The 72,089-nt window shown below is 36.6% G+C and overlaps 3 protein-coding genes and 1 long non-coding RNA gene across 11 annotated transcripts; 3 read left to right on the top strand and 1 right to left on the bottom strand.

Annotated features, from left to right (window-relative positions):
- Window positions 1–6,362: 6,362 nt before the first annotated feature.
- LOC123882967 lies at window positions 6,363–20,494 on the top strand. 4 transcript variants are annotated; one of them, XR_006800076.1, is made up of 5 exons: window positions 6,497–6,641; window positions 7,387–7,507; window positions 7,648–7,718; window positions 8,552–8,636; window positions 20,459–20,494. It is a non-coding gene; the product is annotated as an uncharacterized LOC123882967 (long non-coding RNA). The 4 variants fall into 4 exon arrangements; XR_006800075.1 differs by lacking the exon at window positions 20,459–20,494 and adding an exon at window positions 19,161–19,557; XR_006800074.1 differs by lacking the exon at window positions 20,459–20,494 and having other exon boundaries at window positions 6,363–6,641; window positions 7,648–7,706; window positions 8,552–8,972.
- Window positions 15,473–16,530, top strand: LOC123882966. Its single transcript, XM_045931639.1, has one exon. It carries the CDS (start codon window positions 15,793–15,795, stop codon window positions 16,450–16,452), a length of 660 nt encoding a protein of 219 aa, XP_045787595.1. The 5' UTR covers window positions 15,473–15,792; the 3' UTR covers window positions 16,453–16,530.
- Window positions 20,495–26,277: 5,783 nt separating the features above from the next.
- LOC123883379 (probable xyloglucan endotransglucosylase/hydrolase protein 23) lies at window positions 26,278–28,894 on the top strand. The gene is made up of 3 exons (XM_045932155.1): window positions 26,278–26,787; window positions 27,759–27,952; window positions 28,159–28,894. Exons 1-3 carry the CDS (start codon window positions 26,518–26,520, stop codon window positions 28,556–28,558), a joined length of 864 nt encoding a protein of 287 aa, XP_045788111.1. The 5' UTR covers window positions 26,278–26,517; the 3' UTR covers window positions 28,559–28,894.
- A 7,015-nt stretch (window positions 28,895–35,909) lies between these two features.
- LOC123884765 (nucleolar protein dao-5) lies at window positions 35,910–40,906 on the bottom strand. 5 transcript variants are annotated; one of them, XM_045933969.1, is made up of 13 exons: window positions 40,832–40,906; window positions 40,646–40,784; window positions 40,491–40,538; window positions 40,357–40,408; window positions 40,036–40,109; window positions 39,805–39,932; window positions 38,949–39,078; window positions 38,676–38,815; window positions 38,006–38,320; window positions 37,277–37,774; window positions 36,902–37,030; window positions 36,512–36,579; window positions 35,910–35,970 (listed from the first exon to the last, which is right to left on the bottom strand). In XM_045933969.1, exons 2-13 carry the CDS (start codon window positions 40,668–40,670, stop codon window positions 35,943–35,945), a joined length of 1,635 nt encoding a protein of 544 aa, XP_045789925.1. In that variant the 5' UTR covers window positions 40,671–40,784; window positions 40,832–40,906; the 3' UTR covers window positions 35,910–35,942. The 5 variants fall into 5 exon arrangements, with proteins under 5 accessions (XP_045789925.1, XP_045789926.1, XP_045789927.1 ...); XM_045933970.1 differs by having other exon boundaries at window positions 35,910–35,967; window positions 40,832–40,905; XM_045933971.1 differs by lacking the exons at window positions 40,646–40,784; window positions 40,832–40,906 and having other exon boundaries at window positions 40,036–40,066; window positions 40,491–40,544.
- Between the last annotated feature and the right edge of the window lie 31,183 nt (window positions 40,907–72,089).

Raw genomic sequence — 72,089 nt, forward strand, 5'->3', positions numbered from 1 at the left:
ATGATGATATTATCAAGTTCAATACCGAACCTCCTAACATCCTTGACTTGATCGAAGCGTGCAAACCCGAATCTTCTCCCTCCTTTATCACGTTTCGCAGGAATCACCACTTCAACAATATTCCCATAGTGTTGGAATATGTTCAACATTGCCTTTGCATCGAAGCTATCGGGGAACTCAGAAAAAAATACGTTGTGTATTGATCAATATCTCCCCGAACCCTTCTCGATACTGTTGCAATATCTGGACGTGAGTTTAGAGATCTTCTTCTTCCCTTCCTTCTCCCCCTCACCTCCTGCCACCCTTGATCCTCCTCCCTCCTCCCTCCTCTCTCTCTGGATCGCCCTCTCTCACTCTCTCTCTCTCTCATAGTTCCCATTATCTTTTCTTTTTATTTATAATATGAGCATTTGTTTTTAATCGAAATAAGACTATAACAATATATAATCTTTTATATTATAAGCTTGTATACACAAGCAAACTCTAAACCCTAATTTGTTTTCCCTGTTTTTCCTCCATTTTATCTTGCAATTTTTATTAAAAAATAATACAATTTTGTTTTGACTAGGATTCGAACCCACAACACTTCAGTGCAAGACAATATTTGCAACCACTATGGCAAGTATACCAATTGTGATTAAAATTATGTGCAATAATTGATATAAGCACCATCAATTTTAAAAGTATATCATATCAAAATTATCTTTGACTATATTATTCATCACGAAATATTTTTATGTCTTTTCTGATCAATGATTTTTTTTCCTACCGTATCATAAATTTAGAGAATAATTATCATGTGAGATTTGGAAAGTTATTATCACGTGTAATTTGGAAAGTTATTATCAAACTCAATTATGCTAAATCAATTTTTTTGCAATACAACCAAACACAACCATAGTCATGTCACTAATCACATTCATTATTTTGATTTTAACATTGCAGATTTAATATTAACCGAAGATCAATTGATATAATATGCACTAGCAGACCAATTGTGATTTAAATTATGTCCGCAAAGTGTTAAGCTCCATCAACTTTCAAAGGAAAGATTTCATACGACAATTAAGCACCATCAATTTTCATTGCACAATTTAAACAATTAAAAACTGATAATCTCTTATATTATAAGCTTGCGAACATAAGTTAACCCTAAACCAAATTGTTTCCCCTCTCATTTTCTCTTTCTTTTTATTGCAGCTTTATATTAAAAAACCTTTCAATAAAACCTTACTTACAATAAAACCTTTCAACCGCAAAAACATGTGCTTCAATTATGAAAGAATTTAGGAATCCTAATATGTTAACCCTGTTTTCAATAAATTTGAACGGCGGAATTAATCACAATTTTTATTTATTTATGGATGTCTACTTAAGTTTATGTTCTTGATTATGTCTTTAATTTTTTTTTAACCTTTAATTATCATCAATTTTTTAACCTTTAGTTATCAGCAATTTTTTTTTAATAAGTAAACAAAACGATGGGGTTCCAAAATTATTTAAAAAATATATAAAATATAAAATAAGCACATAAAAAAATATAGAATAATTAGTCCATGAAATTCCCTATACTACTCTTATTGAAAATGCTCTTAGAATTTTTGTATTTTATTTTTTATTGTTACATATTACACCTAATTAGACCCATGCACCGCATGGGTCAAAGTTCTAGTTAAGTAAAAAAAAGTCACACGACAGTTTTACTGATTCACCCTAATTCCCTAAATCTTAAAAAGATGTAGCTAATTGTTGGGAAAAATAGGCATAGAGAAAATAAAAGATGCAATCAACAACACAAGAATATAATGTGCAAACTCCAAAACCGGAGAAAAATAACCACGGCCGTTGTCAAAACCGACAACCAGAGAATAAACACTATGTGAAAATTATTACAACACATAGACTTCACACTCAACCACCCCATGACCCTAGTACACCCGCACTCTCCAAAGTAAATACCTAACTACATCTCACAACACTCTAACAAAACAGTACAAGATAAAAACAAAAAGTCAGAATTGCTACTAACTAGTGCAATTATAAACAAAGAACTTAGGTCCATTATATAGCCTTGATTCCCCCATTGTTTCACCATTCTAAGCGATGTGAGACATCTTCAATATAATTTCTTTGACCTTTTTTTTCTTCATTAGCAATGTGGGACTTACATTGCAATCAACCCCAACAATTTCCACCTTGATTGTAATGGTCTTTAATCTTCATTGTCTACACCGACAATCATTATCTTCTGCTTTCATTGTCTATACCGACCAATTAAATTATCATACTCCACCATAAAGAGTACACTCCATTTGGAACTAAACCATCCCAGGAATTTTCTTCACTTGGAACCAAGTCATCCCAAGAATTTCATCTCGAAACCTTGTTGAAAATTTATGGTGCAACTTCCATGTTGGCTTTCTCCGGAAGTTCATCAGTCATCGAGATAACTGCGTACCTTGCATCAATGCCAACCAATGCCCGCACACTATCATCACACACCTTGCATCCATGTCAACTGATGCCCACGTGCCACTTGAACAACTTCAAATTGCTCTGAAACCACCTTCGGCCATTGTTAGGCTCCAACAATTTCAGTTTAATTACATCACCTAGTAAACATTGTTTCACTAGTCCAACTAAACTTGTGTCACTAACAAGTACCCACCCGAAGATCCACAACTTAACCAAACACACGAGAATCACCACTAGTATCCGATGCATAACCAATAATAGAACTATCTAACAAGTATCTACCTACTATCTATGCATCAAAGTTCAAGAAAATACCTTGCATCGTGTTAAAAGAAACTCACTCATACCTTGAACCTTACAAGTTTTCCCGTCTCCAAGATGAACAACTCCACCTTCAACTAGCTCTAGGGATTAAAAAATATTTCTTCTTCAAACACATGTGATAGGAGCTGCCAACGTCCATGACTCAACACTCCACCGATTCCCAACTTCCACTAGCACCTCCGCATCCTCATAATAAGTTGTTGTTTCAGACGTAACCCGAGTATTCTTAGCACCGCCTCTCAAAACTGATGTGGAGTATTATTATCACCGCCCCTCCAGGCTGACCTTGTGTAACCCTGATTACATCAACACATCCTTCTCTAGCCTAAACTTCACAGCGGACTCCCTACTCCCCGAATCAAACCAAAAGCTCTGATACCAGTTGTTGGGAAAAACAGGCATAGAGAAAATAAAAGATGCAATAAACAACACAAGAATATAACGTGGAAACTCCAAAACCGGAGAAAAAAAACCACGATCGTTGTCAAAACCGACAACCAGAGAATAAACACTATGTGAAAATTGTTACAACACATAGACTTCACACTCAACCACCCCATGACCCCAGTACACCCGCTCTCTCCAAAAGCAAATACATAACTACATCTCACAACACTCTAACAAAAGAGTACAAGAGAAAAACAAAAAGTCAGAATTGCTATTGACTAGTGCAATTATAAACAAAGAACTTAGGTCCATTATATTGCCTTGATTCCTCCATTGCTTCACCATTCTAAGCGATGTTGGACTTCTTCAATATAATTTCTTTGACCTTTTTTTTTCTTCATTAGCAATGTGGAACTTACATTGCAATCAACCCCAACACCAACAAACAAAGATTATCCTGTTAACCAACCATATCATCAGTTGTCATTGTTCCCAATTAGAATTTTTACAGAGTACGAAACAAAGAAGGTCATGTTAAAGTCATTTACACATGAATACGTACCCCAACAAAAGTAACCTATAAGTTAGCACGTTTTCGTTACCCCGTTTCTTTACAATAGGTATTTTCAGTATTTTCTTTCATGTAAGCTTCCAAGTTAAGCAGTAGCTAGCTTCAACGCTTCTTCTCTTACACAAGGTTGAATATTTGGTGAAATAATTTCCTCAGTTGTTCAAGCAGATCATCGATGTGATAATCCGCAATAATAATCAAAGCATTAATTGTCTCCCTTCTTACACAGATCGAGGAATAAAGGGGTTCTGTATCTCCAAAATTAACAAGTCTTGATGGATCGGATGATATATCCTAGCTAGCATCTCAACTAAAATACCCTTGTGAAGTGACTCAGCTCAGCTAGACGAGTTAATTAGCTCATCCATGTAAGACGCATGCAACTGCATTAATTGGTACGCCTTAATTAATTGATCATCCATCCATGTACGACCCAAATGCATATTTACGCGGCCGGAAAATATTTAAGCAGCTCCCTCATATATATTTATAGAAGCATCAGTAAATGATGGTGACAATATATAAGAAATTTTAAACAAATTATATTTTTTGATAAAACATGTGAACATATATTAGCAAAAGTAGGAATAAAACATCTGTATTATCAAACAAAAGAAGTGGGAAGAAAAACATGTGTATATAAAAATATACAATAAATTAAATACATTGGAATGCCTTTAATCTAATTTATCTTAATTGTATTGGGCAAATTTCTGTAATATGGTCATAGGACGCTGTTAACATATGGGCCGTGCCCCATCTTAAGAGCGAAGGATCCAAATCATCAGGCCTAGGAAAAACTCAATATTCTTAAAGAGGAGTGCTAGCAACACACTCCAATAACAAACACACTCTAACACACTCTCTTCTATTGGTTAAAATTTATATGGGTCCCATAAAAGTTATATGGGTCCACATTTTTTTATGGGACCCATGTGAATTTCAACCAATAAAAGAGAGTGTGTTGGAGTGTGTTTGTTAAAGAGTGTGTTGCTAGCATTATTCATTCTTAAATGATCGAGTCAAATCGTTCCACTAACGGCTAGTCATAACGGATAGGCTAGGACTTGGTCGTGAGAGCAACTTCCAGAGGGGAAATATAAGCCTCATGGTCATGGGATATCTCCCGCCCGACTCTGGCGGGCTCAACCGCTCCATTCCTGAGTGGAGCCAATCTCACCAAAGGCGGTTATACAAAGGAGGAAGAAATATCTAGGCATGGGTTAGAGTAGTTTACTTCTTTAGGCCTCACTTTGAGTAGTTTAATTTAACTGATTAAATGTAATTCCTAGACATGGTTTAGAGGCCTATATTTAATCGTAATCATAGATTAGGGTTTTCAACTTTTTATGTTTATCTTTTTCTGCAGGGTTTGGTCTTGTCCCCTTCCTTTTTGTATTTCTATTTTATCAATATACTAGTGTCGTCTTGGCTCACTTATTTTTTTAAAAAAAATCTAAAATAGTGATTCTAACATGCAATATGATAAATAATGTTTTACGAAAATGTAAAAACAAAAATTATATTTCAATAATTATTTTTTTTTTTTTTTTTATATTTTAACAATATTTTGAAACAAAATAAACCACTCCAAAAATTGTAGAGCAAATTTGGGTTCCCCTTGAAAGGGATACTTATAACTTAGGGATGGCAATGGGCGCCCACGGGTGCGGGTTTGAGTGATACCAAACCCACACCCGAAATCAACACCCAAACCCAAACCCAAACCCAAATCTGTTCGGGTGGCAAAACCACACCCACGCCCACACCCATTGGGTTCGGGTTTTTTACACCCAAACCCAAACCCACAACACATTTTGTACTACTTTGCAAATTTAAGCAAAACAAGGTAAATTTAAGCAAAAACATTGGAATTTAAACATATTGTCAATCACTTAGCAAAAACATAGGTTTAAAATTACAAGGGAATTTAAAATTACAAAATAGTCTTTCAAGAAATTAAATTACAACTAAACCAAAATTAAGTTCTTCCAACTTTCAAGCAAAATTCAAACACAATTTTGGTTTGTGGTTTGTGAAAAACCTAATTTTACTTTTACACTTATATATATGTGGGGGTATTTAGATAATTTTAACATGTTTCGGGTGGGTGTATGGGTTTCGGGTGTGGGTTTGAGTGATACCAAACCCACACCCATATTTTCGGGTGTCACCCAAACCCAAACCCAAACCCAGTCAATTCGGGTTTCGCCCGTTGACTTGGGTTTGGGTTCGGGTGGGTCTCACGGGTTTGGGTTTTTCTGCCATCCCTATTATAACTCCCGTGCAATACAGCTTTGCTTCAGCAAGTACAAGTTAAACTAGTAACAAAGCCTAGTAACAAAGCCTTGTGAGTAGCTTCTAGCGTGTGTTTCGTAATACAAATAAGTTAGCTTATAGCTTATTATATGAGCTTATAAGTTTATTTCAAAAATTAAAGGTGTTTGGTAATAAGCTTTTTTGACTAGCTTATAGCTTTTTTTTAGATGCTATTTCAAGTAGCGTTTGAGATTATAGCTTATAGTTTTTTACACTTTATTTCATTTTTACCCTTTAATTATGTCATTTTATAATTATTAACCACTTAAAAAAACTAATTTTACCAATTTGAGTGGTGCATTGGTATTGGCTTGGGACCTGGGAGTGTACTCCTCTTGAGGTCTGAGGTTCGATTCTCTCTGGCGCCAATTTGAGTGGGCTAATTTAGCTTCTTCAAAAAAAAAAAAAAAAAAAAACCGCTCAAATGAAGAAAACGAAAAAGCGAAACTTCTCTTTCCCTCCGCCGCGAGCTTCGCTCCTTCGATCATGAACTTCTCTCCCTCCGCCGCTTAACTGAAACCATCTCCTTGCTCTCCCTTCGTCGCGTCTCTTCCTCCACCGTCAGGTAATACATCGATTTCCTTTTCTCTATTTTGTTCAATTTCTAATTTGAATTAGGGTTTCTCTGTATATGGTTTGTTTGGTTGTGATACCAATTGGATCTATTTTGTTCAATTTCCAGTTTGAATTAGGGTTTTCTGCATATAATATTGTTTAAATGTGATACCACTTTGAATTAGCTTCAATCTCTTGTTCAATTTCTGATTCTTTCACTTTTATCCATTAATTTTTGGAGTTTACTGGTTTTATGGATTGTTTGATGTTTGAATTAGCTGATAATATATATTTTGTTTCTGGTGTGAGTTTCAGTGTTTGTTCTATTACTATTTGTGTAGGTGTAATTGTAGAAACTTCTCACTATCACTATCTGTTTAGGTATAATAATTGTAGAAACTTTGTTTTGACTGGTTGTTTATTTATCATTGGTGGTCGCCGCCTCTTATCTTCTTCGTCACGCTTGAGTGGCTTTTGGTTTAAGATTGTGAGTTGTTTAGTTTAGTGTCTTGCTGCAAGGTTCTGTTGTTTTTTGAATGCATTTTGTGGAGCAGACTTTGGTCTTATTAATCTGTGTGTACTCTTTGATACCTCTATGAAATGAAACTTCAATATATATAAATTAGATTATGTTTAGTTTTGTGTGGAGCGGAGTTTTATAATTCAGTGTCCTGCAACCTTTTGTTTACTAGTATATATAAATTAGATGTTATATCTTAAAGTAGTGAAAGTTCAATATATGTGGTTGATTATAGATTCATTTGTCCCTGATGAGCAAGGGAAGCTCTTTTCTACTTCAGTTGATGGATTGTTCTGCATATTTGATACTAGTGGAGATATCAATGATAATGATCATCTAGTACTGGTTGATTCTAGGTACATTTTATCTCAATTACTAGTTTTCTTTTCCTTAATGGTTTAATGTTTGTAGTTTCCAGCAACTAAACTAATTGCCTTGTTTCAACTCTTCTAAAGTAGCAGTATAATAATTGCCCTGTTTCCATACATGATTATAGGTGAAAAAAAGACTAGAGGTTATACACAACTAAAGGTACAACTGAAAGTTCAACTAAAGGTACTGTATAAGGTATAATTTGAAGATCATTCATGAATTGAGGATCTTTCATTGTTCAATGCTAGGCATAAGTTGTAGTACTTGACTGTTTATATATTCACGCTTACATATTCATAAGAAAATTAGGATTCTTCATTTAGATTGTATTAAAGATTGATGACTGTGATATTTCATTTGGAGTTTGTGAATTATGGTTAATTAGCTTCTCATATACATCATTGATTGATGTTGGCTTAATTACAATTTATATTTGGCTGAATTTGTTTCCACCATTTTCACATGTTTCATAATGCTCTATAAGTTCAATGATGAATTTTTGTTATAGTTATGCGTCATTTACCCTGTTTCCATGATATGATATAATTCTTGCTATTGACTTTAAAAATGAACTATAGTTATGCTCCAACATAATATTATTACGTATTGAGGGCAGTTTTTTATTTTGTTTTCATGCGGTCTTAGTTATTGTGATTCAGTCCAATACAATATAAGGAGTGCACAATGCCATACTATTTTTTAAGTTTAGTTGTTCTGTTTTAATCATGTTTTAGTTCTGTTTTTGTCTCATGGAGTCATGACTATACAAAAGTTTTAGTTCTGTTTGATTATGCATAAAAGTTTTAGTCGACATTGTTGCATTGTCAGGTTGTTTGGTTTTTCCTAGAAATATCCTGTTTGCGTCTTTGGAAAGTGAGCAATTGATGTTGCAAGTGAACTAAACTTATGTTTCGTTGTACACTAGTGTTTGTGTACCTTTCAATGTGTGCTCTCACATGTCCAAGCATGCATATTGGGTTATTTGTTGGTATGCTTGACTAACTTACTTTTCTCTGATGTTGCAACAGGTATTAACGAAGCCAGTTTTATTGGCTTATGTGTTTGTGTGGATAGCTATCTGTGAGCCTTGGATGCAAGTTATATGCTTCCCATGTGAGTACACTATTTGGTTTTTATGATGCTTCAATATATGGATACAAGTGAGATATTTCACTTGTGATGTTACACTATATGCATAGTATTAGATCTATTTTTAATAATGCTAAGTGCATCTCTAAATGTATTTGGCTATTAATTCTCTGTTTTTAATAAGCCTAGATTTAGTTCTCTGTTTTGGTTCTCTGATATATAGGAACCTCAATAGGGGTAAATTGGAATACTATTATGTATCCTGCAGATGACATTTCAGTCTTGTTTTGTACCATTGATTGGTAGTAATAAGACTTATCTCTATAATCATCAAGGTACAACCAGAATAATTGGTAGTAATAACACTTATCTCTATAATCATCAAGGTGCAACCAGAATAATTTTCTATCACATAAATAAAACACTCATCTTATAACAATTTTGTACATGTAATCATCAATTGGCTTTGGTCTTCTTGGTAGCAGCAGCAAAACCAAAGGTATACGTCATTCTTACAAAGTATCCACTATCCACAGTGTGCAACTAAGACACTACATAATAATATCAAACTTAAAGTTGTCAAATACACTAAAATACATATAATTGATTTAATAAAAATACATAACAGAAACTAACTCAAGCTAAACTTCTTAACCCATTACATCATTTTCATTAGCATCCGGAGGAATTCTTGCTTGGGCACAAACCCAAGAAAAAATTAGTTAGACACACATACATGAGCAAAAAAAATTAAAGAAAAAATATTTAAGCGATGTGACAATTTTAATTTTATTTTAACTATTTACCTTTTATGAGTGTGTGCCTAAATATTTTTTTGTTGGGAGTTTTGAATTATTATTAGGCCTAAACCTTCCAAAAATCCGCTCCCAATGCTCCGTCTTTTGTTTTAATGGTGAAGAAATGATCGAAATCACAGAGAGATAAGTTTGATGGGATTAGATGTCATTAACTCATTCATTTGTATTTACCTAATCAGTTATATAGATTTTAGTCATCTACCAATATTATCACGTATCACTCGTCGTACGTTTCCGTGTCCAAATAACGCCGAGATATCTATTATACCTATTAACCTCCGATGTCTCGGATGATCAATCAATACAATAGCATTAAGATCCGATACAAAAAGTGAATATTAAACCTAAATCTATGTCTAGAATTTAAGCTTTAATAAATATCATCTTAGTTCTTTTAGATTCAAAGAGTATATGTCTATAACAATTCAAATCTTAAAATAAAACATGAGATTCAAAGATAATATCAATATTGATAGATAAACTAAAACATATATAACAAGATCAAGATAAATACATGCTAATAGAGTAATTTACACCTAATCCCAACAAAAGAGAGATTAACTATTCATTTTCATGATAGCTTTATAAAAGATAAGAAGAAAAGAGAGATGAACAAACATCAATGATGATTTCCCAACAAAAGTTGTAGATCCACCCTCAAATCCCCTTGTTCTGGCTCCTAGAGTCCCCCTCTGCGTTTTTGAGTGGTTGAAAGTGAATTGGATCTGAAAAAATGAAGTCTGATGGCCTTTTATAAGTGACAGAAAACTGGATTCTCGCTTAGCGACGGAAATGTTCGCTTAGCGACGGAGGTTTCTTCACCCTGAAGTACTTTTTTGCCGCCGCAGTTTCGCTGGCTCTCGCTACAGCTCGCTCAGCAACGACCTCTCGCTATCCCTCGCTATCTCTCGCTACATCTCATCCTGCCACTGACTTGACTCGCTATCCCTCGCTATCTCTCGCTCAGCGATGACACTGATTTTTCTGCATTTTCTGACAGTTTGCGTCGCTTTGTCTGTCGCTTTATCGTCGCTTAGCCAACAACTCATACTCAAAATCTTCATATCTTCATTCCAAATTCCATAAATCCAAATTTTCCTACAAAAAGTGTTGGAATTAGATAGAAATAGCAAAAATAACTAATTTTCTCATTAAAACTAATATTTATAATTAGTTGGGTTTTTTTTATATTAAATTACTTTTAAAATAAGTTTATAAGTGCTTAAAATATTGAAATTCTGGTATCACTAGAATGATGTTACCACAGATGTCCCAACAACTGCTTTATGAATGTTGTTGTACTTATTGTTGGCACATCTGATGTAATGTGTAAAACCTGACAAAAAATAAATAAAATTGCACAAGTAATTGTTAACCCAGTTCAGCCAATTGCCTACTCTGGGGATACCAATCCAGGAAGGAAATCCATTAATAGTTCTAGTCACTAAGACCTCCAGCAAACCCTCGGATTTACGTCTTACACTAAGACCTCCAGCAAACCCTTGATTTACGTCTTATAACCTCGACACTACTCATGCAACTTCTGCTTAGGAACTCCTAGACATGAGATCCCATCTCACTTCCCACTTAACCAACACAACCTGTGTTGTTCATACAATGTTGGGAATAATGTGGTAACAACTTACCAAGACAATATTTCACTCTTGCTTAAAAGCTTCAAGTGAATCACACACAGTTACCTCCGTACTTCAAAGCTTAGGAGTAACCTTACAAAACAAATAACAAACTCAGTTCTTAACTCGTGTTATAGAATCCACAAGTAAGAATCACAATTAACAAATACAGACACTTGACTCAATAAAGACTCAATTGTATATTTCTAATATTTTCAATGAGATACTTAGTCTTGAACTTGGTCTTCATATAAATAGTGAGCTAGCACGCTCCACTCTCTTCAAGATAGATAGGACGCTCCTTGAGAATCATAAAAGGTGATCTGATCCATTTTCAATCATCATCAAAGGTAGATCAAAACTTTCCATAAGTGTTTGAATGACTTTAGGGGATAAGTATAATCATACAGTTGTTCCTTTAAGTCTGACTTATCTCAAAAACACCTGATCAGATCATATCTTCAATAAACGCGCTCTTAAGTGGATTTTCATATATAGCAGATGCTCATATTAAATGCGCGAGATTTCCTTTAACAAATAGGATGTTGTAACATGTTTTCCAACATCTTGTTAGAATATTTGTTTTAGCAAAATTAAGTCAATTCAAATATCCAACAATCTTCCCCATTGGCAATTTTTGGCTAAAACAATTTCCGGCCATTTAATCACTGAGCGTTGCTAAATGGTGCGAATAAATACCATGCGAAATTTCACGAATATGTCCCCACCGTTAAACTGTTGCTCAGCGTTTTGATTTTTTCAATCAATAAATTACTATAATCTCAACTAAACCAGAGGAAGTTAATTACAACTGGTTAACTCATCGGCAACTCATTAATTGCAACCACCGTCACTATTCTCTCATCATGCAAAAAAGCTTTAACATGTTGTAGACCTTGTTCTTAACAATTGCTCCTCTCTGCAAGCAGCAGGAAACAACAACAAATGTGTCCTCCACAGCTCACCACAAACTTCGTCGAGATCGTTCCGCCATTAGAGAATTTCAGCCCCGCCGTGATATTGAAGCAGAACCACAAAATTAGAGTCGAAGAGGTGCGTCCGACGGTGATGGTGGGTTCACTTTTCTGTTGAAAGTGTCTGCCATGGTGGGTTCACTTTTCAATTCCGATGGAGTAGTCATCATGTGAACATATTTAGACCATGAAAGTAGTTGTCGGTGTGTGTTGAATTCAATAGAGATCAATTTTACTTGGAACTACAACATGTGATTATATGAAATGTGATTCGTGAATTTTCACATGGTTTTCCTTCGCACTATTAATCATTTTTCTTACCTTTGAGAGAAATAAAAAGCGCAAACCTTCAAGTCACCATGAACACACAAAAGAAGGATGTTAGAGCATCTTAAACAAAATATAAGTATCAGAGGCTGGCAGCAGCGGAGTCATCATCAAATAGCCTCGAGCAAAAAAAACATGTGTTAGCAAGGATGTTTCAACATGTTTATCTAGCGTGGTATCAGAGCTTTATCTAGCGTGATTTCAGAGCAAATAGGAGCAATCACAAAATTCATCACATGTTAGCAAATATGTTGCAACATATGGTACCACAGCTTCTAGCACAGGTTCTTCAATATATCAAGGCACGTGGTCTTCCAATCAGGGCATTGAGCATCCATTTAGCAAAAAAAAAAACTACCCCTGAATTCCTCAGCTCGTGCATCATCTCAGGGTAAAAGAAATTTTACTCCCCCTGAATACTTGCTTACTGCTACTTTACACACAAGTGTCTTGAAAACATGTCACAACAGAAGACACAACAACATTGTAGCAGAAACAAACAAATCAAAAGTACTACTCCCCTTTTTAGCCACAAAATGTGCCAAAATAGGAAAACATAGTATCCAAAGTGCAGAATTAAACAAAGTTACAAACCATGCACTCAGAAGGTGCTAAAATCCAGGGCACAGAACCCACAAAACCAAATAAAAGTACAGCAAAACCAAATAATAAAAGGATTACATAATCATTCTTCATCACTGCTATCAGAGTCATCATCCTCCGCATCTGTAGCAGTGTCATAGACTTCATCCTCATCAGCATCTTGTGGTTCACCTTCAGCAGCAACATTCTCACTTGCCTTGACAGGTGCATCTTCAGCTTCCAGACCTTGAATCATCTTCACAAACATTTTATTCTTCTCCTCAAGCTCATCTTTCTGCTTATTAATCTCCTGGCATTGAACCTTTAGAGCAGCAATGATCTCCACTTTGGTCATAGGACCAACTCCATCAGCAGATGTCCCAACATGATCTGCAACATTATGATCTCCAAACAGCTTGTGATGAAAAGTGAAAGCAGTTTCCCTTTTCTTAGGAGTATCAGTTACAACCTTGATATATGGTTATTGATCCAAAATGATCCCACACAACAAAGATGGAAATGCTATGGGCATCTTAACGGCAGTGGATCTAATATGCTTCATAGTTTGATCAAAAATAAAAGAACCATAATCATAGTCAACTTTGGTTGCTACAGCATAAATGAATCTACCCAAACCTGTTGCAACATTTGTTGCATGCTTAGTTGGTACCAGTTTGTAGACCCAATCCTATTTAGGAAAGCATACTTCACATTCAGCTTGCTAGTGGGTATCAGCTTGTTCTTGGGCCACACCTTGACCTTACCAGCAGTTATTTCAGAACTCACAACATCATTTGCAACCTCCAATTCAGCCTTAGGTTCTACAGACCTTCCTAGATAATTATTGATCACAGTAGGAGAAAAGTTGATACATTTACCTCTGACATACACCTTGTGGTAGTCCTTGCTCAGTGGATTGTCACACTCCTCAGGAATGTTGACAAGAAATTCTTTGACCAGGAGCTCATAACAGGGACTAAAGTCACCAACAGTCTTCAGCAGACCAGCTTCCTTGATGTAGTGAAAGATGTCTTGACATTTCAGGGCATCTTTGGTCAATTCTCTCTCCACAGCTAGTCTCCTCTGGTATATGTAATCCCATCTTAGAGCAAAAGCAGCACGATGGAAAGAAATGTTGTCACAGGGAGCTTCTTCAACATTTTGAGGCACCTTCTTTGCAGTAGCTTTAGTTTTAGGTGTAGGAGATGAGATGTTTGGAACATCTTCTGCAGCATCATAATCTGAATCACTTGATGATTCTTTCTTCCTCTTCAAGGTCTCCTTCTTTTTGCTAGTGGGAGCAAAGACTTTACTCCATCCTTTCACTGGTCCAACACCTTTTGTTTTGACTCTAGGTGCAGGAGTTTTGCTTGCAGTAGGAACAGCTTTACTTGAACTGCTTCTCAGCCTCTTTGTCATACCACCAGTAGTTCTTTCAGCAGGCTTGGTGGTCTCATAGGTGACAACATCATCTCCTTTTCCTTTCTCAGCATCCAAGGATTTTTCAGCTCCTTTTTCTTTTTCACTGATGAGAATTGACTGGTTGCTTTCTTCAAATTGAGTATCTTCTTCATCATCAGAAGTACCTTCTTGAGCAGTTCCAGTTTCTTCATCAAAAGAATCAGATGATGTGACAGTTGTCTCAACATCTTTTTCAACAGCAGCTTCATTCATGGTTTCCTTGTCAGCAGTTTCAGCCTCCTCAGGTTCATTCAAAGATGTCTCAACATCTGGCATAACATCTTTTTCAGGATCAACATGAGTTGATTTCTCAGTCACCATCTCAACAATGGTTGGTGAGTTATCAGCAGTTTTAGAGTCAATCTATGTAGGGGTATCATCTATTTGCATTTCAGATTCAACAGGCTCAGAGGTAGTATTATTCTTCTTCTAGCAGCAGATCCCAAATTCTCAGTTGAATTAGGGTTATCAGAAGTTGGGGCTTTGGTTTCAACCACTTCAGACACAGACTTAGGGATATCATAGTTGGTTTTTGCAGATGTCTCCACAGATGTGTTAACATTAGACTGGAAAACTAAATCAGACATGGAAAGAGGTATTCTAGACCTATAATCCCTCATTTTCTTCTTAGAGCTTCCTTTACCAGATTTATCAACAGAGGGAGAGATATCATCACTTACTTTAGTAGCTTTCGTCTTCTTCTCAGCAGTTTTCATCTTCCCTTTCTTTTCAGCAGTAGTTTGAGCCTTGGTGTTGCTGGGATGCACGGTGGTAATAGGAACAACATCCTTGATGATCTTAGACGATTCAACTTTAGCTTTCGATCGTGTGGAACGAGTGGACTTGGTGGTTTGGGATGATTCATACATGGTGAGATGATGATTTCTAAGATTTGAGAAGATGAACAAATGGAGTTTGTAGGGAGAAGTAGAAGAATAGGGTTCTCGAACAAAAACTAGATTTTGGGAGAAAAGGAATTGATGCGTGTGATGACATAATTAAGGGAAGTTTGTAATGATTTCCCTAAATTAGCGTGCATTAATGAATGGGATTACATATACCAGAGGAGACTAGCTGTGGAGAGGGAATTGACCAAAGATGCCCTGAAATGTCAAGACATCTTTCACTACATCAAGGAAGCTGGTCTGCTGAAGACTGTTGGTGACTTTAGTCCCTGTTATGAACTCCTGGTCAAAGATTTTCTTGTCAACATCCCTGAGGAGTGTGACAATCCACTGAGCAAGGACTATCACAGGTGTATGTAAGAGGTAAATGTATCAATTTTTCTCCTACTGTGATCAATAATTATCTAGGAAGATCTGTTGAACCTAAGGCTGAGTTAGAGGTAGCTAATGATGTCGTGAGTTCTGAAATCACTGCTAGAATGGTCAAGGTGTGGCCTAAGAACAAGCTGATACCCACTAGTAAGCTGAATGTGAAGTATGCCATCCTGAATAGGATTGGGTCTACAAACTGGGTACCAACCAAGCATGCCACAAATGTTGCAACAGGTTTGGGTCATTTCATTTATGCTTTAGGAACCAAAGTTGATTATGATTATGGTTCTTTTATTTTTGATCAAACTATGAAGCATATTAGATCCACTGCTGTTAAGATGCCCATAACATTTCCATCTTTGTTATGTGGGATCATCTTGGATCAATACCCAGATATCAAGGTTGTGACTGATACTCCTAAGAAAAGGGAAACTGCTTTCACTTTTCATCACAAATTGTTTGGAGATCATAATGTTGCAGACCATGTTGGGACATCTGCTGATGGAGCTGGTCCTATGACCAAAGTGGAGATCATTGCTGCTTTAAAGGTTCAATGCCAGGAGATTGATCAGCAGAAAGATGAGCTTGAGGAGAGGAAGAAAATGTTTGTGAAGATGATTCAAGGTCTGGAAGCTGAAGATGCACTTGTCAAAGCAAGTGAAAATGTTGCTGCTGAAGGTGAACCACAAGATGCTGATGAGGATGAAGTCTATGACACTGCTACAGATGCGGAGGATGATGACTCTGATAGCAGTGATGAAGAATGATTATGTAATCCTTTTATTATTTGGTTTTGCTGTTCTTTTATTTGGTTTGTGGGTTCTGTGCCCTGGATTTTAGCACCTTTTGAGTGCATGGTTTGTAAATTTGTTTAATTCTGCACTTTGGATACTATGCTTTCCTATTTTGGCACATTTTGTGGCTAAAAAGGGGGAGTAGTATTTGTTTGTTTCTGCTACAATGTTGTGTCTTTTGTTGTGACATGTTTGTGAAGTAGCAGTAAGCAAGTATTCAGGGGGAGTATTTTTTTTACCCTGAGATGATGCACGAGCTGATGAATTCAGGGGGAGTTTTTGCTAGATGGATGCTCCATGCCCTGATTGGAAGATCACATGCTTTGATACTATGCTGGAAGAACCTGTGTTAGAAGTTGTGCTACCATATGTTGTAACATCTTTGCTAACATGTGACGAATTTTATGATTGCTCCTATTCGCTCTGAAATCACGCTAGTTAAAGCTCTGATACCACGCTAGATAAACATGTTGAAACATCCTTGCTAACACATGCTTTATTTGCTCGAGGCTATTTGATGATGACTCCGCTGCTACCAGCCTCTGATACTTATATTTTGTTTAAGATGCTCTAACATCCTTCTTTTGTGTGTTCATGGTGACTTGAAGGTTTGCGCTTTTTATTTCTCTCAAAGGTGTGATTAAATGACCTGAAATTGTTTTAGCCAAAAATTGCCAAAGGGGGAGATTGTTGGATATTTGAATTGGCTTAATTTTGTTAAAACAAATATTCTAACAATATGTTGGAAAACATGTTACAACATCCTATTTGTTAAAGGAAATCTCTCGCATTTAATATGAGTATCTGCTATATATGGAAATCCACTTAAGAGCGCGTTTATTAGAGATATGATTTGATCAGGTGTTTTTGAGATAAGTCAGACATAAAGGAACAACTGTATGACTATATTTATCCCCTAAAGTCATTCAAACACTTATGGAAAGTTTTGATCTATCTTTGATGATGATTAAAAATGGATCAGATTACTTTTTATGACTCTCAAGGAGCGTCCTATCTATCTTGAAGAGAGTGGAGCGTGCTAGCTCACTATTTATATGAAGACCAAGTTCAAGACTAAGTATCTCATTGAAAATATTAGAAATATACAATTGAGTCTTTATTGAGTCAAAGTGTCTGTATTTTGTTAATTGTGATTCTTACTTGTGGATTCTATAACACGAGTTAAGAACTGAGTTTGTTATTTGTTCTGTAAGGTTACTCCTAAGCTTTGAAGTACGGAGGTAACTGTGTGTGATTCACTTGAAGCTTTTAAGCAAGAGTGAAATATTGTCTTGGTAAGTTGTTACCACATTATTCCCAACATTGTATAAACAACACAGGTTGTGTTGGTTGAGTGGAAGTGAGATGGGATCTCATGTCTAGGAGTTCCTAGACAGAAGTTGCATGAGTAGTGTCGAGGTTATAAGACGTAAACCAAGGGTTTGCTGGAGGTCTTAGTATAAGACGTAAATCCAAGGGTTTGCTGGAGGTCTTAGTGACTAGAACTATTAGTGGATTTCCTTCCTGGATTGGTATCCCCCAGAGTAGACAGTAGGCTGAACTGGGTTAACAATTACTTGTGCAATTTATTTATTTTCTGTCAGTTTTTACATGTTACGTAAGATGTGCCAACAATCAATACAACATTATTCATAAAGCAGTTGTTGGGACATCTTGGGTAACATCATTCTAGTGATACCAGAATTTCAAAATAAATTTAATATATCATGTAAAAAAAATATGTTATGTACCCAAAAAAATTTAAAAAATTTTTTTTTTTTTAAATATATAGCATTAATTAGTTTTATTGAAAAATATAAGCGTAATTGACAAATCGTATCCTTAAAACACCAAAAAGACAATTAATTAGAAACGCTAAATCTAACGAAACTGTACAATTAAAAAAAATAGAGGGAGTAATAATTAAAGAAAATGAAAATAATAAAATATGGAAAGGATCCTACTCCTAAGTCCTAATAATCAAATGATGTTTTGAGAATTATTTTGATTCTCTTAAAAAATCTCTTAAACATTAATGAAATATTAAATTACATTTTTTACAACCTTAGAAAGTAATTTGGTTGTTTGTAGGTTATGTCCATATCTTCTTTCTTTTCTTGATTTGGATTCTCTATATATTTTCCTTTATGTAAAGCGATATTCCCCCTTATTTTTTCGAATATTTTGTTGTTTTAAATTGTAATATTCTTAAAAAATATACACTGCATGCATGCCTCCATGAATCTTCAGAAGTCACGAACTATTAAAAATTAGGGCTTGTTTGAAACACTTCCCAAATTCTCTTTTTTAGTTTTTAAAAACCAAAAACTTGTTTGATAAATTATTTTTGAAAAAAAGTTTTGAAAACTGTTTTGTATTTTTAAGTTTTGGGGACTAAAAAACTGAAACTTGTAAAAGATGTTTTGGTTTTCTATTTTTATTTTCAGTTTTTAGAAAGTTGCTATTTAGACACCCCTGATTTGCTAACAGGCCCAATCTATTTTTTTAATTAATAAGCCCAATTTTTTTTTTCAAAAACACTCCAAGACACTAAAAAAAACTGAAAATACGTATAACATGAGTGTCTTGGGGTGTTTTTGGATATGTATAATTAGTATTATAGTTGGATATCTTTATAATTTTGAGTCTCTGAGGATTTCCAAATCTGCTGAGATTTGCAGGTTTCTTTGTATCTGGTCGACCTTTTTCGCATCGGTGTTGACTGTGAGCTGGGGACTTAACTGCCTAGGTTTTCATTCTGCTGTTACCCCATTAATTTTTGCCTCACTTAGCTGCTTTTTGTATTCTGATGGGCCAATTACTTTTGATTCGAGATCGGGAGTTAGAGTCTTAAGAGCAACTTTTTGGGTCGGGTTGATGGTCCTATTTGGTGGTCTGGTGTTTGTGGTGTGTGCTCTAGGTGGTCTGGTGACTATGGAGTGTGTACTAGGCGGTGTTCGTCTTTTAGTTTTCTCATTGGTGTTCCGGTTATATACGACGTCTTTGTTTTTGTAATTCCGTTTTATCCCGGCCTCTGTTCGTCTTGTACAGAGACCGGTTATTATTATTAATAATATTTTGCCGTTTCAAAAAAAAAAAAGACTAATATCCGTCGAGAAACCTGTGATACACACAAAGTGGATTCTTCCCTTCCAATAATTTTTTTCCATATATATAAACCAGGAATCAAATTTTTTTATCACTTAAACCTTATTGTTGTCCAATTTTGCATATGAATGATATATATATGTAACAACAAACTCTTTAATGCATAAATTAAATAAAATAAAAAACACAAAGGAGACAAGGCTAGTCAAAGGTTACCTTACATTAGCTGAAGTACTACAGAAGAACGATCTTACATTTACAACTGGTGAGGAATCGCATCCAACTTCGATTGAAAGCAACGTTTGACCAACGTAAACACTAACTAATGTTTGGCAGAAAGTAAACACATATGCAACGACAAAAGTTCTCTAATTATCCTCCATAAAAAAATAAAAAATTATTATGGGTGCGTTTGTTTACCTTTAAAAACATAATTTTGTTCTGAAAAAATTTAAAAATTATTTTTTAAATAATTTTAGAAAATTTTAAATGATTTTCTGTTTGTTTCTATTATAATTTTTTTTTAAATGTGAAGTTCTTATACTTAGATTTTTTAGTTTTAACAAAGAAAAACTATTAGAAATAGCTTAATATATTATGGAGTTAAAAATAACTTTTTTTTACAAAATAAATTTTTAGAAAATCCATAACAATCACTATTAAAATGATAAAATAATTTTTTCTTAGAAAAATCCAAAATAAACATACCGTATGACTATGTAACATAAAATTATCCAATCATTATTCTACAAAACGTTCTACAAACGTTTCCAAAATTGGGAATATAGATGTTATGTAAAATATATTAATTTATGTTTAGATTTATATTCAATGCATGCTCACACGTCATGTTTGAAACTTCAAAATGCAGGACAACTATTTTTGACGAGCAAAATGTAGGACAACTTACCGTAGACCTTGATGGCTAGAGCTGTAAAAAGGGCCTTAAGGGGCCGGCCCTTTAAGGGGCGGACCCACTTATTCCTGATTATTAATTTTATTTAAATTTTAAACACGGTTTTTTTAGGGTGCCGATCGTGGACAGTGCTGATTGAAGAAAAAGAGAATAAGTTCACGACACTAGAAAAATTGTTTAAAATTTAAATAAAATTAATAATCAGGAATAAGTGGGTCCGCCCCTTAAAGGGCCGGCCCCTTAAAGCCCTTTTTACAGCTCTATTGATGGCTAGTACTGATATATAAACTAGGCATTTAAATTTAGACAAATTATTAAATTAAGTGTCACTATAAAAAAAACTGTGATTTAGCGTCAAAGATTTTTGCGTCAAACCGTTTCTGATGCTAATGGCGTTTATTTAGTGTCCACAAATTCTTATACAAATATCATTTTTGTAATTTATTTGTTCTAAGAAACTTTGCATTAGTAATATTGTTATATATTCCACTGATGGGTATCCAGTGGCAATCTCAGCCTTTCATTATTTTTATGTTATGATTGAATTGTATGGAGAAAAAAATTGAATGGCTTAGATTTAATGGGAGAGTACTTCTAGTCGGTGACAATCTTAGTTCTTACTTATAATGTGACATGAGAGGATCCATTCTCGAAAGAAGTGTGAGCGTGAATTTTTGTAACATACAAGTTGAGATGTTTGTGGAGTTGAAATAATGATCACCAACTCATTAAACTAAATTAACGTTTGTTTTTTCGAAATTAGTGTGGACTTTTGGCCGAGGTGACTTTCTTATATAGTCAGGGTGGGTGAAGCAAAATCCGCTTCCAATCTGCCCATTATAAAACCTGTAAGGCAAGAGAGGTGAGATTTTTCTATTGGGAAAGTTAAGCAAGAGTCTCACTCCTCCAAATGTTTATCCTCATTGTTGATTTTGGATCGGTTCTAAACTCAATCTAGTGAATTTGCGATCTAGAATGTCATCATTTATGTCACTATACACCATAAATGATATAAATGTAAAACAATTTAATTTGTCCGAACTTGTGGAATGAGTGTATTTTTTATTTTTTTTTGTTATCATGATATTGGTACAAATTTTTACCGTTATTAATAATAACTAATCTCCATCAAAGAACTTATGGCACACACAAAATACTAGAGCTGTGTATACAGACCAAGGTCCGCGGGCTAACCCCTTTAACCCGCAGCCCACACGGACTTAAGACCAATTTTTTTTGGTCCATTTATATTTTGGCCCGTGGCCCGCCTTCTTTTTTATGTAATTAATTACAAAATTTATCACTTATAAATAACTTGGTCCATGTCCAAATCCAACTTTTTTAACAAAAAAAAAACTAGTCTAAACCCTAATTATAAAAAGCAACAAAAACTCCAATTTTAATCACGTAGACAACAACACAAAACATCATGATTCAGGCATGTTCTTCTACTTATAATCTTTTATTCTTTTTCACTCTCTTTTTACTTTGTCTTAGCTATATATATTTTTGCTAGTATTTAAAGGATACATGTCCAAATGGGTAGTTATTTGTCTCGGGGATATTTTCCGCTATTATATTTTGAATAATTTGGTTACCTTGATGTGATTTAGTTAAGTTGAATCTGTTAATCTTTTTATGCTTTTTTGGGTACATGTAGAAAGTTTTTCTCACTAAAATGGACGGCACAAAAATGACGATAAGAATCGATTGAATTTGATTTTGGTTGCATTACTTACATAGAAAAGATAGATAATCTCAATGATATCACAAACTTTATTTATTTTTATTTGTTATTTACAATTTATATGTTATAACATAAAATTATTAATAATATAATTTTTTTTAGCTTTTATTATATGAATATTTTACTAATTTAGTTTATTTTTGAAAAAAGTGATTTTTTTTTTTGTAATAGTCCGCGGTTTAACCGTTTAACCCGCGGGCTTATGCGGACCGGATTCGGACTTAATATTATAACTCGTTTATATTTGCCGACGGGCTAGTTCGCCCCGTTTAATATGCGAATTTATGCGGAGCGGGTTTAACGGAGCGGGCTAGCCTCCATATCTAACTCTACAAAATACGTATCTTTATTATAATTGAGTGGTGATCTACTATAATTAGTGGAGTGGATACATGTTTCTTATTGAAAACGATTTTTGGCCAAAGGATGTTGTAGCCCATATCTCTATTATGGGTGGTTAAATTGTCAATCATTTTATTTGCACCGGAAAATGACAATTAGTATGTTGATAGTTTTTCAATTCTTTCAATGTGTTTAGTTCACATAGTCAATGAAGCTTAAGATTTCATTTGATTTTCTTCAAAAAAAAATTAATTAATTTTTTTTTTTTTACCATCAGTTTACTCTAATTCGAGGGTTAGTTTTGTCATCAAGTAGTTTAAGCTTCCTCCGATCGCAATTGTGGAGGATCGAATTGTGATCCTCCCTATCAAATTTAGCATCAATCACTACTGAACCAACTAACTATTGATAAAAATCTTTTAATTATTTTTAATTATTATATCAAAATCACACTTTTTTTTTAACTTTAGTAAAATGTAACTTTGTTGTTGGTGATATCTCCATCTTCTTTATTTGAATAATTTTAATTATGCTATTAATTCATTTAAAAAATATTGGATAATTTATTGTCTTGTATATATTTGCTGTAGAATTTTTTTTTACTTAAACAACTTGTATTTAAGATAAAAAGTTGTCATTTGATTCACTTAGACAAAAATCTCAGTTTTTTTTTTTTGGTTTCTCGCCCTCAAATTTATTTAGTCTTAAGAACAATTTCAAAATTAAATATAATATAATTGAAGTTGTTCCGTCAAATTATTTATTCTTTAGTAGATTAAATACATTCTTAATTAACTTTTTTTTGTAAGTCATTGCATTTTTTTTATGCAACTGTAGAGACTAATTTTACGAGATAACTAATTTGGGATTCAACTCCAAACCAAATAATTATATAATTTAAATTTCAAACACTTGAAGTGGTTTTGGATATGTATAATTAAAGTTGTAGTTAATGGATATATTTGTTTATTAGTCCCTCATTATAAACAAATAAGTGATGTTTATCTAGAATAGGTACTAATAATGTGTTGATTATGAAACAATTAACTAAGATTACCATTATAGCCACAAGATTTAGACAGCAGCCAATTTGATTTGATGTTGGAAAATTGAAAGCCATGTATACATTTAGAAGCACACATAGAGCCAAACAATTTTGTTAAAAATTGAGAACCAAAATTATTTGAGAAAACTTTGATATAATTATCTTTCATTAGCTAGCTGTCAAGGTCCCCACACTCAACAAGCCATGTCAACCAATATGATCCCTCTTCTTCTCTTCTACTTTACACCCATGTAGAAATATTTCCCAACTACTTGCACCACATTCAAATCCAACCATTTTTTTATAAGAAAAAGTTTAGGTGAGTTGTATCGCGAAGACTCATCGAAACCTGAATAGGTATTCAATGTCTAAGAGAGAGAGTGTTGACAAATGTATTGACATGTTATTATTAATAGGTAACAAAGGTTCTCACACCGCGACATCAAAAACTGAATATCGTCTTTGAAATACATGCTTAAACGATGCCTTTTTAAATAAGAATAAGATCCTTTATCACATTATAATAAATATTACACCATATGTCACATAGTAACAGTTACATTTATAAAAAAAAAAAAAAATACTATTTCCATCTCTAAACATAATATCCTCTTTAAAAAATTTCTTGTCCCTTTTAATAAGACACTAGATCAATATTCAACCACATTTATTATTTCTTTACTTACATATCCTAATCATTTTAACTCTTTTTCTACATCTTACAATAAATACTATGATAAAACATAAACAACTTCTCACTCTTTAAAGGATAAACTTGTAAAAACAACATTCACTGTCAATAATAAATTTATGGTCATGTTAAACAGGACATTTAGAGCACTTGTCAAGCATACAAAAAAAAAATACTAAAATTAACGTTGGGGAGATAACTTTTTGGTGAGACATACATAAGTAGATTTGAGGATATTTGCCAAACAATCAATACGAACAAACTACATAAGTAGATTTGCATGTGGTACTAACAACAAACTTGTAACTAACTTTTATTTTCACATGCATATAATTTTTTCTTATTGGTTGATGGGTAAATAGCCTGAAATTATCAAGGGGTAAATTAGAAAAAACTTAACTTTTTACACTTTTAAGATATTGAATGCACAAGTTTCAAGACAAAATTTCCTTATTAACATGTTTAACTAATAACTAGTGTCATGGAGCATTGTTTAGCCTTTTCCATAAATTTATACTACTATAACTTTTTTCAATCCCGGTAATTTAGTCCACAAAATTCTATATTTTGGGATAAATATATTACTCCCCCGTCTAGAGCTGTCAAAATGGGCTAGCCCGAACGGGCCGGCCCGCCAAGCCCGATTTTTTCCCGGGCTCGGACCTTGAAAATCCTAGCCCGAATTATTTTCCGGGCTTTTTAGCCCGGCCCGACAAAGCCCGATTAAAATATGGGCTAGCCCGAATGGGCCGCGGGCGGCCCGCAAGCCCGAAAAAATTAAAAATAAAATATAAATATAAATATAAATATAAATAATTTGTTTCGGATGATTTGAAATTAGTTTGTAATATAAATTATAAAATACCGTCCGCTACTTAAGTAGCAGGAGTAAAAATAGGGCACCCAAGAAACTCGTAGGTAGCGGATGAGTAAAAATAGGACGCGTGAGAAACTCGTACGTAGGGGATGAATAAAAATAGGGCGCGCGAGAAACTCGTACGTAGCGGATGAGTAAAAATAGGGCGCGCGAGAAAGTCGTAGGTAGCGGATGAGTAAAAATATGACGCGCAAGAAACTCGTAAGTAGCGGATGCGTAAAAATAGGGCGCGAGAAACTCGTAGGTAGTGGATGAGTAAAAATAGGGCGCGCGAGAAACTCGTACATAGTGGATGAATAAAAATAGGGCGCGCGAGAAACTCGTAGTAGCGGATGAGTAAAAATAGGGCGCGCGAGAAAGTCCTAGGTAGCGGATGAGTAAAAATATGACGCGCGAGAAACTCGTAAGTAGCGGATGCGTAAAATAGGGCGCGAGAAACTCGTAGGTAGTGGATGAGTAAAAATACGGCGCGTGCGAATTATATAATATTTATAGCGGATGAGTAAAAAATAGGACGCGCGAGAATTATTAATGCTATTTATATTGTTGAGTTTGAGCACTAAAAGTAAAAAAAAAATAAAAAAATATAAACCGGGCCGCCCGAAAGCCCGACTACCTGTACCGGGCCGGGCTCGGGCACTAATTTTGGTAGCCCGTTTTTTATCCGGGCTTTTTAGCCCGGCCCGATGAAGCCCGAAGCCCGACCGGGCCGGCCCGAAATTGGCCGGGCCGCCCGTTTTGACAGCTCTACCCCCGTCCCAAAATATAAGAAAAAAATGGTCAACCAAAGTGGATGTATTTGGACTAAATTTTTAACCAAATACATCCGCTTTAGTTGACCACTTTTTCCTTATATTTTGGGACGGACACCGTACTTTTTATTTAAAGGTCTCAATATAACATTAACTAGATTTTCTATTTAATAATACCATATAATTATTGCTAAATACATGCATCACTAAGTTATTATTTTTAAAAATATATATAACAATCTCCCTATCACTAAGAAAATTTCTTTAATATATATATATATATATATATATATATATAACAATCGATTTTTTCATTAATTAACTAACTTCAATTTAAATTGTGTATCTACTATAATAATTTTTGTGGGACATAGAGAATATCAATCTTCATACACTTACAATCTATAAATACCTTCAAAACTTTGCATGCATTCATTCATCAAATACATCCCTTGGCATCTTGTGTCCTCTCCTCTTAATCTCTCTTTCTATATAATTGGTTGCAAAAATATTCTAATCAACCAACCAAACTCATTGTTTGGAAAAGTTGTTTTGAAAAAATGAAAATTAAGGGTCCTATTGTGTTTCTTTCTCATCTTGTTGCCACTTTTTTTGTGGTTGCATCCGCTGGTAATTTTTACCAAGACTTTGAAATAACATGGGGTGATAGTCGTGCCAAAATTCTTGAAAATGGACAAAGTCTTAGCCTCACTTTAGATAAAGCTTCTGGCTCTGGCTTTCGTTCTAAAAATGAATATTTGTTTGGAAAAATTGATATGCAACTTAAGCTTGTGGCCGGTAACTCTGCCGGCACTGTCACCGCCTATTATGTAAGCCTCTTTTATGGCTTTATCTATTTATTATAATTTTTAAATAATTATAATTTTATATATTGTGTAAAAGAAGTTAGTCCCTAAATATAAAATTCTCTACAAATTTTTAAAATATATTTTTTTAAAATATATCCCTCATTAATATCACTAATTTATATTGAAATGTATCATCAAATATATTTAACATAGGTAATTTTATAATGGCCATACATAATTCATACAAATGTATTACTGCAACAAATTTTATTAATACTCATATTTTTTCGTAGATGTATGTTTTCATATTTAGGTAATGATTCAATGATTGAAAGTTTGAAAAACTTTACACGGTCAACTCTTGTCAATTAAATATTCCTTTTTTTTTGACAAAATTAAATATTCCTTTATAAAATCCTAGATACGTTAACATCAAGCTGAGATTTAATTGAAATTTTGTATTTTTATTACATTGAAATGCTTTTAATAATTAAATTCTATTTATAATAACGGAACACTCTGTCCATTTTTAATTATAAATAAAAGTGTTGAGATTCATTAACCGATGTATATGGTCTATAAAATACCGCAAACATAGATGATAATCTAATATATATCAACTATTCAATACATTTAAAAGTATATTTTTACCTATAATTATGAGTAACTGATAATACTGAAAAACTATGTAAAACTTTTGGGAAAGGATCCATTACGGTTAAAGTTTTCTCCAATTGAATCTAGACCATTGATTCTTTTATTTTACAGATTGATTAGAATAAAAAAAATTATTTTCACTAGAGGATTCAGGCCCAAAACTTTTGACGTTATTATTACATAGTATTTTTTTTATTAAAATAATCACCATATGAATGCTTTTAGTTACATAATAATTTCATGATATAATTAATAAAGTTTGCTAATTAATATTTTTTAATTTAACATTGGATTTTTCTTGACTAAATATGCATATTTAATTGTGATCGCTGCAGCTATCTTCACTAGGGTCTACTCATGATGAAATAGACTTTGAATTTCTTGGTAACTTGAGTGGTGATCCATATATTCTTCATACAAATGTATTCACACAAGGGAAAGGAAATAGAGAGCAACAATTCTATTTGTGGTTTGATCCCACCAAGGACTTCCACACATATTCCCTTCTTTGGAATCCTCAAAGCATCATGTATATTACTTACTCTTATTATTCCTATTTTTTGTTTTTCACCATCAGTTGAATCTGGTTCGGGGATCAGTTCTGACTTCTGACATCAAGTGGTTCTAGTCATATTTTCTTCTTATTATTCCTATTTATTTTCCAATAATAATCATAATCACAATTTATTTATTCTTATAATATTTTTTAATTAACATTTCCAATCTCATATATAGATTCTCTGTGGATGGAACACCTATAAGGGAATTCAAAAATTTAGAATCAAAAGGGGTTGATTATCCAAAGAACCAAGCCATGAGGATATATTCTAGCCTATGGAATGCTGAAAATTGGGCCACAAGAGGTGGGCTTGTGAAAACAGATTGGGCCCAAGCCCCATTCACTGCAACATATAGAAACTTCAATGCACAAGCTTGTGTTTGGACTTCTTCAGGCTCTTCTTGTTCTTCCAACAAATCTCCATCTTCATCATCATCCCAATCATGGTTAAGAGAGTCACTTGACTCAAATGGAATAGCAAAAATTCATTGGGCGCAAAAGAATTACATGATTTATAATTATTGCACCGATACTAAGCGATTCCCACAAGGTCCCCCTGTTGAATGCATCGCCTAAAAACCATTACGAATTCCATTATAAATGTTCATATTTAGATCCTTTATGGCGGTTGCATAATGCAATGGTTTTTAGAATCATTATATTTCAAGAGAGAAACATTTTCTCTTTAGATATAATGGTTCTAGAAGCTGCATCATGTAATGGCCGTAGAAGAACCCTACGCATAAAAGCTCATATATTGAATGTGTGACATATACGTGATTTTTTTTTTCTTGTGTAAATTTATAATTTAAACGATTGTTTATATATTGTGCATTATTATATTGTTTGTGTGTATAAAAGGCATGCATGAGCATGAGATCAATAGAAATAAAGTGGTGAAATTGTATATTATTTTGTTTGAATTTATAAATTTGTTAGAGATTAAAATGATTTTGATGGAAAGAGAAATGGGTTTTGATCGATCTGATTCTCTTGATATGATGAATGAATTCAAGATGAGAAGGAAACATACCAATTAATATATGAGAAATGCTACAAGAACACAAAAGGATACACCTGACACCGTATAAATACGGCCTACTCTATTTTTGTCCTTTTTTTAATATATTTTTGGCTACTTCAGTTTCCGAGTGCTCTCCCTTTACTTTTTCTTTTAGATGTCACATTCGGTGTATAAAGCCTAGTGACAGGAGATTTCAGTTCGAACTCCGATCATCCTACTTATCCACCTTAAAAGTGGGATTCATAACCACTAGGCTATTTGACAAAAAAACAAATATAATCAACAATTACTCTTCTCCTCTATGTTGCTTAGGAGTCAAGATCCTTTCCATTTTTTATCTTCTTCATTTTTATCATTGGTAACAAGGTTATCAAAACCGGACCGGACCGGCCGGTCGGACCGTGAACCGATCATGAAAACGGTTCGGTTTCGAGCAAAAAACGGATAGGAAACCGACCAGCAAAAAAACGCGTGAACCGGGGTCGAACCGGCGAACCGGCCGGACGGTTCAAGCGGTTTTGCAGAATTTTTTATTAAAAAAAAAAAATTGGGCAAGACGACGTCGTTTTAACTTTTTTTTTTTTTTAAAAAAAATCTGAAACAAAACAACGACGTCTTAGGAATAAGAAATGTTTTTGTTTTTCCTGTTTTTCATTTGGTTTGAATTATAAATTTTATTTTATTTTGACTTGTGATATTTTATCTTTTTAATGTGTGAAATTATGAAATATTGAGCAATTATTCATATATTTTTATTTATATATTAATTAAAATATATATTTAATTAAAAACGGTTCGACCCCGATTGAATCCGGTCCGACCAATTGAACCTTGAACTGGTGAGCTCGCCGGTTCGATGACCGGTCCGGTTCTGACAACCTTGATTGCTAATGTTTTGGAAGTATAAATACAATATAGTGATATTTAGTGGGTTGGTAATTGTTCTTCTCTCTATGCATTACTTTGAATCCTCCCAATTCACCGGAAAATATTTTTCAGTAGTGACTCTACCTGAAGATATTCTAATAGTATAAAATCTTATCGAAAGATATATTTTTGCGTGTATGAACAATGTATGTGAGAAAAGAGAAATCAAAATGGACATATGATCATCATTCATGAGTATGAGAGATTTCATGTGGTATTTTCTATTAGTGACTATGTCTATGGTTGGCCATAGTACACTTAATGGACATACGATTATCATTCATAGTACTATTTAGTAACCATTCATAGTACTATTTAGTAACGAGTAACGACTAACGACCATTCACCAACGACCATTCACCGAAGGCTCAATTTGAGGGAGTTACTTTTGCCGTCATATTCGTTACTCAAACACTGTCCGTGATGACGAATCGTCACACTCTCTAATCCATGCCTATTTTAGCAACATTAGATGCATTTTAGTAGGTTTTTAGCAATAAATATAAGAGAAATCTAACCATAAGCTTGATTACTTGTTTTGCAAGAAAACAGGAAATATTGCAGGAAATGGAGGATTTTCACTACGCTGGGGGCGTAGCCCATCACGCGCCGCGTGATGGAGCTCACAGGGAGCCAAGATTTTCACCCTGATCACGCGCGGCGTGATGCCGTACCACGCGCGGCGTGAAGCTTTGAGGAAGATGAAGATTGCTCTCTGACTTGCTCACGCGCCGCGTGATTCTGTTATCACGCGCGGCGTAGTTGGTGGATCTGCAACCACGCGCGGCGTGATAGATCTGGCGCGCGGCGTGGTTGCCTTCTGTATATATAGTTTCTGCATAATTCTGTTTTGGGGTTGGAAAACTTCTGCAACTTTTCACTACATTCTGGTTTTGGAACTTGAAGATCGTGATTCAACACTCCAGTGGAGAGCTCCAAGCACATCGAGAGCATGGATTCACAAGCCATGGCGATGAAGCGAGGAAGCGACCGAAGAACGATGAGGAGCTAAACTCCTTGGAGGTAGGATCTAGGATAGTTTAGGATGTAGTTCAGCTGAATGTAACCTGCAATTGTTGTAAGATTGTACTCTCTCTATAGTGTTCATCAAATGCAATCTGATTTTAATGCTTTATAATCCTTCATTAGTGTTATAATGATTTCGAGTTAAGTCACGTGCGAGAGTATTGATTTAATGTCTGAACTGAATTGCATTGAGCACTCGAGTGTCTCCGGTCGAGAGATTGAGGCATAGAGTGTAGCGAACGATTGACGCGCGTTAATATCATTCGTTGTAGGTAGCTTCCGCCCGAGAGATCGGGGGAGTATCGACAACGAATGGAGTGGATTTTGACAAGAGATTGCGATTCACTAATTTGTCGATCTAGTTGTGAACACTTGAGTAATTCTTATGACATTGTAGGTTGCATGCGGTTAGCTATAGACTAGATGATTCCGATGATTCTACCTCGTTTTTCCATTATTCTCTAAGCATTCGTTTCTACCAATTGATCACTCAATCAACCCCCATACATGTTCTGTTTTTGCATAATGTCTATGAACACGATTCGACTAGTTTAATCACACAATCCCTGTGGATCGATATTTTTATTACTACGTGGTAATTCGTTCACTTGCGAAATAATCCATCAAGTTTTTGGCGCCGTTGCCGGGGATTGTGATTGATTCGACAAGGCGATAGTGTCATATTTTCTGTGTTTTCTTTATTTTTCTGTTTTATATTTTTCTTCCGGAGCGTTCTACGTGTGTGATATGTGAAACCTGCAGTGCAATAGCTTGTTGCACTCATGTGATCAAGAGGCAAAGGAAGGGAACGCACACTTTTTGACCGGTTCTTTGGTTCGACCCAACCGAGAGGTATTGAGCCAAACACTCCTTTTTCTTCTATGTGTGATATCCACTCATGTATTGTCACTCGATTTTGCTTGTCGTCTTTGTATTTGATTGGTACTTTTGTAGCACACACGAGGCATGTTCCTTGGTACCTTTGAGCTTTTCTATCCACCCTTACATATAATTATCCTTTGCTTAACCAATTTGAGCTGAAAAAGAAAATGTTATTTTTGCAAAACCTTAAGGAATTTTTGATGAAAAAAGGAATGACTTTCTTGGAGGTTAGGCACCTAATTAGTGGTTGATGCGCATTGCTCACCACTAAGTTTGGGGTTGCTCTTTGGAATTAGCAACAAATAAAGTTTGGGGTGAGGGTACTAGAGAACTTATAAAAATTTTGATTGAATAATTTTTCAAACATTTCGAAAGTTGCAAGGCAAAAGAGAAAAAAAAAAAAAAAAGAGAAAAAGAAGATGAATGAATGTGAAAAATCAACAAAAAAAAAAAAAAAAAAATAGAGAAAAGAAGTGATAGCCTTGAATTCAAAGAATTGCAAAACTTTGTTTGATGTTTTGAAAAAGTTCTCTAGTCCACTATATTTCAAAAGGGGGTTTGGTTTATGAAAATGTTCTTTGACTAATAGGGGGATCTAACTCCAAGTTTTTCTACTACTTATCCCAAAATGTCACCATCCACCCTAGCCAAGCCACGTTATAACCCTAAAAGACCTCCAATGTGTGTGCACAAAGTGAACCGAATGAATTCTTAGACTACTTGCAAAATTATTATTGACTTGCATTGATGTGTTGATTTGAGTGAATGACCCAAACTGAAGAGCGCATGTGAGTAGTGTGATGAAATCCTAGAGCTTTGGTCGAAAAGTGTGAACTACTTGAAAATGTCTTGCGGGAACGATTGTGCAATTGAGCATTGTTTGCAGGTGGATCATTGATCATCAGGTGAGTCTCACGTATGTATGATTCGAGTGAATTTAAGGAAAATGCCAGGGTCTTGACACAAAAGCTTGAGGTAAAAGTTGTTTCCTTGAGGACAAGGAAAGGTTTAAGTTTGGGGTTGTGATGACGAATCGTCACACTCTCTAATCCATGCCTATTTTAGCAACATTAGATGCATTTTAGTAGGTTTTTAGCAATAAATATAAGAGAAATCTAACCATAAGCTTGATTACTTGTTTTGCAAGAAAACAGGAAATATTGCAGGAAATGGAGGATTTTCACTACGCTGGGGGCGTAGCCCATCACGCGCCGCGTGATGGAGCTCACAGGGAGCCAAGATTTTCACCCTGATCACGCGCGGCGTGATGCCGTACCACGCGCGGCGTGAAGCTTTGAGGAAGATGAAGATTGCTCTCTGACTTGCTCACGCGCCGCATGATTCTGTTATCACGCGCGGCGTAGTTGGTGGATCTGCAACCACGCGCGGCGTGATAGATCTGGCGCGCGGCGTGGTTGCCTTCTGTATATATAGTTTCTGCATAATTCTGTTTTGGGGTTGGAAAACTTCTGCAACTTTTCACTACATTCTGGTTTTGGAACTTGAAGATCGTGATTCAACACTCCAGTGGAGAGCTCCAAGCACATCGAGAGCATGGATTCACAAGCCATGGCGATGAAGCGAGGAAGCGACCGAAGAACGATGAGGAGCTAAACTCCTTGGAGGTAGGATCTAGGATAGTTTAGGATGTAGTTCAGCTGAATGTAACCTGCAATTGTTGTAAGATTGTACTCTCTCTATAGTGTTCATCAAATGCAATCTGATTTTAATGCTTTATAATCCTTCATTAGTGTTATAATGATTTCGAGTTAAGTCACGTGCGAGAGTATTGATTTAATGTCTGAACTGAATTGCATTGAGCACTCGAGTGTCTCCGGTCGAGAGATTGAGGCATAGAGTGTAGCGAACGATTGACGCGCGTTAATATCATTCGTTGTAGGTAGCTTCCGCCCGAGAGATCGGGGGAGTATCGACAACGAATGGAGTGGATTTTGACAAGAGATTGCGATTCACTAATTTGTCGATCTAGTTGTGAACACTTGAGTAATTCTTATGACATTGTAGGTTGCATGCGGTTAGCTATAGACTAGATGATTCCGATGATTCTACCTCGTTTTTCCATTATTCTCTAAGCATTCGTTTCTACCAATTGATCACTCAATCAACCCCCATACATGTTCTGTTTTTGCATAATGTCTATGAACACGATTCGACTAGTTTAATCACACAATCCCTGTGGATCGATATTTTTATTACTACGTGGTAATTCGTTCACTTGCGAAATAATCCATCAGTCCGCGACTTAAGTAGCGGATAATTTTTTTTTCTCTTTCCAAAATGTCCTATTTTTACACATCCGCTACTTAAGTCGCGGGTGTATAAAAATAGAGCGCGCGAGTAACTAGTAAGATGACAAAAATAGCTCTTTAAATCTAAATGTTCATATTCTCATAGACCAAATTGTGAGTGTGTCACAAAGTCAAGAACCATATTAGTAGCTAGGGGTGTGCAAAAAATCCAAGTAACCTTAATCAAATCACTAACCAAACCATATCCAAAATTAATAACCAAATCCATTTTAAAAAAAAAACCACACCAATCCAATACAAAAAAACCAATTCTAAACCATATCCAATTTTTTATAATTGGTTTAAAATTGATTTTTAAATTGAGGCTCAATAAGGAAAAAACCCAATAGTTTCTTTTTAAAAAAAAAAACAAATTTTCCAAATTCAATTAATTATATAATTTAATAAATAAATAATTAATAAGGTGGTGGAGGAATTGGTCAACGCGGCGGTCAACGCCGGGCCACCGGCGGCCGATACGGTGGAGCTCCGGCGGTGGACGGCGGTGGACGGCGATTTTCCGGCGACCTCCGGCGAACTTCTGGTGACCGGCGCGGTGGTTGGCGGTGGTTGGCGGCGGCGCTCCGGCGGCCGGCCACCGTCAACCACCCTTTAATATTTAATTATTTTTTATTTAACAAAATTTATTTATTTTAAAAATAATTATAAAAAACAGATTTTTGATGGTTTTATTTTTTAAAAAAATCTATATTTTAATTATTTTGGGTTTAAAAAAATCTGTTTTGTTGGGCTTAGTTTGAAATATGTTTGGGCTTAGAAAAAAAACTTTTATGAATTGATTATAAACCAATAATTCATAAAATTAAAGAAAAATTATGTTTTTTTTTATAAACAATAATTATTAAATATGTTCTTTTAATCAATTAAACAAAAAAAAAATTGGCTTAATTATTGTAAAAAAAAAAGTTTAAATATATAGGAATTAAAAGTTATAATAATGCATTTTTAAAAAAAATAAAAAATAAAATAAAATTTAAGATGAATCGGTTATAAATAAGTAACCTATTTTTTATTATAAACCGGTTATAAATTGGTTTCGAACCGATTATAAACTATATCCAAATTAGTTTTGCAAAATAACCAATTTTTCATTAAAATGGTTTTGGTTCTAAACCAAAACCATAAATATGGTTTGGTGTGGTGTGGTTTTTAAACCATGCACACCCCTATTAGTAGCAAGCATTACACTTAATGAACACATCATCATCATTAACTGCGTTTCATATATTATATGATAATATTTACATTTATATACTCTTAAAAAAATACGGTCAAAACAAGACATATGAATATTGTCTTTAGTCAAAATGGGTCTTATAAAATGGGACAAAGGTAGTATTGAAAAAAGCATAAACTACACAAGTATTAACCTAATTAATTTATATGCTTACATAACTTGTTTTAACTTAAAAATGTTATAATAAGATTCACCTATTTGAAAAATAAAGCTTCCGATTTACAATTTGAATCTCGATTGAAAGAATTGACTTACAAAAAGTATTACAAAATAACAACTAAATGATATTATTGTAATTTAAACTCAAAAGCTATGATGAAAATGGCCCTTTTTTTGGTAAGGATCATGTAATTTAAACTCAAAGTTTATGTTTGTTCTTTCATCATTGCTGGACATTAATGTTTGTGCTTCTTCTTTTTGAAGGATGCAATTATCTCAACAATCTCATGGTTTTCAACTCATGCAACATTGTTCAACAAGTAATCTTGCGGATGTTTTTTCTTCGAAAGACGAATAATTTGAGGTTTGTTGAACTCATTCTTTGGAACTCTTCTCCTTCCTTCTTGTATATTCAGAAAGTAAAATACATATAATTAGTTATTAGTATACATACTTAGCTACACTAGTTCTGTAAGGCCATGTTTGGATATAAAGTTTAATTAAGCTAATATTGCATAATCTCTTATCACATAAGTACTTATATATAAGTTATCACATAAGTACTTAGAGAGACTTGTAACCAAAGAAAAAAAAAATACTTAGAGAGATTAGTTCTATAAGGCCATGTTTGGATATAAAGTTTAATTAAGCGAATATAGCATACTCTCTTATCACATAAGTACTTATTTATAAGTTATATCCATAATGAAAGATAAATACAGGCTAACTGTATTTATATAAGCTATTTTCATAAGCTGTACAACAGAGCTTAAGAAAATAAACTGAAAACAACTTATAAACATATATTCAAAACAGTCTCACAAGATTTACATCAATTTCATAAAGTAAGTAGTAGATGATCAAAGAATCAGTTTACAAGATTTGTATCATTTTTAAACTCTGAAGTTCATTGAATTAACAAGTAAGTAGTATAATTTTCATACCTCTTTTTTCTTTGTCTTGTAAGGAGAACAAGTAATCCAAACCCTATAATGATTGCAACTTTTATTACCTGAAAAGTAAAAATGTGGGAAAGGGCAAATAAGCATTCTTCAACAATAGCCGAGAGTCGGATGTTAATAATTATGTAGCACCAGAACTTTATATTGAAGGCGCGTGCGAGTGTGTGACTGACTCATACCAACACGACACTGACAATTGAAGGTGCGTGCGAGTGTGTAACTCATACCAACTTTATGTGCAGTGTCGTGTTGAGCTTCTAAAGTGCCAACATTATTGAGATGTCAGAAATTCATAATGATGCTTTTGCATGCTCTTGATTCAATTCATCAAAGAAAAATTAGGACGAGAAATCGGATACTTGATGACATAACCTGATTAAATGGACCACCAGAATTTTCATCTCCATTATCATCATCAGAAGTATTGGTTTTAGATTCTTCAATGTTCTCTATTCTTTCATACTTGCTCTCCTCAATTCCAGTTTCAATATATGCTTCATTCTGTTACATAAAAATAAAGTAAAAAATACATAGTTTGAACATTAAGATAATGCCAAAAATAAATCTGGTTTAGAAAAGACAATTAATGATCAAAGTTTTTGCGTTTGATTTGCTAAAAACAGGAGACTGGACTGAACAACTTTTGTTCTCCGGTACAGTACTATCTGTACTGTTCTGTCTAGTACTTACTATTTTGCGAATCAAACGTATATTTAATCAAAAGAATCTCTAAAACTACTTTTATACCTTCTCAATATTTTTTATTTTTTGGAATATCATTGCCTCAGAACTTTCAAAAGAGTAATAGTTGTTATCTAAGTCCTTCTCAATACATGATTCATATGTAACTTCAGAGTCTTTGTCTCTTCTTTTCTCTTCTTTCAAAGGCCTCTTAACTGTTTCAAATGTAGATGTTGCCATCAAATTTCTGTTATTTTTCTCTTCCTCTTGATCTCTACTACATGAAACTTTGTTATTTGTCTCTTCTTCTTGATCTGTATTTCTTAAATTTGAATCTGTTTTTCTGTTCAGTGTATTAATTTGCTCTTTACTTTCTCCAATATGTTCTGGAACCTGTTGCATGTTTCTTACCAAAGAGGTGCTTTTCGCCTTTTCTTGGTAGAAGCCTCTTGGTTCTATGTTCAATGTATCTTGCTCGAATTTCCGAGTCTCAGAAGAGTCTTTCTTTTCAATTGGAATCACTTGATATTTTGTTGGAGGTGGTTTAATATGAGGCCTCATATCCTGTGGAAAATGTTATTTGTTGAAAATTTTGCAATAATATACTGATCTATGAAGTAAAGACACAAATACGGATACTGAACTTGACATTGACACGGACACGTAAACACCGAGAATAATTTAATAAAATGGAAGTGGTGAAATATAACCACATGTATCGGTGTTGTGTCAGTGTCACATGTCGGAGATTAGACACACTTTTAATCTGAAGTGTCGGTACAACACTTACTATACCTTAGGCATACCACTTTCAAAAGCACTAATCATTTTCATCACATTGCTAGGAGTTCTCCTTGGTGGAACTTTCTTCTCAGTGTTTTGAAGACCATCATCCTCTAGATTATTTTGTACCAGATTATTTCTCACAACCTTAATTTTTTCTGAGCTCAACAAATTCACCAATTCTTCTGAGCTAGTAACTCTTTGAGGATGTTTCTTAGGTGGTGATTGATTGGCAGGCTTCTTACCTATGTCCTGTAATTTTATGATACTAACTGCTTGTGACACAGGTTTTGTTGTTGATGTCTTCTTATATTGATCTGCAACGTTCTAAAACATGTAAAATAACCATTAAACAAACAATAGTACATTTTCCAATGTCTTCTTGTTGGGACGGAAAGTAACCTATGAAGCACTGACACACACCGGACATGACACTGACACATTGACATCAGTAAATATTTAAGAAAGTGGAAGTGAATGATGTTGGATTCATGTCAAACACTGACACACACTAGACATGACACTAACACATTGACACTAGTAAATATTTAAGAAAGTGGAAGTGAATGATGTCAGTGTCATGTCAAACACAGATGTGTCTGACACTAGACACAATGTCTTTAATCTGAAGTGTCGGTGCTACATAGAAAGAGACAATGCTGCAAATTAATTAATCCTTAACTGATTTTATCTGTTGTTGCTGTTCAGGCTGAGCCTCAACAACATTTCTAGCGGAACTTTCTTTGTCGTCATTGGAGGAAGCAACGGGACTTTGTATTTGGGAAACCGCTTCATGTTGAAGGTGTTGCTTTGGCGATGATTCTTGAGAAGATGGAGCACTTTAAAACATCAGGAAAAAGCCGTTGAGGGAATGTATGTAGGACCAAATTCATAGCTATTATTTATTTGTGATTTAAGTGTTAATTTTTCTATAATCAGCTAAGTAAGATCAAACCTGAGACCTCATCAGAAGTGTTGAAAGGTAATGCTGCATTGCCAATAATCATGCTACTACTGTTACTTTCTGCATCTCTTTGACCAATACTAAGAAGTTCATCTTGTTTTTTCTTTAATGCAGATTGTCTCTGCCAAATCAAAGATCAAAAGCTGGTGTGAAGACTTTAATAAACCACAGCTTCTAATTGTATTGTATCAATTTATCGTTCTTCTAGTTATAAACATTAAGAATAATACTGGTACTGCATCGGGCTCAAGTTGTTAATGAGCTCCCCCAAGGACAAATTGTTCGACAGAACCCGAGTTCGATTCCTCGTGGGAACAATTCTTGGCCAGACTTTACTTATCTCGCAGATAAACTCTGGATTACATGGACCCCCTTCCCTTGGGAACCAGAGGGTTAAAACCAAAAACCAGATGTTGGTACTGCATCAATCCACTAAGAGAACACCGCATGATAGTTAGCTAAGTGTAATAAACATTTCTTATAGAGACCAAAGTGAAGTAGTCCTTTGACTTATCGACACTACGATTCTTACATGAGAAATGGTAGACTTAAACGTAACCAACGTCAGAATATAAAGGTAGTAATTAAGCTAAGCCTACTGCGATCCATGGAAAAGAATGTAAGTGATGTATATAAGATTCAAACCTCCTACATATCAGAAGTGGAGTTTTCGGCCTCTCAATAGTCTAAGATTCACTCGTCTGCAGTTTTATTCGATACATGCTTGAATTTTTTTGTTTTTGTTTGCAAAGTAATTGAGCTAAACTTACCAATGCATTTAATTTGCAATGTTTAAGTTTAGAAGCACAAATGCAATAATACAAAAATTGTGTAAAGAAATTAGTACCATCATACGAATTCTGTCGCGCTCTTCATCGCTAAGTACAACTTGCAGCTTCAAATGCAGCTGTCCTTCCCCAAGTGGAAACATGTCTTCCCAAACACCTTTCTCTAATATCAACCTGATATGTACTCCTGCCAGATATTTACTGCATAATGTTAGACACATTTAATCTTTGATCAACCTTGGAAAAAATAATTAAACCATTTTATCAAATGTGGTGTTATCAAAGTTAACCTGCACGCGATATTTCCTTCCCCTCAGCATCCTGAATTTTAAAAATCAAATCATCACGAAGACTAGTTAAGGGGCTGCAACGAGACAACAAATAGATTACAACATGGAAATCGTTATGACCTATGCAATACTAACACTTCATATTGAAGACGTGTCTGACACATTCACAACATTGACACGTCTGTTACATTCAACTGCTTAAATATTTTTAAATTAGTACCAGTATCTATGTGTCGGTGTCAGATATGATGACGGTGCTTATAGGTTATGAACGAAATATCGTAAAATAAAATAATGTAGGCTTTTATGATATAATCTTACAATGAAAAGTTTCCTTTGTCACTAATTTGGTACTCAATTTTCCCCAAGGAAGCTGCATTCATTCACAAAAAAATTTACAGTAAGCACTTAAGAAGTTGGTAGAAGGGAAAATTAAATAAGGAAAAATTGCATACCCCTTATGGATGTTGATGAAGAAAATGGAAGATCCATGAATTCAAGTACTGTAAAAAAAAAATGAACAAAGACAAGTAATTAAGAACAGAAAGATCACCTAGTGGCTAAGATACTTGAATTATATTTTTTTAGATGCTATATAAAATTTAATTACCTGAAACCATGATTGTTCCTGGCATTGCAGAATTCAATAAAGATTGAAACAAGAGAATGGGAGTAACAAAACAGTTATTATATATGTATACATTCAATTCTCTAGCATAATAGCCTAGAATATTTTTTACTCTTTTTATGTTTTTATTTTTATTTTTATTTTTATTTTTATAAGCACTCTTTTTATGTTTAAGTGGTGGAAAAATGGAAATTTTGGATGGGATGATGAAGAATGGATATGGTTATTAGAATCCAATGAAACAGCTATGTGTGGTCCTTCTAACTATCAAGATATTTATTAGCCATAAAAGTTTGATTGGAAATTTCCCCAGTTTGTCTCATTTGTAAATTGTATAATAATGACGTGTCATACAACATATAAATAAATGTGAATATTATATTAACAAGAATGAATTGGTTCAAGTGATAAAGTTATTGGTTCTCTTAAATATGTGGTTAAGGGTTCGATTGCTTGTTCATACATACAGAGAAAATTTGGATTTAGTCATCGCTAACAGGGTTGGAAACTTCGTACTAATATCATGGTAGCCAAAAAAATGAATATTATAAGATTGGCGGAATAAGATTCTATAAAGTGTGATTTCGTGAGAGTTTTTTGTATGAAACCTTTTTTTTAGATTTACTTTACGGCTGAACTCTAAATTACTAGTCTCATTTTTCAAAGGGTTAACACCAAAATATTCATTTCGTTTTTTTTTTTTTTGTGTTTCTCTCTTCTTTTAAAGGGAAAGATAGCAATTTATCCTCTCATATGCAAATTATAGATAAGAATAAATAATTGGGGGTGGTAATTAAATCGTTGAATAGTCCAATTGAACAAATCCATATTGAAATTTAGAACTGTGAAATTAGTGTGCAATGATACCCTAGAGCGCGTCGGTCTTTTTTGCAGCTTATTTGGTTGGCTAGTGTTTGGGTAGTGTGGACAGAAAGAAACCATAGAGTGTTTGGAGACTCCTCTAGTACCTTGCATCAAATGTTGGACAAGATCAAACTTTCTTCTTATCGGTGGTTGAAGACGAAGAGTTTTACTTTAGTCTCTAACTACCATAGATGGTGGTCTAGTCCTTTACTATGTTTGGGCCTTGTATGATTCGATTGGCTTTTCTTTCTGTGACTTGTTGTAAACTTTTGTAGTCTACTTTGACACACCTTGTACTGAGAAGACTGTTTGTTAATATATATCATTTTAGCTTCTTCAAAAAAAAAGTGTGCAATGATACCTTTAAGACTCAATCTATAATGTTGAAACCAGAGAACAACGCTCTCGTGGAACCAAAAGAAAAATAGACTCTGATAATTTAAGTCAAATAAAACAGTAAGCAATAAGAAAGAAAAAAGGGAACGCCAAAGATTGTTAACTAAGTTCTGAGCAATTTGATGTTGGTCCTGTATTATAGTTAGTGCAGGTCCTGTATTATATTTTTTCTTTCTTTTTCTCTTTTTGTTTCAATTAAATTATAACATTTTAATCTCAACCCTTAGATTCATTGTTGTCATGTGTCACGCATCCATGTATCAAAAAGGAGTAAAAGGAGCTAAGCAAAATCGATACAAACTTCTTCTAAAATAATAACGAATTAATCAATGAAAATGAATCATTCCTTAAAAAATTAACAGCCATTAATATCAAATAAACCAATCGTTAGTTGGTTCAGTGGTGATTGGCGCTGAACTTGGTATGGAGGATCACAGTTCGATCCCCCGCAATTAAACTTGTGAAAGGGTTATTGATCGCTGTCGTGCGCGGTCAAAAATAAGTATTATAATTATAAAACGTAGTAACAAGGTAGTTAAACCTTGGTCGTCTCACAAGGACTTCTAATTTGATAATCAGCAAAAATAAGAATGATAATAACAAAATTGAATAAGGGGTTTTGAGTTTGTGGTTTCAGAAAATAATGCACGAAGGTTTCGATTAATAGAAAAAGTAGTCAATCCACTAGTTCAGGAAACTCGTTATGATTCTATCATAGGTTCATGAAAATATTCATTCAATTGTTTATGCCTGTTAGGAAACTACGCAAAATTTCCCCATATTATCAGATTTGTGGAAGAGCAAAATAATGCGGAAGCACACTAATATTAATAATAATGAAATGTACAAAGTGTTTTTCTCACAGAACCCACAACCTAGTTACACCCAAAGAAATATTTCTCTCTAAATATTTCTCACAAAATTCCTATACTGGAATTTTCTTCTCTTAGTAACTAGCTGGTTGTTATTGTTACTTGTTCACTTATTGCTTGTTGTTCTTACAAAAGAAACACACACTACTTTTATAGCTAATACAAATGAAAATAAATGGTTAAGCGTTCCTTAAGATTCTCCATAAGGTTCTCGTAACCTTCCTTATTTTCATTTACTATTTATTTTCTTTTGCTTCTCCTTGTTTCTCTCTTCTTTGACCAACAATCTCCCACTTGAAGACTGATGTCAATCGGTCTTCACACCTTGATCAAATAGAAACATGTCTCGGTCTGTTATTCTAGCAGGCCAACTGAAGTTGAACACAACTTCAATTTGTCAATGGTCACCACCTTAGTTAACATGTCTGCTGGATTTTCACTTCCTTGAATCTTGCTCAATGTTAGCACTTCATCCTCAAGCAGAGATCTAATGAAATGATAACGAAGACCAATGTGTTTTGTTCTTGAATGAAATGCTGAATTCTTTGCCAGATGTATTGCACTCTGACTATCACTGTACAAAACACTTTTCTTCTGTATGAAACCCAACTCTGTTAACAATCCCTGAAGCCATATCAACTCTTTGCTAGCTTCAGTTACTGCTACATACTCAGCCTCTGTAGTAGATAAAGCTACAATCTTTTGTATCCGAGATATCCAACTAACTGCTCCAGTACCAACAGTAAATATATAGCCAGTTGTGCTTCTTCGGTGATCAACATCACCAGCAAAGTCTGCATCAACATAGCCTTGTACTTTTAACTCTCCTTTAACAAAGTACAAACATTTCTCGATGGTGCCTCGTAGATACCTCAAAATCCACTTAACTGCTTCCCAATGAGCTTTACCTGGATTTGACATAAACCTGCTAACAACTCCCACTGCATGGCCAATGTCTGGCCTCGTACAGATCATTGCGTACATCAAACTTCCAATGGCTGAAGCATATGGAATGTTAGCCATTGATTCTTTCTCTTCCTCTGTCTGAGGTGACTGATTCTTGGATAGGCGAAAATGACTTGCCAAAGGTGTGCTAACTGGTTTGGCACTGCCCATATTAAATCTATGCAAAACACGGTTGATGTACTCTGCTTGAGATAACTGCAAAACTCCTCTTTGCTTATCTCTCGTGATTTGCATACCAAGAATCTTCTTCGCAGGACCTAAATCCTTCATGTCAAACTCTTTTGACAACTGCAACTTCAAGTTTCTGATCTCGTCCATATCTGAACCTGCTACTAACATATCATCGACATAAAGTAACAAAAGGATATAACTGGACTTATATCTCTTGAAGAAACAACAGTGATCAGCATTGCACTTATTGAAACCTTCCTTGTGCATGAAGCTTTCAAACTTCATATACCACTGTCTTGGAGCTTGTTTCAGGCCATACAAGCTCTTCTTTAGCCTACACACCATATTCTCTTTCCCTTCTTCTAAGAATCCTTCGGGTTGATGCATGTATATCTCCTCAACTAAGTCTCCATGAAGAAACGCAGTCTTCACATCCAATTGCTCAAGATAGAGATCTTCACTGGCAACAATGCTTAACACAGACCTGATAGTATTGTGTTTCACAACCGGAGCAAATATTTCATTGTAGTCAATTCCTTCCTTTTGCTGGAACCCTTTTACCACTAGTCGGGCTTTGTATCGCTTAGACCCATCATGCTCCTCCTTCACTCGATACACCCATTTGTTGTGAAGTGCCTTCTTTCCCATAGGTAACTTAGCTAGTTCCCATGTTTGATTGGAAATTAAAGACTTCATCTCATCTTTCATTGCAAGCTCCCACTTACTAGCATCTGTGGTCTGACATGCTTCTTCATAGTCTTCAGGTTCACCTCCATCGGTCAACAACATGTAGTCTATGTATCTTCTGTTGGGAACATGAGGCCGAGATGACCTTCTCAATACAGGAGTAGGAGTATGATGCTCTAGTGTGTAAGACGGTTGTGTGTCACTTGATTCAATTGGTTCCTCTAATTGTGAACTTTCAACAGTGGGACTTTCTGGGACATCGTCGACCTCTGCAAACACAGGCTCACTCAATTTTGAGTCGGTGGTAGTTGTGTTATGCCTGTCTTTGTACATCACTCTTTCATTGAAGATTACATCTCTACTACGGATTGTCTTTTTGTTTTCATCATCCCAAAGTCGGTAGCCAAATTCATCCTCACCATAACCGATGAAAGTGCACTTCTTTGATTTGGGATCAAGTTTATTTCTGCCTTGATCGCTAATGTGCACATATGCTACACAGCTGAACACTCTAAGATGCGAGAGTTTTACCTCTTTTCCGCTCCATACCTCTTCTGGTATTTTGTGCTCCAATGGAACCGATGGACCTCGGTTGATCAAGTAAGCTGCCGTGTTGACTACTTCTGCCCAGAACTGCTTAGGTAAGCCTGACTGCACACGTAAGCTTCTGGCTTTCTCAGTCAATGTTCTGTTCATACGCTCTGCCACACCATTGTGTTGAGGCGTTCCTGGTACGGTTCTCTCCATTCTGATCCCATACTCATAACAAAACTTCTTGAATCTGGTGTCTTCATATTCACCACCATTGTCCGTTCTGAGTTTTTTGATCTTCAATCCTATCTCATTTTCCACCATAGCTTTCCATCTCTTGAAAGCCTCAAATACATCAGACTTGTGTTTCAGAAAGTATACCCATACCTTCCTAGAGTGATCATCAATAAAAGTCACGAAGTAGTTCTTTCCACCAACGGATGAGACAGTTGTTGGACCCCAAACATCAGAGTGAACAAGCTCGAGTCTCTCTTTCTTTGGAGTTCTTCCACTTGTCTGAAAGCTAACTCTTCTCTGCTTTCCAAGTATACAGTCTTCACACATGTCAATTTCTATTGACTGAAGACTTGATAGTTTTCCTTTTGAGTGCATAACCTTCATCCCTTTCTCACTCATATGGCCTAATCTCCGGTGCCGTAGATTGGGACTTTCATTTGTTGCAACTACAATCAAATGACATGCTCCTGCTGTCATGTAAAGAGTACCACTCTTCTTACTGCAAGCAATCGTCATTGCACCCTTTGAAATCTTCCAATTGTCGCCATGGAAGATTGTTGTGTAACCGTCACTAGCCAACTGGCCTACGGAGATCAAGTTCTTTGTCAGGTCGGGAATATGTCTAACATTTTTCAATTCCCATACAGACCCATTCAACTTAATCTTCACTTCACCTTTGCCAACAACCTCACAAGAGTGTTCATTACCAAGGTAAACTTTACCGAGGTTTCCAGACACATAATTCTTAAAGAATTCTTTCTGGGAAGTAGCATGAAAGGATGCTCCAGAGTCTAACACCCAAGACTCTTCCTTATTCTCCAAAGAACATATCAAAGTATCACCTCCTCCTGAGGTTGAAGCAACATTTGCTTCATCTTTTGCTTGTTGGTTCTTTCTTGAGAGACTACACTGATTTTTGTAGTGTCCTGTCTGTCCACAATTCCAACAATCAATATTCTTTGAATTGTGGGAACTACGATGATTTCTGGATTTGGACCGTCTTTCCTTTGGTTTACCGCGTCCATATCCTCTGGTTGAATTTCTTCCTCTTGACTCTGTATGCAATACTGAAGAGGATGACGATTCACCCGACTCTCTCCGTCGGATTTCTTCACTGAGAACCAGATCACAAACATCATCAAACTTCATCTTTGTACTTCCGGACGAGCTACTCACAGCCGTGACAGTAGCGCTCCAACTATCTGGTAAGGAAGACAAAAGTATCAATGCTCGTACTTCATCGTCAAATTCGATACCAACTGAACTCAATTGGGTTATGACAATATTAAGTTCGTTGATATGTTGCGCAATCGATGCGCCTTCTATCATCCGAAGCGTAAAGAACCGTCTCATCAAATGAACTTTATTTGATGCTGAAGGCTTTTCATACATACTGGAAAGAGCCTTCATAAGACCAGCGGTTGTCTTCTCCTTCGCAATGTTAAAAGCAACATTACGAGACAACGACAATCGGATAACACCAAGTGCTTGCCTATCGAGAAGGTTCCACTCATCGTCCTTCATCGAATCTGGCTTCTTCTCTGTGAGAGGTTGAAGTGCTAACATTGAGCAAGATTCAAGGAAGTGAAAATCCAGCAGACATGTTAACTAAGGTGGTGACCATTGACAAATTGAAGTTGTGTTCAACTTCAGTTGGCCTGCTAGAATAACAGACCGAGACATGTTTCTATTTGATCAAGGTGTGAAGACCGATTGACATCAGTCTTCAAGTGGGAGATTGTTGGTCAAAGAAGAGAGAAACAAGGAGAAGCAAAAGAAAATAAATAGTAAATGAAAATAAGGAAGGTTACGAGAACCTTATGGAACTTTTCTGTTGCTTTTTCTGATACAAATAATCTTCTATTTGCATCTTCCAAAAGCTGAAGTCCGCACCATCGAACTTTTCAATTTTCACTTTGCCTTCGTCTGTAGCCATTGCTCCCACTCGAATCTGACTTCCTCAGGATCGTCTTTGAAAATTTCCGCGAATCACCGAGATTTAGAACACCTCTATGAAAAATTGGTAACGCCGACCAAATTTTGCACTATTCACAAAAGTTGCTATTTATGTGAATAATATATTCGCTAGAAAATTAGCAAAATCAACCAACTGGCTCTGATACCAGTTGTTAGGAAACTACGCAAAATTTCCCCATATTATCAGATTTGTGGAAGAGCAAAATAATGCGGAAGCACACTAATATTAATAATAATGAAATGTACAAAGTGTTTTTCTCACAGAACCCACAACCCAGGTACACCCAAAGAAATATTTCTCTCTAAATATTTCTCACAAAATTCCTATACTGGAATTTTCTTCTCTTAGTAACTAGCTGGTTGTTATTGTTACTTGTTCACTTATTGCTTGTTGTTCTTACAAAAGAAACACACACTGCTTTTATAGCTAATACAAATGAAAATAAATGGTTAAGCGTTCCTTAAGATTCTCCATAAGGTTCTCGTAACCTTCCTTATTTTCATTTACAATTTATTTTCTTTTGCTTCTCCTTGTTTCTCTCTTCTTTGACCAACAATGCCATGGTTGATCATAAAACTAATTACACAAGCGGCGATCAGTTTTATACAAATTCATTTGATTAAGCATCATATGTGTTCAACTAACCATGGTAGTGAACAAGCGTCATCTATAACACGGTTAATATCATGACAAATTCAATCAACCCTATTGCTAAGCGCAAAAGGTTGTATCAGTTTCTATTCGAATTAATTTAAACAAGCGATGAATTAATACGAATAATCTTAACAGTATAAATTCGAAACAGAATAATTAAGCATCATTGAGAATCAAAATTCATACAGATTATAGAGAAACAAAATTGACACAAGAAGGCAATAAACATATAAACGAAATTGCTATTAAGAATTGAACCTCAAGAAGTCATGAACGATGTTTCCGTATGCCAATGGATCAACCTAGGATTTAGCTCTCCATGAGAATGAAGCAGCCTTTATTTTTTATTTTGCGTGAATCAGCCTCCTCCGACCTAGGCTGTGTTTTGCTATTTATATTACATAGGAAAATTGGGCTCTTAAATAATCGGGCCGAAAAACAATGTTTAACCCGATATTAATTATTATTATAAGTCTGGAATAAAAACGTAAATAAATGACTCCTTTGCGCTCGGAACTGGCTTCTGACCTCAACATGAAAGTTGTAGCTCTTGCTCTTAGATTTCTAACGCATATTCGCACACTTCCATCCGATACTTGTAGCTCAAGTTATGACCTATAGAGTGAGAAGGATCAATATGCAATTAAATCCGAAAATTAATCAAAGAAATACACTATAGCTCAATTATGACCCAAAGTTTAGAAACATGGTAAAAAGTTAATATTAGGCTAGAAAAGCTTCCAATATGTCAAAGTACAAAGCCATAAAATATGTGCCAAAATGCACTGATTAGTTATGAAGTTCGACTAAAACTACAGATCTTGACCAGATATTTTGAATTTTATCAATCCGACCGTTTAATATCACCTAATTGGACTGACAAACAAATTAGAAAAAGAATTTTGATGATCGGACTCCGAATGTATAGACAGATCGTAAAAACAGTCTCATCGGAAACCTAGTTTTAATGAAAGAGTTATGAAGTTCGACTAAAACTACAGATCTTGATAAGATATTTTGAATTTTATCAATCCGACCGTTCAATATCACCTAATTGGTCTGACAAACAAATTAGAAAAATATTTTTGATGATCGGACTCCGAATGTATAGGCAGGTCATAAAAACAGTCTCATCGAAAACCTAGTTTTAATGAAAAGGTTATGAAGTTCGACTAAAACTACATATCTTGACCAGATATTTTGAATTTTATCAATTCGGCCGATCAATATCAGCTAATTGGATTGACAAACAAATTAGAAAAAGACCTTTGATGATCGTACTCCGAATGTATAGACAGATCGTAAATACAGTCTCATTGAAAACCTAGTTTTAATGAAAGAGTTATGAAGTTCGACTAAAACTACAGATCTTGACCAGATATTTTGAATTTTATCAATCCGTCCGTTCAGTATCACCTAATTGGACTAACAAACAAATTAGAAAAAGACTTTTGATGATCGGACTCCGAATGTATAGACAGATCGTAAAAACAGTCTCATTGAAAACCTAGTTTTAATGAAAGGGTTATGAAGTTCGACTAAAACTACAGATCTTGACCAGATATTTTGAATTTTATTAATCTGGCCGTTCAATATCACCTAATTGGACTAACAAACAAATTAGAAAAATAATAAAACAAGTCAACCAACCAACAAGAAAAAAACTTACAAGACACTAAAGACGGTGAGTAAAGATCTAATCACCATGTATATTATTAGACATGCAAAGAAATGCAATTTACACTTCCAAATGGTAAAAACAATGATCAACATCTTATAACAAATGGAGTAGTTTACTTATTCACGCACCAAGCCCCATAATGCTAAGCAAAAGTCTCACATTGAATGAGAGATGACCTGAAGATATGTTTATAAGTGGAGGTAATTCTCGCCTTACAATCCAGTTTTGTAAGGATGAGTTAGGTCCAGCCCAAATTTTAAGATGTTGAAATATTCATATTCTATAAAAACTAACGGCAATTAGTCTATTTATATTCCTTATTTGAATTCCTAGGTCTAAAGTAAGTATTTTATTGTGCGATTAGGCATAAGCAATGTCTAATTTGAATTCAATGATCTAAATTAAGTATTTTATAGTGCGATTAACCATGAACATCGCCTAAGTTGAATTCGAAGGTCGAAATTAAGCATTTTAGAATTCGATTTTTCAAATAGAATAGTTAAACAATTGTTTAAACAATTGTTATATGCCCATGAAGAATAGTCATAATCATCGTCTAGTTTGAATTTCAACTTCTAAAGTATGTACTCCCTCCGTCCCAAAATATAAGCAAATATGGGTCAAAGAAACTTGATGTATTTGGTTAAAGATTTGGACCAAATACATTCACTTTTGTTGACCTACTTTTGCTTATATTTTGGGACGGAGGGAGTAATTATAATAGAATTAGTGGTAGTCATCGTCTAATTTGAATTCCTAGATGTAAATTAAGCATTTTAGAATGGGATTAGTCATAACCATCTTTTATTTGTTTAAACAATTGTTACATGCCCTCGAAGAATAGGCATAACCATTATCTAATTTGGATTTCAAGTTTTAAAGTAAGTATTTGTAATGGAATTAGTGGTAGTCATCGTCTAATTTGAATTACTAGGTCTAAAGTAAGTATTTTATAATGAGATTAGTCGTAACCATCGTCTAATTTGAATTTCAACTTCTAAAGTAAGTATTTATAATGAAATTAGTGGTAGTCATCGTCTAATTTGAATTGTAAGGTATAAATTAAGTATTTTATATTGCGATTAGACTAATTTAAACAATAATTTAAACAATAATTTCTAGTGGAGTGGATCAAATCTCCTTATAATATAAGAAAGAAGTAGTATCATTAAAAGACTGAAATGCCTATGTTAATCAGGTGTTGACAAGTGGCACTTTTGCAAAGTTCTGGTGCTAACAAGTGGCACAACTTCATACTTACACCTTTCTAAAGTCTTCCCACACTTATTTGAATTTCAAATTTTTTCAAACTAAAGTTTCATTCTCACTCTTTTTCTCTTTTTATATACCACTTTTTACATTACCATCATTCATTTTAAAACTTTCATCCCCACTCTTTTTCTCAACAACTTTATTTAAGTTCATCTTTTCTAATCTTTCTTTTCATTTCTTATTTTCCAAGATAATGTTCTTCATTGTAAGAAGAATCAATTCAAGTGTAGGTAAATGAATTACAGATCTCTCCTTTTTTTTATAATTGTTTTTTTTTTTTTAAAAAAAATAATCTTCACAATGCTTAAAGCTTATTTTATAAACGTAACAAGCAAGGAGGATACTTAGAGAAAGTTGTTGTCTTCTCAACATAGCAAGCAAGAACACAGGTAAGTAGATAATAATGATATCATATTTTTCCTTTACTCGAACCCAAACCCAAACCCAAACACAAACCCAATAGATGATATTCTCTAAAACAAAGATTACATTCATATTATTTTTAACAAAGATTACATTCATATTATTTTTATTTTGACTATTTATATTTTTAGATCTAAAATAAAAGACGAAGACGAAGAAAAAACATATCTGAAAAAATCCATGAAGAAAAAAACAGTAAGACAAAATTTACGGGAAAAAAATGAGTCGAGAACAAAAAAATCAATCCAAATAAACTATTAAATTTTCAGTCTTTTATCAACTTTTTTTCCATAAATTTTGATCTTATTCTTATGTTAAATCTTTTGTTTCAAACAGAAATGTATATCTTAATATACAATAAATATATATTAAAAAAACTAATACCTATTAGAAAGAACAAAAGAAAAATTATAATGTCTTATACTAAAAAATACATAATCAAATTCTAAATTATACTTTATGTGTTGTATGTTAATTGATATTTTTTACAAATCTATAAAAGAATGTATATGATTTTTATTTGGACTATTGATATTTTTAGATCTAAAATAAGAGACCAAAACAAATAAAAAATACTTGCAAAAATCCAAAAAGAAAAAAATAGACAGACAGAAATTACAGGAAAGAAAAATAAAGAAATCAACTATATTTATTGTCCTTCATCAACTTCATTATTTTCCTTTATTTTAACAGTCTACAAAGAAGAAAAGAAGAGAGTATGAGTTGTTGGGATGACAAAAATATGCAGCTTACTTTCCGACGCGGTGAAAATTAAATCTGGCACGATGGTTGCTGAAAAAGGGGTCCAATCTTGATTTTTTTTTTTTTTTGCCTAAAGGTCACTGTAAGGATGTTTGGTGGACCGGAAGTTGGCCGGTGTTGGGGGTTCACAATGGAGAAGAAAAAACTGGCTTTGAGAGAAAAGTATGGTGCAATTATAGAGAGAAAGAGAAATTTTCTTGAGTGATCATGATGATTGGACTCTACACTGATCTAATACCATATCTTGAGAAAAAGAAGTTGTCTTTCCCTCTTTCTATGCCAGTGGGCTGTTAGAATATTTTCCAATATTATGTGGGCTGCAATCAATTGTGAGTTTTGGTTTTAATAAAAACGGGTTGATGTTGTTGTGATCCATTTGATGATGCTTAAGCCCGATAATTGTGATCAGTAATAATGGGCTTGAACACTGATTCTGATTTGTGTAGAAACAAAGTGTAGGCCCAACTCTAGAGTCCATGATGGGTGGTACTAGGGTTGTGATCTTATATAAGATTGGCTAGGTCCCCTTTGCCGTCACGTACAAACAACACAGTAAGCTCATTTGTGGTTTTACCCATCAAAGACCTCAAAGACCGGAGCAAGTGATAGGCAAAGGAAGACCTTGTCTAACATATCGGTGATTCCGATATCGGCTATTTCGGTAAACATGATTGTCGATTCAAGTAAGTGTGTTCTAATTTCATATAATATATCGATCTCTAAATTGTTAATTATTACATGTGGTATCAGAGCTCCTATTATATGATTTAGAACCCTAATTTTGATGAATTGAAAGATCACCTAATACCTGCCGTTCTTGAAATTCATGGATTTGGGGATTATTTTAATTCAAGGTTTTGGCTTTGTTAATTTATTTTGATGAATCGCTATATCGCTTAAAATTAACTACTAATCGTTGAGAAATTTTTATTCGGGTATATTTGTTCCTATGGGGTTTATGCGATTAAAGTGTGATATCCCAAATCTGTACTATTTTCCAATAGCCTGATTGGTTGCTGTGTTTTGAAACGATTTATGCTATGTCTTTCTCCATGCTATGAATAAATTTTCCGTGTAGCATAAAATCGTGGAGCCTGTTTGTTCCAAACAAATAAATATTGCTATTGGTTGTACATTATTTGTCTCTTGAATCCCACAAGAAAAGCCACTAATATTGAATAATTGGTTTGTGTCTCTTGACATATGCTTTGAGTAATTTGCTAAAAATCGTTGATTTTATTCAAGATAATCACGTTGTTTATTTCCGTCGATTGTCATGATGATTCTGAAAATTATAATGGGGATTGTTTCTTTTGAAAGAATATCACGATTAGCGCGTGTTAACAATTTTCCAGCAATGGTAGTGTTATTTTTTGGTTTGTGCGATTAAAGCATATATGGAATTTTCCAGCTCAAATTCAAATGTTTTTGGCTATTGCTACAATTTCATTCTTGAAGCTTTTCAGGGTTAATTTTGAGTTTTGCAGGATCTATATAATTATTTTATGGAATTCGATTCGCTATTGTTCTGGACTGGGCCAAGAGCTGGCCCAATCACTTATGCCCGACATTTGGGGCATGGCCCAATAGGGGGATACTTCCCCGACACGTCAGCCAATGACGTGTCCCGCTCGACATAACAGATTAGCTCCACGCTAATCACGTGCTCGGCTATCCGTGCACGACGACCCATTCAGCCTTAGCTTAACAGCTAAGCAGCACGTTTAACACGTGCTCCATTGACCAACCATATCCGTCACGGAGTCATCCATTACCCGCCAATAGCGGAACGACTCCAAACCAGGATAGAGGCAAATAACTGCCTTCCCCTACGATACAGGGACTATCCTGGCAGTTGGGCCTGTTGGGCCGGTTATCCCGGCCCAATAGACCAACCTTTGGCCCAGCGCTGGGGGCACTATATAAGCTCTCCTATACAGGAGAGCCAGGTATTCTAAACCATTCTACACTTTCTTTCTCTCTCTTCTTTTGTATCTCTCTGTTCACTTTGCTGACTTAGGCATCGGAGCACCTGCAGGTACAAACCCCCCCTTCGGTGTGGACGCTCGCTCAACGGACCGGCCATCAATCTATTCTGATCAGTCCAGGTACGATCAGTGGCGCCGTCTGTGGGGACTGAGTTCTTCCCCATTCTTTAACCTTTCTCCAAAGAAACAAAGATAAAAAACCAAACCTCTCAAGAAACTTCATCATGGCCAGTTCTTCGCAGCCACTCAACACCGATACCGGCGACGAGAACGTGCTCAACGTTCCACCCTCACCGCCGCCGAAGCATAACACCGTTCTGTCTCCTGTGCGGGACGATACCACCATACCACACGGTCCAGAAACCGACTCCCGCGACGGAAGGGAAACCTCACTCTCTTCCGATGAAGAAGACGTTGAGAACCTAACCGATCGTCGAATGGGCAAACGCCCACAATTCAAGCAAGAAGCTCCGGCAAACAACGCCGAACAGCCCGCCGTCTTGGCCAACTCTGAGATCGCAGCCTTGATCGCTGCCCTCAAACAAACAACGGAGGCCATGCAGGCTCAAAATCGTCGACTGGACGAGCAGAGCGAAAGAATCGCCGCGCTGGAGAAAAGCCGGCGTCGCAGAAAGACCAACTCTCCCCCGCGGAGACACCAGGCTGATCCTTCCCCTCCCCGTCCAGCGGCCGTCAAACATCGACGCCCTGACCTAGAGAGGGTCGAAGTTACTCCTCGGAAGAAGGATCGCACCCCTCCACATCGCGAGGGCAGACTCTCCCCGAGTAAGAAAGGGAAACACGAAGCTCCGCGCCGCCATTCACCTCAAGGATTGGCGAACATGGCCAAGCATGGCGCGTCGGGCAGCTATCGTCCTCGCAAATCTCGCAGTCCAACGCCCATGCCCGGCGATTATTCTCCTCAGTCTTCCGAGGACCATTCTCCCAACGGGAGCGACGAGGGTGATCCCCGATGCCCCTTGTCCGCCGACATTCTAAGGAAGCGTGTTCCAAAGGGCTTCGAGAGACCTCCTACACTCCCCGCGTACGACGGTTTGACCGACCCCGACGATCACATAGCTAATGTCAACGCTAACCTGGATTTCAGGAACATTAGCGGGGCCATTAGGTGCAGACTGTTCCCAACCACGCTAAGGAAGGGAGCAATGGCATGGTACCAAAGCCTGCCCCCTCAATCCATCCACTCGTGGAAGGACCTTACAGAACAGTTCTGCAGACACTTTACTGCTTCCCGCAAGCATCCAAAGACTGTGCACGCCTTGGAGGCCATATACCAAGCCGAGGAAGAAACTCTCCGCAATTTCGTCGAGAGGTTCAATAAAGAGGCCGTGCAGGTCGAGACGACCGACGACATGAAGAAGTATTTGCTGCAGAGGGGCCTTCGCCCGGGCAGCGATTTTGCCAAGGCTGTTGGCATAGAAAAACCACCCACCTGGGACGACCTCCTCCTAAAAGCTCAAAAGTACATTGAGTACGAGGAAGTCCAGGCAGCTGATGTCGCCCGCCTTGCCCGACCTGGAAGCAGCCACCCTGCCCGCGAGTCCTCCCATAGGAACGATGACAGGGGTGGCGACAGGGGACACGATAGAGGCGGCGATCGGGGTGGCGAGAGGGGCAGAGACAGAAGGAGGGGTGAAAGACGAGAGCCTCGTGGCCCTCCAAGCACATTCGCCACCTACACCCAACTCGTCAAATCACGGGGAGAGATATTCGCTGAGGTTCACATCTCTGAGTTCGACAGAGCAAATGTGAAGCAACCAAAGCCAACCCCCCTAAAGCCCGGCCAAGACAAAAATAGGTATTGCAGATACCACAAGAGTTATGGTCACAGGACCGACGACTGCATCCAACTGAAGGATGCTATTGAAATCATGATCAGAAACGGACAACTAAGACAGTTCGTGAAAAGAAACAATGATCCTCGACCAGAAACCGCGGAGACTCGCGCGGTCGAGGAGGTCCCTCCACAGCCAGCCGGGCAGAAAAACGCCAAGCAGATAGCTATGAGCGTATCCCGGCCAGAAGATTTGGCTATCCCCAGCGATTTTGAGGACACCTATACTGGTCCTACGCTTAGCACGGGGGACTACTTCACAGACTCACTCGTCATATCCGGCGGTCACATGGACAAGCACACCGTCGGATCAATAAAAAGAAAATTCGAGGATCTCATCAACACGTCCTCGAATATGAACGCAACGCTGGACAAGGCGAAGGGGCGATCAATGCCTTTAGCCTTCTATCGAGAAGAGCTGCCCGGTGGGACAGCCAATTTCCAAATTCCCCTCCTCGTCCGGGCAGACATGGCCAACATGGACGTTCGTCGGGTCCTCATCGATCCGGGGAGCTCTTGCGACATCATGTACGCCAGTTTGTTCAGGACCTTACAGCTGGACGAGACACACCTCACCCCATACATGGGCTCAGACCTCACAGGATTCAATGGAGCAACTACTAGGCCTTGGGGTTATGTCGACCTGATCGTCACCTTTGGCTCCGAAGAGACTGCTAAGTCGATCAGGGTGAAATTCTTGGTCGTGGACTGCCCCTGCCTCTACCAGTGCATCATCGGCAGGACGGCCATAGCAGACCTGATGGCTGTCCCCTCCACCGCCCACCTGAAGATGAAATATTACACTCATAAGGGGCAGGTTGCTACTTTGCACGGGGACATCGAAGCCGCGAGGAGGTGCTTTGACGCAGCATCCAAAGGCAACAACTTCATTGGCAAAGCTCCTGAAGCAAAGAAGCCAAAGCCTTCCTCGGAAACACCACCAAAGCCATCCCCGGAAGCACCACCAAGTCTGCCCGGTCCAAGTGTGAGCTCTGTTGATCTTGACAGCCGCACCTCCAAGAAAGAGCATAAGGAGGAGAAAAAGCTGAGGAAGGAGGAGAAGGAGGACGACGAGGCGAGCAAAGAGCATTATCGCCCCATTCCAGATGGAGACTTTGAGATAGTCCAGTTTGGCGAGGATCCAGAAAAAGGAGTCAAGATTGGTACGGGGCTCCCCGAGTTGGCGAGGAAGCAGCTGAAAGCCTGCCTTAGAGAAAACGCTGACTTGTTCGCATGGCACGCCGCCGACATGCCCGGACTCAATCCAAACATCGCTTGTCATCAACTTACTGTCGACCCACTTGCTAGTGCTGTAGTGCAACGTAGGCGTAGGCAGTCTCCCGAAAAAGCGGAGGCTGCTGAAAAAGCTGTAAAAGACCTCCTAGAGGCAAATTTTATTTCTGAAGCCAGATACACTACCTGGTTGTCAAACGTTGTACTAGTTAAAAAATCTAATGGAAAATGGCGCATGTGTGTTGACTATACCGATCTCAATAGGGCTTGCCCTAAAGATTCCTATCCTTTACCTTGCATTGATAAATTAGTCGATAATTCTTCTGGCTTTAAATTATTGTCTTTTATGGATGCATATTCAGGATACAACCAAATCCCAATGGCTGTGGCCGACAGGGGAAAAACAGCTTTCATGACCGAGTCGGGCAACTATTACTACAACGTAATGCCCTTCGGTCTAAAAAACGCTGGTGCTACATACCAGCGGATGATGAACAAAGTATTCCGGGGAGAAATAGGCGACATGCTCGAAGTCTACATGGACGACATGATCGTAAAATCCCACGAGGAAATCGACCATACCGCCCACCTACGTAAGGTCTTCGAGCAGGCCAGAAAACACAACATGCGATTCAACCCAGAAAAATGCACCTTCGGGGTACGCGCAGGAAAGTTCCTCGGATTCTACCTAACAGAACGAGGAATCGAAGCCAACCCCGACAAATGTCGTGCCTTTACGGAGCTCCCAACTCCGAGCAACAAAAAATCCATACAAACCCTGAACGGAATGCTGACCTCATTGTCTCGCTTCGTAGCAAAATCTGCTCAACACGCATTACCGCTTTTCAAATTACTAAGGAAAGAAGCTGTGTTCGAATGGACGGACGAGTGCGAGCAGGCCCTCCAACATCTTAAGAAGGCCCTGTCCGAACCCCCAGTCCTCTCGCGCCCGGACGTCGAGGAGGTATTATACATCTACCTCTCCGTCGCTTCCGAGGCCGTCAGCGCAGCCCTTGTCCGCGAAACAACGGAAGGACAAAAACCAGTGTACTTCACGAGCAAGGCTCTACAGGGGCCCGAACTCAGATATACACAAATCGAAAAGGTGGCCCTCGCCTTGATCAACGCAGCAAGAAGACTACGTCACTACTTCCTAGCATACACAATCATAGTACGAACCGACCAACCCATCAAATCATTGCTTGGTCGACCAGACATGGCGGGCAGGATGCTCAAATGGTCCCTCGAGCTTTCCGAATTCGACATTCGTTACGAAAGCAGGAAAGCGCTAAAATCACAAGTCCTAGCAGACTTTGTGGCCGAAATGACAAGTCCAGCCTCCTCGACAAGCGAGGCAGACAAATGGACAATATTCGTCGACGGAGCGTCAAGCTCCACGGGAGCAGGAGCAGGAATTATCCTGGAAAACGAAAATGGGATCATCATCGAAGTTTCCCTAGCACTATCCTTCCCGACATCCAATAACCAAGCAGAATACGAAGCCTTCCTAGCAGGGCTACGGTTGGCCGAGGACATGGAGGCAAAAGAAGTAAAAAATTTCACAGATTCACAACTTGTTGCCGCACAAGTATTGGGAGAATATCAAGCCAAAAATGATAATCTCTCTGAATATCTAGCATTAGTGAAGGAAAAAATCACTAAGTTCGAATCCGTAGAAGTGCAACACGTTCCACGCGAGCACAACAAACGGGCAGACATCCTGTCCAAACTGGCGAGCACAAAAAAGAAAGGCGGAAACAAATCCGTCATTCAAGAAGTACTCCCTCGACCAAGCATCGAGAAGACGACCAACGTCCTCGACATAAATGTCATTGGCGACAAAAATTGCTGGATGACCCCCGTTTATAACTTCCTCGCAAATGGAACCCTCCGCGACAATCAGAAAGAAGCAGCCATAATTAGACGTCGAGCATGCGCATACGTCATCCTCGACGGGAAGCTATACAGACGAGGGTTCTCAATCCCACTCCTAAAATGTGTCGACGAGGAAACGGTCTGAAGGAAAATTGATACGATAAAAGCAGCGGAATTTTAAAATTTTCCTTTTGTGATCCTTACGAATGGTCATGAATTGTGTTTAGAGTTTTACCTTTTGGTTCGAAAACTCCCTTTAAATCACGAACGGCTATCGAACACTTCGAATCACGAACAAGGTCACGAACAAGAACCTCGAACCGTCACGAACAAGGTCACCACCAAGTCACCAACGAATTTGATCACAAGCGTTAAAGGTATAACGCCTCTAGCCAGTCCACACGAACAACAACCTTCAATGGAGTGCTAGCTCCAATGGTTTGAAGGGTTAGGAGAAAGGAGGCACAAAATAAGGATTAGGGTTTTTCACAAAAACTCTAGAAAGGTGATTAGGGTTTCTCAAGAGAGGAGAGAACAAAGGCTCATGAGAATGAGTAACAAAAGTGTGTAACTATTTCTCCTTACCACAAGGGTTCTATTTATAGAACCACTTGCCATGGCAAAATTACACTAAAGCCCTTTTAACTAAATGGGCTATAGTGGGCGCCATTCTCATGTAAATATGTCTAGTACATATTTGCACCCCCTTCTTGCTACATCATACCATATGATGTAATGCTCATTTTAATTACCATAATACCCTTATCATATTTCCTTATTTCTCCAAGGTGCACCGTACCTTACGGTGTTCCAATCTCACTAGATTGTTCTTATGTGTGTGACCCTGTAGGTTTCCGTAACATTGACAATTATAATAAATCACTATTTATTACAATAAACAGTGAGCGGTATCTAGCAACACATCACTGCTACTCAAGTTACGAGAAATTAACATGTGATCTAAACATAACCTCTTGTGATAATATCAGTGTGTATAATTACCCCTTTGCCCTTTATGTCTATATTGAACACAAAACATACTTGGTGTCATCTTTGTCCAGTTCAATATTGGGCCCATGACATTTATCCTGTTATGCAGGATTGGCAAATTCCATCTAGGTCACTACTGTCCCTCAGCATGCTTTGTGAAGTACCCATCAACTGCCTTTATGGTTATCCTGTTACGGATAACGTTAGATCAGCAACAAAGTACTTGACTCCACATCTAGGGTACAAAGTGGTTTCAGGTCTAAGGGCGGTTTACACCATTATCACCATGAGAGTAACTTATGACACTTTGCATAACTTTGCATGTAGTACTCTCATAGCGGGTCAATCCAGTATAAATATTACTCCTAATATTTATACCTACGTCAAGACTTGATAACTCCTTATCCCATGATCCATGAGATGTGATCATCAGTCTATCTTCATAATAGTCTTTATGCTTTTAAGGTTATCCCCTTTACCTTAAAGCTCGACTACGGATACTTTAAGAATAGTGTCCTTATGTTTAATATTATCTCATGATTAAGTCACACTTAATTATTAAACGGACTTTCTATTCTAGGGACTTCATTATTTTGCAACCTTACAAATATAATAAAGAAATGCCATATTTATATTCAAACTCCTAAAGCAAATACTATGAAAATAGATTGGCTCTTAGGGCTTACTCCAACAATCTCCCACTAGCACTAAAGCCAATCTAGGTTTCTCTTAATACCTATAGACTTAGTATGCCCATCACGCTTCAACTGCGCAAGAGGCTTTGTTAGTGGATAAGGAACTATTTCCTATGTTGGTATCTTACGTATCTTTCAACGTTCTATTTCGATCTCTATCGAAATATATAAGTGTCTAAGTATATTCATGAATCGTCGGTGAGATCTATTTTCAAGTGTTCTTGCAAGATTAAACTATTACCATCACTAATGTGATTAATGTGACTTGTAACACCGGAAACATATCTTTAGCTCAATCATGAGCCAAACGATCCAATCTTAAATACTCAACTTATTTAACTGAAACAAACATATTACGAAGCTTATCTTATAGCTTTCAATGCTTGTATTCAGCCATGATATACAATACATTGGTATGGAAACTTCCTTCATTATAACTTCCTTATAATGATCCTTCCCATACCTATCTATTTCAAGAAATAGGCCTTAGTTCCTTTAAGGTCCTTAGGGATATTCTTGAAGGTAAGTTAGTGTCAAACACTAATTTCAATTTTGGTACATAGGTTATTCCTAACTCTTTAGGAATTCTTGCCTAAGTGTTTCATCAAGAGTTATTTTCTTAGTCATGTCTCACATGTATAAGAAAAATGTCTTGATGATTAATATGATATCAGATATTATCACTCCCACTAAAACTTTGTATGCACAAGATTTATATTTGTCCTTCATTTGTTTTCCACAAAACTTTCAAAAGGAACAAATATTCAAATTTATTCGATCTAATCAAAGTTAGATAGGTTTGTCCTTGTTAATTTGTTTTCATAAAACTTCATAAAAGGAACAAACAATAATTTAATTTTCTGAGAACTCTATCTAATCAAAATTAGATAGCTACAAGTTATATACCTTTCTAGCATCATTTGGATCAACAAAACCCTTACGTATATGTCCAACGCATATATATGAGGTCATTCCAATTAAGGAATGCAACTTTGTTATCCATCTACCAAAACATGTAGTACAACATTTAGCAGAAGCAATCAAATATTATAAGGTATTCTTAATACCATCCATGTTCAAAAAGAATACTCACTTTCATCGTATGAGTCTTACTCATCTTGAAGACATAACCATTATCTACATAAGGTTAGTGTATATGGATTCTGTATGAGATTTCATGGCATTTAGCCACTTCTCATAATCTAGATCGTCTTACGACCTTTTAGAAAGTCAAAGACTCATCTTCCATGAGAATCATATCACATTGCTGAGTCATGATAAAACCATACCTTGTAGCCATATGTGATATGTTAGACTTATCTTGGATTTGTGCAACTTTAAAACAATGGTTCTTCAACAACCTTGAGGAACCGGTTTGCATTCCCTTTTAAATAAATATGTTTTGTGGTACTTGAATTTATTCAAGTTCTATATCACTCCCACTGTCTCTTTTAGAGACACACTCCCACTAGAGGAATGTTTCAAACCTAGCAACAAAACAACCTTTTGTCCTTAAGAGTGATATAGGACCAATATCCCTTTCTTTAGGATATTTCCACTTATTCATTCATTCATTTGGAATTAGATTTATCTAATAAATTTTAATCCAAAATTCTCATAAAGACAAACTTGGTACTCTTACCTCCATATCGCATATGGTGTCTTTATGATCATTTTAAAAGGGAACTAATTGTGGGTGAAGATTAATTATAAGTAAAGAGATTTATAGAAAGAGTCAATATATAATTAAACTATCCTTAAATCATGTCAAACATGATGTGATAAAATAGTTATTATAGTCTTTTAATTAAGTATTTACTGATATGACTCATTCATATAACTTAAATACTTTTGTCGAGTTCTATTTTCTTCATTGTTGAATTTCTTTGACAAATTCAAAGATTTCTAATTGGTGTCATACACCTACCAACATCTAATGATTTTAATCATCAATGTTAATGAAGTAAAATAAACTCAATATACAAAATATGTTTAGTGGTCGACATACATCTCATGTATATTGTTCAAATAGGTCATGCGTTATTTTATTGACACATCGAATATTTGTACTAAACAACAATGCTCTTGATATATTTAAGGTCCAAATCATATTTGGCTCTTATCACGATTGTTATAGATAACCCTATCAAGACCATGGAACCCTAGTCCATTACTTGACTTGGAGTAATAGTATAGAAAACTTTGCTTAAATGATAGGACCATTACTTGTCTTATCATTTAAGGCTACAATTCATATATTGTCAATACAAGATATACAATTGCTACTTCTATTACTAGATGGAATTCAATAACAATTATTGTGTTCCATTTCAAACTCGATTTTAAGTCATTGCATAAGCTCTCATTATCAATGAAACAATTTTCATTCTAGATATGGGTTGACTTAAAATTATAGCCAATGTTCTAATTCTTTAAGCATCTCTATTTTCGAAAAATTGAGATTCAACATCTTGTATCATATACTTTTGATGTAGAAATAGAAATTTTGACTTTCTATAACAATATGTGCATTATTGAAGTCTCACTTCATACTTTTGGTTTGACTCTTCCAAGAACTATTTACGTCATTTTTATTTAATGGTCTAACCATAGCCGTTCTACTTTGACAACCATTTTGTACTATTCAAATAAGAGGAATATAAATCTTATTTATATTATATCTCAAATCTTTGATAGTGCAAATTAATTCTCATTCAACTCAACAAATTCCGGTAGATATTCAAAACAATTTTGTCTATATCTATTCCATTATAATTTGTTAGATTGATCCTATGACCAACTTTTGATCCATTGAGAAATTTATCATACTCTAAAGTTCTTTCAAAAGGATCTTACTTGAGATTAAATGATCACATCATTTATTATATATTCTATATCTAGACGTCAACTTGATGCTTCTAACAAGTATCCCTTTTCAATCTAGTTATGGTAGGTTGTTCACAGTTTATAGTTCAAGACTTATAGTTTTCTCGCATTTGAGAACAATTCTCAATTTGTACCAATACAGAAACTCCTTTCTGAAAATCTTGTCCTTCATAAGGACAACTTAATATGTATTGTATTTCGAAATTCTAATTACAAAGATATGTAAGATATTATGACTAAATCATATTTAATTTGGTCTTTAATTAAATACGCTCTCTCACTATTTTACTCAAAACAAATGACCCTCGACATTTGATTCGGAAAAATCCCGTTGGAAGATTTTCTAGTGAGAATGAGATCCATATTTCACTTCGTTTTAAGTCAGCGTTGGGCTGATTACACAAAACTTAGTTATTTAGGTAGGAAACTCCTTTCCAATTGTATCTCATACAACTCTCATATCCTTTCTATTGGGTGAATAACACTTATTCTAATCCATCACATGGAATGACCCAATACTTGCTTCTAAAGTCATATAATCTTATTATATTTTCTTTAGTTAAGTTAGACCCATTAAATAGCGATCGGATAAATAAATTACCTCACCGCAACTTATCAATATTGACAATGCACTTCGCGTTGGCAAAACCTACATTGATCGATATTGATCTTGAAGGGCGCTATTCGTTGGAAAGCAATAAAACTTAATATTAATTCCTTTGAGGGCTTTTATAATTAATTTGATCTCACCTTACCACGGCTTACATACAATGACGTCACTCCATTCATAACATGCATCAACATACATAATATAATAAAATGAAACAGTTATGGCCCATAGCGCATTTGTTCTCCCAAGCCAATGAGAGAACCTAATCTAACCTAAAACGATCTATACTTCTCCAAGCATGATCTCCAAGGTTGACCTCCATTGTTCTTCTTCTTCATAATATTACATAATAATATAAAAGAATACTCGTTTTACATACGAGGGAGTGGATGAGAAGAGAATATAGAGAATAGAGATAAGGCACGACACGCAGGCCGTATTTAAAAACCAAATGCAATAAAATAAATAAACTAAGGCCATAACCGATCATCAAATATAATAATAACAAACAAACTTTATTATTATTAAAGTCTCATAATTAATTAAATCCGGCGATTGATCAAATCAGGTAAGTTTGATTCAAATATTTAATTCACAATTAAATATTTCGAATCAAAATTTGCTAAAATAAATAACATTATTTTAAAGTAGAATTAAATCTTTTGACAATTCTCCAAATATGGAAAATTATTTAATCAAAACCTTTTTGAATAAAATATTTCCAAAATTGGTAATATTATCTTTTAAAACAATTTTAAAAGATATTTCTAGAGATTTGAAACGATTTCATAATTAAATATATTTGTCAAATATGAAAATTATTTAATCAAAACCCTTTTGAATAAAATATTTCCAAAATTGATGATATTATCTTTTAAAACAATTTTAAAAGATATTTCTAGAATTTTGAAACGATTTCAAAATTAAATATATTTATCATCTACTTTTCGCATCAACACTTGATACGTTTTGCAAATCCTAATTTTAATGACACAACATTTGTGCAACCCTTTCATGCCGTCAAAATTCCTTATGACCAAATTCAATCCAATTGATCAACATGTCATTGTTTCACCATACAAATGTCGGATTCCGAAACAAATGAACACGGCTCGCTTTAATTGAATAACTTTCATAATAATTTTAACGAAATTACTAACGGTATATCACATACACCATTTTGCATTACGGTTACTTATATCATATATAAGTTTATGGCCGTTCTTGATTGTGTAACCTTAGGACAATTAACATATCGCATGCTTCACCATACAAGTGTCGGATTCCGAAGCCGTTTCAATGTTAATTACCCAATTCATACACAAAACTTACATCACATGTAAGTATTGACCGTTCTTGTTCGTGTAACCTTAGGACAATCAACATATCGCATGCTCCACCATACAAGTGTCGGATTCCGGAGCCGTTTCAATGTTAATCATCCAATTTATACACAAACAACCGTCAAATTTTAATTACTCGATTTTAATCTTTTATTAACTGTTTTAATCATATTAAAACTGAATTCATGAATTTAAACAAACATCAATTCATGGTTTCGTAAGTGGCTCTGATACCACTGAAGGAAAATTGATACGATAAAAGCAGCGGAATTTTAAAATTTTCCTTTTGTGATCCTTACGAATGGTCATGAATTGTGTTTAGAGTTTTACCTTTTGGTTCGAAAACTCCCTTTAAATCACGAACGGCTATCGAACACTTCGAATCACGAACAAGGTCACGAACAAGAACCTCGAACCGTCACGAACAAGGTCACCACCAAGTCACCAACGAATTTGATCACAAGCGTTAAAGGTATAACGCCTCTAGCCAGTCCACACGAACAACAACCTTCAATGGAGTGCTAGCTCCAATGGTTTGAAGGGTTAGGAGAAAGGAGGCACAAAATAAGGATTAGGGTTTTTCACAAAAACTCTAGAAAGGTGATTAGGGTTTCTCAAGAGAGGAGAGAACAAAGGCTCATGAGAATGAGTAACAAAAGTGTGTAACTATTTCTCCTTACCACAAGGGTTCTATTTATAGAACCACTTGCCATGGCAAAATTACACTAAAGCCCTTTTAACTAAATGGGCTATAGTGGGCGCCATTCTCATGTAAATATGTCTAGTACATATTTGCACCCCCTTCTTGCTACATCATACCATATGATGTAATGCTCATTTTAATTACCATAATACCCTTATCATATTTCCTTATTTCTCCAAGGTGCACCGTACCTTACGGTGTTCCAATCTCACTAGATTGTTCTTATGTGTGTGACCCTGTAGGTTTCCGTAACATTGACAATTATAATAAATCACTATTTATTACAATAAACAGTGAGCGGTATCTAGCAACACATCACTGCTACTCAAGTTACGAGAAATTAACATGTGATCTAAACATAACCTCTTGTGATAATATCAGTGTGTATAATTACCCCTTTGCCCTTTATGTCTATATTGAACACAAAACATACTTGGTGTCATCTTTGTCCAGTTCAATATTGGGCCCATGACATTTATCCTGTTATGCAGGATTGGCAAATTCCATCTAGGTCACTACTGTCCCTCAGCATGCTTTGTGAAGTACCCATCAACTGCCTTTATGGTTATCCTGTTACGGATAACGTTAGATCAGCAACAAAGTACTTGACTCCACATCTAGGGTACAAAGTGGTTTCAGGTCTAAGGGCGGTTTACACCATTATCACCATGAGAGTAACTTATGACACTTTGCATAACTTTGCATGTAGTACTCTCATAGCGGGTCAATCCAGTATAAATATTACTCCTAATATTTATACCTACGTCAAGACTTGATAACTCCTTATCCCATGATCCATGAGATGTGATCATCAGTCTATCTTCATAATAGTCTTTATGCTTTTAAGGTTATCCCCTTTACCTTAAAGCTCGACTACGGATACTTTAAGAATAGTGTCCTTATGTTTAATATTATCTCATGATTAAGTCACACTTAATTATTAAACGGACTTTCTATTCTAGGGACTTCATTATTTTGCAACCTTACAAATATAATAAAGAAATGCCATATTTATATTCAAACTCCTAAAGCAAATACTATGAAAATAGATTGGCTCTTAGGGCTTACTCCAACACGGTCGACTATATCTTGCGCGAGGTACACGAGGGAATCAACGCCCAGCATCTGGGAGGAAGATCGCTGGCCAGGAAAGCTCTTCGAGCAGGATACTACTGGCCCACCATGCAGCAAGACGCAAAGGACCATGTGAAGAAATGCGACAAATGTCAACGACATGGGGACATGCACCTAGCTCCTCCCCACGAACTCAAATCTTTGTCGTCACCATGGCCCTTCGCTTGGTGGGGCATGGACATACTTGGCCCCTTCACAAAGGGACTTCACCAAAATAAATTTCTGATAGTCGCCGTGGACTATTTCACCAAGTGGGTAGAGGCTGAACCCCTCTCCGACATAACGTCGTTCAGGATACTCCGTTTCTTCAAACGCGACGTACTCTGCCGATTTGGGATACCACAGGCCGTCGTCACGGACAACGGGACACAATTCACGGACAAAGGTTTCCAAGACTTCCTCGCTGCCCTGGGGACCAAGCAACATTTCACTTCCGTGGAACATCCCCAAACTAACGGGCAAGCCGAGGCCGCCAACAGAGTAATCCTGCGCGGCCTACGACGAAGATTGGATCAAAACAAAAAGAAATGGGTCGAGGAGCTAGAAAGCGTCCTTTGGGCCTATCGCACAACACCACACTCCACAACCTGGGAGACTCCATTTAGAATGGTATATGGAACAGAAGCAGTCATCCCCGTGGAGGTGGGCGAGCCATCTCGCCGAACCGAGCAACCGCTCGAAGAAGAAATGAACGACGAAGCTCTCCGTGAAGAGCTTGATCTCGTCGAAGAGATCCGCACGGGGGCATCCCTTCGGGAAGCCACCCTTAAACAAAAAATAGCTGCCCGACATGACGTCAAAGTCATCAAAAGAGAATTTGAAGTGGGCAGCCTCGTCTTAAGACGAAATGCTAAGGACTCCCAGGATGGTAAATTGGCGGCCAACTGGGAAGGACCATATCGCGTCATTGACAAAACAGAAAATGGCGCGTATTATCTCGAGGATATTCGAGGAAAGAAACTTCCTCGACCTTGGAACGCCCAAAAATTAAAACAATATTATAGCTAAGTTATTGCCAAACTAAAAAACACTTCTAAAAGGCTGCTCGGATCCTCTAGCAACGAGCCCGACACCTCGACAACGGAGAGCACGCGGGCACACGTGCTCGATCCAATAACTGAAAAGGAGATACTCTGGCTCAGGAAGGGCAGAGCATCTCCCCGACGAGGATGACCTTTGAGACAAGCTCCTCGTCTTCGTGCCAAGGCTTAACGCCCAGCTCGCGATGGGAAGTTCAAGCTGCGGGGGCGGGCACAACAACGTGTCGGCGTCCGTATTAGCCTCAGAAAACAACTCTAGGCGCTTAGTTAGTTCCCTAAACTTTCTAAGTTAAATCCGAGGACGACCTCCTCGACGAAACGCACTCGCAACAAAAAAAAAAAAAAAAACTTGCAAATAGAAAAAATGGTTTTGTCGAGCAGGCATACAACAATGTCGAGCAAATACACAAACACCAAAACCAAAAATTTGTTAAGTTAAAAACGAGCAAGCATAAAGACATGCATATTACGAACAGGCATAACTTAGCAAAAACAAAGAGCAATAACTTAAACATACATACGAGGAGATAAAATAGACGAGCAGGATGAATAAAACGATCATTGTTATAAATACCGGGCATAAAAACCCATTTGTTCAGGTGTTACAAAAATCGAGCACGCAGGCCCCCAAAAATCAATTGTCATGAAACAAAAAAAAAAAAGACAAATAAATTACAAGTCATTGGCGCGCAGGCCCAAATGAAAAACCGGGGAAGATCAGGAGCTTTCATCATGACCCTCTGGGTTGCCCTCTGGTGCCCTCTCCTCCCCGACAACCTCCTCTTCGACTTCCTCATCCTCCTCGTCCTCATCATCAACCGCCTCCTCATCCAGCTTCTCCTCCTCGAGCTCCATTTCCCTGTACTCTTCGGGAATGATGATCTGCCCGTTCTCAACCCGTTTGAGTTTGTGAATACCTTCAGTGGTCAAGCCACGCTCGGCATTCACAACCTTGAGTTGGGCGATCGCATTCTTCCATCCATGGATCATGCTCGCCAGCATCAGACCACGCTGCCTCTTTATCTCCTTGACTAGGTCAGCCCGACTTACCATCTGGGAAATCTCAGCACCCTCATCGGCAGCAGGAGCCAGCTTGGACTGTAGGTCAGCTATCACCTCTTCCATCTGTTTCTTCTCCTCGACACCCCGGGTCTCCACATCCTCGAGCTTCTTCTTTGTCTCTTTCAGCTCATCCCGGGTCAACCTAACATCCTCCAGCAAATTCCCATAGTTCTCCTGCTTGCCACGGAGATCAATCAACTCCCCTTCCATCTGCACAATCCGCCCTTCCAGCTTGGCATTCCGAGCAGCCAACCTCTCCGCCTCGTGAGTTGGTCCCCCTTCATTTAGCACCAAGGCTGTCTCCGCCAGACGGATGACAGCAGCAACATCCTCATTAAGCTGCTTCTGTCGGGCAGATGCAGAAGCGCCCAGTATAAAAGCCTTCTCTGAAGCGGGCACCTGGAGGGGATTCTTGTCGAAGTATTTCTGGTCGCTCAAACATGCGGGGAGAACGAAGCCACCGTCCCCCTCTGACAAGTCGACGATAGGCGTCATCTGCTCCTCCCGCTGCCTCTTCGAACGACCACCCGGAGTCCCAGCTGAACTGCCTATCGGGGAAGATTGGGAGACGCTCCCCGAAGCACCCTGATCGCCCATCAAAATGGTTGGCTTGGCCCTCCTCGCCTTTTTCTTTGACTTCTCCCCCTTTTGCTCAGCAGCTATCCTCATCAGCTCGGAAGCAAGATCAGCCATTCTACCTGCAAAGTCACAAACGTGGTCAGAATCACGTGGAGAAAATCAAACATAAAAATACTGAAATTTGTTACAAGTAAAAGACGGGCATGCAGAAAAACGGATACCCAACAGAGTGTCCTCGGCTGAAACAGTCTTGCACGACAACAATAGCTTGGTATTAACAAAACGAGGCTCGATCCTCGGTTTACCGTGCTTGTCCAAAGCAACCTCCCCTAAGCTGGTCATGACCTTGCAAGGCTTGAAGCCATCCACATATGTTTGGAGCTTTTGAAAGCCCGCCATTTCGGCCGGGGTAAGATCCTCGGCAGCAGTTAGATACTCGTCGGTCCGCAAATCAAAATGCTCGGACGACCACGATAATGGAAACCGGAGAACCCACTCCGTTACCTGTCCCCCCTCCTCGTCCAACTGAGGAGTCCCATCCTCGAGGAACACAGGCCTCTCCATGTGCAGGGAATCTTGGGCAAACTCTGTCACTGCCCTCACCACATAATATCTCTCCTTGAATCCCCGAGCAGACTCAACAAACATCCTAAATATCTTGCTCGACTGATGCTTCAAGGAAATCCAACCCTGCCGATCCCCGACTCTCTGACGTTGGATTTGGAAGATATAGAAAAATAAGGCAACGGTAGCCTCTACCTCCAGATACCGACATAGGATCTGGTATGCCCGGATGAAGGCCAATGAATTCGGGTGAAGCTGGGAAGGAGCCACTCTTAGCCGGCCAAAAATTCCGGCTTCGAGATCGTTGAAGGGCAGCCGAAATCCCAACTCCTTGAACGCCATCTCGTACATGGTAAAGTTGCATCCCGTGTACGACGAGCAAACCCGCTCCCCCTCAGCAGGCGTGCGAACCTCCCAATTCTCCGAACCAGCTTCCTCGACGATGGTAAAAAGCCGCGGATCCTGCGCGGTAATCGACGAAGCAATCCCCCGGGGCTCGGGCGCAACCCAAGCCAGCTCTGGGTCAGTAATAGTATCGACCAGCTTGTGCTTTGACACCGCTTGGCTCCCCGTCACTTCCTCTATATCAGACATTTTGAATACCTGAAAAGCAGCGAAAATAAAGTGAATTCGACAATAATCAAATCCACCCTTTCACCGCAAATCAAGTGAAAGGGCGTAAATTAGGACGAGGACGCTGTCCCCGACCAAAAGCCCTTATCAAAATGGCAAACAAACAAAACAGAGGAAGCGGGGAGAAACTGTTTAACAAAGCCTGAAAACGGGGAGACGGTCCCCTGAAATTCCTGGCACACAGTGGACAGGTGTTGCTCAAGGTGTAGCAACACTTGTCTGTTGTAGACAGATGTTGTTACTGGTGCGCCAACACTTGTCTATAAACAGAGCAAATAACATAAAACAATACAAACAGTAAAGTAAATAACACACAAGAGTTGTTAACCCAGTTCAGCCTAAAGCCTACTCTGGGGGATACCAATCCAGGAATGAAGTCCACTATCAGCAGTATTACTTCGAAGCTAAACTCACCCGTTTACAACTTCTCACTTAATCACTACCCAATGACCCTTCTACCTAGGAACTCCTAGATATGAGACCCCGTCCCAATTCCCACCTTAGCAACACAGACAGCGCTACTATTCAACTCAGACGATTACAACGATTGGAGACACACTCCTAAAAACTAGGATTCACTCTTGCTTAAAAGCTTGCGAGTAAACCACACAACACAATAGAACAATCTCCGTACTTCAAAGCTTAGGAGAAGTTCACACTTACAACTCAATAACACTCAGGTCCTAAGCTTGCATCAATGAGACACAAGGTAGGCTCACAATTAACACTCTAAAATCCCTAA

The sequence above is a fragment of the Trifolium pratense genome, linkage group LG5 (assembly GCF_020283565.1).
Source record: "Trifolium pratense cultivar HEN17-A07 linkage group LG5, ARS_RC_1.1, whole genome shotgun sequence".
Classification (NCBI taxonomy): Eukaryota; Viridiplantae; Streptophyta; class Magnoliopsida; order Fabales; family Fabaceae; genus Trifolium; species Trifolium pratense.

Excerpts from the sequence above, each read along its gene's own strand:
- LOC123882966 (XM_045931639.1), top strand. The coding sequence starts at position 15,793 with ATGGTCAAGGTGTGGCCTAAGAACAAGCTGATACCCACTAGTAAGCTG.
- LOC123883379 (XM_045932155.1), top strand. The coding sequence starts at position 26,518 with ATGAAAATTAAGGGTCCTATTGTGTTTCTTTCTCATCTTGTTGCCACT. Across the intron at positions 26,788-27,758 it reads GCACTGTCACCGCCTATTAT|CTATCTTCACTAGGGTCTAC; the intron begins GTAAGCCTCTTT and ends TGATCGCTGCAG. Across the intron at positions 27,953-28,158 it reads TGGAATCCTCAAAGCATCAT|ATTCTCTGTGGATGGAACAC; the intron begins GTATATTACTTA and ends TCTCATATATAG.
- LOC123884765 (XM_045933969.1), bottom strand. The coding sequence starts at position 40,670 with ATGCCAGGAACAATCATGGTTTCAG. Across the intron at positions 40,110-40,356 it reads GACAAAGGAAACTTTTCATT|CCCCTTAACTAGTCTTCGTG; the intron begins GTAAGATTATAT and ends GTCTCGTTGCAG. Across the intron at positions 37,031-37,276 it reads AAATAAAAAATATTGAGAAG|AATGAAGCATATATTGAAAC; the intron begins GTATAAAAGTAG and ends TTTATGTAACAG.